Consider the following 61161-nt stretch of genomic DNA (forward strand, 5'->3'; position numbering starts at 1 on the left):
AGGAGGTCGTCCATGCACCCAGAGTCCCAACAAGCCCCAGAATGGTGCGGTGAGGGGCTACCCCGCCGAGAGGGACCTGGACCGAAGTGGGCTCTGCCCTGGAGCTGCGGGAACCGGGTGGCGGGCATGGACTTCCTGCTTCCCCAGGGGCTACGCCCCTGCCACCCGTTTCCTGGTCACACCCCGCCCTCTCTGCCAGCCTGGTACCTGCCTGCCCTTCAAGACCAGGGCCACGAGTCACTGTTCTGGGAAGCCCTGCCTGCCTCCCCGCCTCAGGCTCCAAGGTGCCCCTGTCCCGACGTCTGAGCACCCGGCACATGTGGGGACAGGAGCGGTGGTTTGCGGCTCCCTGGACCGCAGGTGGGGAGCGAGCCCCTTTGGCCTGACGCCTGCCTTGCTCTGTGCCCAGCACACCGCGCTCACCCTCTGCTGGACAGGACCCAAGGGGCAGGGCAGGGCTGGTGACTTCTGAAGGGTGGGGGCGGGTGAGCCACAGGATCACTGCTGGAGTGGCACTTGGATCCCAGTCTCTGGACCTCACACCTGCATCCCCTGAGCCTGCTGAGGTCTGCCAAGGCCCCTGGCTGCCCTGGAAATCAGACCTTCTCAGGGCCTCCGCTTCCCCACGTGAAGAATCAAGCCCTCCATTTCTCAGAGATGGCACAGAATTTCCAGATATTAAAAATCTTTAACCTCGATCCAGCAGTCCCACCTTGGGGACCCATAGAGGGAAAGTACATTCTGGTTCCTGAGGGCATGCAAGGAACAGCAGAGACAAGGGAATGCCCTCCAACAGGAACAGGGACCGCTCTCTTGTGACACTTACACTGAGGCCTGACTCTCCCCCTCCCAACATGACCCACTGGCCAGAAGCCACTGTTGGGGCTGAGCGGAGGGGTGTCCACCCAGAGGGTGTGTTGGGTCTGATCAGAGTGAGAAGACATCCTTCTAGAATCCTGAACAGGGCGTGGGGGATATCCACTCTTGGGGGCAGGGTGGGGAATTATAAAATAGCAGGTGGCCCAAGGGGAGTGTCAGCCTGGGGTAGTGAGGGGCCCTGCTTACATGAGCCACCTGGTGCAGTGTCCAATACTGAGGGAGAGGAGGGGTCCTGAAGGAGGAAGGCTGGCCTGGGGCCTCAGGGCCCTAGCCGGTAGGGAAGGTGCTCATATGGGGGTGATCCAGTGTGGGAGGGGGGTCAGGGGGGCCAGAGAGGCTCTGCCTGCAGGAGAGCCCAGGTGGGTGCTGGAGCCCAGGTGGGGAGGGAAGGGCACACGAGAGGTGGAAATGGGGGGTGGGGGCGCTTAGTGGGGCTGCAGAGGGGAGTGGGGAGGGCATCTGCACAGGAGAGGGTCGAGCACAGTGGGGTGATGGCTGGTGTATGGGGGATTCATCCAGTGAGCAGAGGGGTAGGATGGAAGCCAGGATTCTCAGGTTGAGATGGGAAGTACAGATAAGGAAAATACGAAAACCAGAGGGGACCCTGTGGGTGAAACTGGAAGAGTGTGAACCCATGATTGTTAATACGTACGATAAATATGGTAAGACTAAATCTTATGAAGAAGGAAAGATAAATCTGTGCTAGTTTTGCTGTCACACCTCAAACTGCAGAGGTTATGGCCACAGTGTGATAAGTGCTTAATTAAGATGGTAAAGACATCACAGAGGTGGAGCTGGATGTGGTAGTTCACGTCTGCAATCCGAGGTACTTGGGAGACTGAGGCAGGAAGATCACAAGTTTGAGGCCAGCCTGGGCAACTTAATGAGACGCTGCCTCAAAATAAAATAATAATTTTTTTAAAGGGGCTGATGGTACATCTTAGTAGTAGTGTGCACACACGAGACCCTGGGTTTGATCCCCAAGGCTGAAAACAATAAAAACTAAAAAATACAGGGTTTGGTACTATCCAAAGTTTCAGGTATCCCCTGTTGGCTCTGAAACTGGAATAAGGGGAGAATTAGCATGCATCCATTATTTCTTGTACTGTACTTCTAGTTGACGTGACTCCTGCCTGATCTTTTGAAAATATTGTTACAGAGTTGTGTGCTTCCTGAGTTTTCTTAATTCCAGTCACAACAGCAATTACTCAGTACCTTCCTTTTAGGTTGGCCTGGTCTAGTGAATGGCAGGGGCAGGGTCACCGTCTCTGATAACAGAATGTTGAATAACAGTCCTCCTCCCCGACACGGGTTTGGAATTGTGGCATTGTAATTCCATGTATTTCCAGGCCTCAGAGATGTGCGAAGGATCTTGCTTGCTCTAGAAATGGCTCGAATAAACCTTCAGATCCTCTCCTTTTCCTTCCTGTCAATGGGTCAAGATGACAGAAACAAAGCTTAGGAAAGCAGCCGGTGGTGCTGGTTCCCCTCTTGGATCCAGTTGTGAACGCAGCCGTTTTGCAAATACAGAAGCACAAGGCCCAAGGACCCTGCAGCTCAGCTGCTCGGGTGCAGCTCCAGCAGCCCTGGGCTGGTCTCCTCCACTCTGCCATCTGCTCCCCTTCAGGTCACCCCCCTTACCCATCCACCTGACCCACCCTTCCCATCACGGGACACAGGTACCCCACTGTGTGCTCCCAGAGTGGCCGGGGAAGCTCCCGCTCGTGTGTGTGCACCACATTTTCTTTATCTGTTCATTCACTGGCAGAGACTGAGCTTGGTTCCTGGCAGTGCCCTGGTCCATGGGAGGTGAGGGGTGGCCTTTGTGTGGGCCTGGTGAGACAGCTGGCTTGAGGGCAGAATGTCAGGGTGACCCTCAGTATTTTTCTCTGAGCTGCAGACTCACACTGGGAAAATGGAGATAAGAAAGGCAAATTCCCAGCTGCCAGAGGACACTCAGAGAGCCACTGTCCCAGGAGTCCGTCCCACGTCTTTATTATCCCACTGCAGAGGGCAAGAATTGTCTCCAGGGACTCTGCTCTTTGGCATGGATCATGGGAACATCACCCTCAGCTCCAGGGAGGCTGGGATCCTGGCTTTCTGGAGACCAGCCCTTGCTTGGGAGTCTCCTCTTCTTGCAGGAGTGCCCAGGTGACCTGTGTTGGGCATCCCCCCAGCCCCTCCCACCGGCTCCGCGGCCAGCCTCACCCTTCATCCTGCTGCTGGTCAAGTTTGCCAGGGCTCGCCAGCCACCACAAGGTGGAGTCAGTGACCAGCTTCCCTCTGGGGAATAGGATCCCTTCAGAGTTCAAGGGCTCTGTCCAGCATGGTTACCTCTCTCTGCATCAACCAGCCCATCAGCCAGGACCAGGTCTGTAAGCTGCCTAGTCCAGCAGTTCCACTCCTGGGTTAGGTCCAAGGGAAAGAGCCCAGTCTCCAAGATAGCTGCATTCCGTGTCCATTACAGCATCATTCTCAGAGGCTGGGAACCAACCTAGGTGTCTGCCAATGGATGGACAGATAAAGACAACGTGGTGCACACACGTACGATGGAATACCATTCAGCCTTTAAATTGAAGGTGATGCTGCCGCTTGTAACAATGTGAGTGAACCGGAGGACGTTGTGCTGAGTTCACACAGGAAGAAAACGCTGCATGTTCTCTCTTACATGTAGACTCTAAAATTGTTGCACTCGGAGGAGCAGAGAACAGAAGGGGGGGTTGCCAGGCCTGAGAGCAGGGGTGGGGTGGGATGTTGGTCAAAGGGTACCAAGGATACCAACTTTAGTCATGCAGGATAAATAAATTCTGGAGAGCTAATGTATAACTTGGACTGTAGCTAAAAATACTGTATTGTGCACTTGAAATTTGCTAAAGGAGTAGATTTTAGGTATTTTCACCCCCTAACTATGTGAGGTGATGAATATATGAATTGGCTTATTTGTGGTAAACATTTTGCAATGTTATGTGTATCATCACTGTTTCAATAGTGTTTCTTTCTTTCTTTCTTTTTGCCACTGTAACCAAAAGACAAGAACTATTTTACAGGAGGAAATGCTTATTTGGAGCTCATGGTTTCAGAGGGTTCAGTTCATAGATGGCTGACTCCATTGCTCAGGGCCCAAGATGTGGTGTGGCTGAGGAGAGCAGCTCAGGACATGGCCACCAGGAAGCAGAGAGAGTCCTTGCTCACCGGGGACAAAATGTATACCCCAAAGGCACGTACCCAGTGACCCTCCTCCTCCAGCCACACCCACCTGTCTTCAGTTACTGCCCCGTTAATCTACATCAGCAAATAAGCACACTGATTAGGTGAAGGCTCTCAGAACCCAATTATTTTACCTATAAGTCTTCTTGCATTGTCACACACAAGGGTTTTGGTGGGACACCTCCCACCTACATCATTATGATCACACTGAACACCTTGAATTTATACAATTTTATTCGTTAACATACTTCAACCATTCTGGGAAAACTTTTGAAAATTTAAAACAGGCAAGGGACAGTCTTTGTCAGATCATAATGGACAGAAATGTACCTTATATTTTCCCTATATTCTTATGCAGGTTTCATTCATCTATTCACACCTACCTTTAATAGAAGCTGTCCTATCCCCACAAAGTGCTAGGGACTGAGGAGGATGTGACCAGCCCTTGAAGAGCTCATGGTCTAGCCAGAGGCAAGCATGCAGAAGGCCCCAGGGCATGCAACAAATTCTTGACTGTTCTGCAAGGGGAGACCCCTACCCAAGCCCGACAGGCCATTCTTACTCATGTGGGACACTGACCTTTCACCACACTCAGGCCAAGACTTCCAGAAAAGCAAAACATTTAGAGGCACAAACTGTGGGTATGAAATAATCCAGCCTAACAGACCCCATGAGAAGCCAGACTTTGATCCTGATCCCTTGAGGCAAGTGCCAGAATTCATGAAAGGAGTCTCTGGAGTTTTGAAATGTGTCAGTGCTTATAACTGAACATCACTTTGGAGTTCTCTGGTTTCCTTGGGAAACACATTTGTTCATGCTAATCACATAAGCCAGTGACAGCACAGATTGTCATGCAATATACATCTTTAAGTAGAGTCTATGTTCCTACATGCTTACAGAATAAATCCATCACCTTCTTCAAACTCCAGGGTCTTACTCAACTATCCACATGGGAAAGAACAGAAGTTCCCCTGAAGAATCTAGGCTGGGCTGAGGATGCAGCTCAGTGGCAGAGCACTTGCCTAGCACATTTGAGACCCTGGGTTCCATGCCCAGCCCCTCAAAGAAAAAGAAGGTCTATGTCTTATGTTTCTTCCTGTCTCTGCCCACTATGAACTACACCCCAAACCATCTCTCCAAGCAAGACCTGCCGATTAATTCTACCCTGTAGAACTCACTTCAGAGCTACCTGGCATGCAAATATACAGTTTGGCTACGCCGTGACCAAGGCCAACTCCACACAGTGATCACTGTCTCCTCTCCATCCTCCAACCAAGACCTATGTTTGCAGAGGACTTCCTGTTTACAGCAATCACCCCAATAAGTATCTCAATAACATGGTGATAGAGATGCAGCCATTTCCACTTCATGGCTGAGGAAAAGGCTTGGAACACCAGGAGCACAGATTCCAATGCCAATTCTGATCTGTCCCACTATTTTTCCCTCCCTCATAACTTCCACATGTGACACACACAAGGGCCACTGTACCTAGAAGATGCATGCTCCTCCAGAGGATTTCACATGCTTCCTACCTAGCTGGTGCTTGCCACCCAGAGGAAGATGAAAGATTCCATAACCATATGTGAAGCCTGTCCCTATATCCTCGCCCCTGCTTAGGGTGTGAAGTTGCCCATATCTGAGAGCAGGCCTCCCATGTCCTTTGTGACCCTCAGTCTTGGGCACATACCGAGCTCGTTCTGCATTTGTTGACTAAGTTAATGAATGTTTTCTATGAAGAGGAAGTCTGTCTCCTGTCACCTTTGATGTGCACTCTGGAGGTTATGCTGCAAGAATAAACTGCCCCCAGTCCTCTGAGGGACTCGGCTGCCCATGACCCTGGGAGACTCAGGCCACTTTCTATCTGAGGGTTTCCAAGTCACAGTAGGAACAAAGATGGGGCGAGGAGGGCAAAGTGTTTCAGGCTGGTGGCAGATGGGAGGCAGGCCTGTGTCCTCGTTCTCTGCTCTCTGGGCTCACACCAGCCCCCTTGTGAAGCTCCCAGTGGGGGATCTGGAAATAAGTAGGATAAGCTTGCAGAGTTTGTTAAGGCACCTTGGTGACTAGAAATACAGGCTCCCACCAGGGTCTATTTCTGCTGAGCTTCCTGAGTTCCAGCCCACTCCCCTGTGTGCTCCCACCCAAGTTAAACGTGACTCTAGAGCGGGGGGCTTCGCTTGGGGGCTGCAGTGCGCTAGTGCTGACACACGGCCAGTGTAACAGCATGGCGCACCTCATGCTGGTGGGCTCTGTGCGGGGAGAACAGCTTAGGAAAACAGTGGGGAGCAGGGGACCCTTCCTCTCTGCCTCTGCTCTGAAATACAGTGTGTTCTTCAAAGACAAGAGGGGGCTCTGGTGAGACCACTTAGGGTCACAGAAGGGTAATGTCACTATAACACACTGGAATCTTGACCATGGCTCATTATAATGTGGTCACTGACGCTTCTTTCTCCCCCTAACAAATAACAAAACCACTGCTAGTGTCAAGATGCTCTCTTCAGAGTGTGAAAATGAGAGAGTTAGATCTGGTACATCACAGTCCTGCTCATCTCCAAGGAACTAGTTCACAGCCAAATGAAATCACGCACCGAGGATATTAGGGAAGTTTGGATTCAGGGTTCTCCCTCTCTGCAATCCTGCACTTCACAGGACTTCCCTGAACTCACCATAAGTCAAGAGAATAGAAGTGCTTTGAATGATTCTTCACTGATCAAAAAAAAAAAAAATCATACAGAACCCACTGGAAATTGAAGGAATCCACAAGGTGACTGAGGAAAAATGTACAGATATCAACCAGCAAAAATCAGTTACAAAACCTAAAATCCCCAGCCACAACGTATTAACAACAAAACAAGTAACTTGGAAAAAACTTATCAAAATGCAAAGGAAAACACGTGTGTGCGCACACACCCACGAACATATATATTTGCTAAGCGACATAACTAAGTTGCATGAATTGAAAGGTAAAATATTTCTGAATGGAAAGATTGAGAAGATTAATGTATTGTGAAAATAGTTCTGCTAACTAATGGAGACTTTCCATTTAATCCCAAAGAAAATTTTAATGATAATTCTTTAAAATTAATATAAAATTTATCTGGAAGATTTCATGAATAAGAATGGTCAGTGAACAGGGATATAATGGATCTTTTCTACAGAAGATCTCTCCCATCAGGTTTGAAAAGATGTTTTAAAGTTAAAATGATTTAGAGCGGCATGACAGAGGCATAAGATAAACAAGAGGTAACAAAGCAGAGGTGAGAAACCAAAAATATGATCTCATTATACATCAGAAGCACATATCTTATTAAAGTGGTATCATAAATCAATGGAGATAGATATTTTATAAAGAAATAGCCTGAGAAAATTAATTTGAAATTTTGGGAAAATATATTAATTTCTTATCTCACACTCACAATAAATTTCATATGAATTAAATGATGATGTATAGAAAAGAACCCCTTAAGCATAATAACACATGTTAAAACTTTATCTCATCACAGCAAGAAGAGTATCAAAGTATAAAAGCAATGGAAGAAATAAAAGAAAAATCTTTTAAAATTTTGAGCAATTTTGTGGGTCAACACTCCTTAAAACCACAGGGGCCCGAGGTGCATGCCTGTAATCCCAGCAGCTTGGGGGACTGACGCAGTAGGATTATGAGTTCAAAGCCAGCCTCAGCATTTTGTGAGGCCCTAGGCAACTCAGTGAGACCCTGTCTCGAAATAAAACACAAAAAAGGGCTGGGATGTGGCTCAGTGGTTAAGTGCCTCTGGGTTCAATTCCCAGTAAACACCCCTCCCACCACACACACACACACACACACAAACTCTTAAAACCAAAAGGCCAAAAATAAGCTGGGGGAAAAGTCACTGGCACACATTTCCAGCTTCCTAAAATGTACTGGCTTTGCATCGCTCTGCACTCTGGCCGAGAACAGGCTATTTCTGTGTTGGGGGGCTCGACTGAGCCTGTGCCCGTTCTCCTGTCCTCCTTGTGTCCACACACTGGAGACATGGGAAGACGCTGGAAGGAAATTCTACCACTGACTTAGAGCGCTTTTTGAATGCCTATGCAAATATTGAACTATTTCAAGGATTAAGGATCTCATCACGTTAAGTGTGTTTTGAGAAGTTGTATTAATTCAGGTTGGAAATGTGATGTGGTCCTTCAGGAGAAGTCAGAGGAACAAAAATAGATTTTCAAGGAGTGAATTTTTTAACCAAATTTCAAGTAGATACTTGAATGGAGCAGCAAAGAACCCCACTTACCAGAGAATATTACTCCCTTAATAAGAAAGATGTCTGTGAATGCTCATCAGTGAGAGATAGGGCCAGGATTCCCTAACTCGGTCATTAAGGGGCAGGTACATGTTACTTAGCAAACAAAACCCAGAACTTATTTTTCTGTTTGGTTGCAGCATAAAAACTAGGATCAATTTCACTTGCAGAAATGTGCACCGTGTGAGTGCAATGTGAAAGATAACCACACACACACAACACATGCGCGTACACACACACACACACACACACACACGCTTGTTAAGGAAATAAAAATGAATTCACTTGCAACTTCTGCTCTGTCCAAGGTGGAGTAGAAGAGACCAGATTTACCGGCTGGCCAAAACCATCATGAAAACTAAACAAAATATAGCCAGGTGCAGTTTTAAAGGCATCAGAAACTGGGCATCGAAGGACGGTAATCCTGGAAGACAGGAAATACCAATGCCAGCCCTGGGCCCACCCCAGCTTGGTGCTATGAGAAGGTTTCCAGGCCATGTGGTGGGAAAGGGAATTTAGAGGACACCCAGTGTGCCCCTGGATAAACACAGCTAAGACTCTGAGAGACCAAGGAGGCCACAGTTTGCAGATAAAAGTGCCAGAAAGTACAGAGTTGCAGGAACAGAGAATTCCTGAGATCTGTGGAGGATCACCCACCCTGAGGATTCAGCAGAGTGTTGACAAGCCCAGGCATGCTGGGAAGCTCTGAGGCTGGGGAAGAAGCGTCTTAGAGGGCTAGAGGGAAGAGTGTCTGGTCCTGACACAGGGCTGCCTGTCCCTATCCTGGGACCGCCTTCCAGCCCGTGGATCACTGGGTGGCATGCTCACAGCAGTCTTCTGGTGCATGGAGTACTAGCTGTGACAGAGTTGCTCCCTTCTAACAAATGAGTCTTACAAGCAAGAGCCAAAAGGATCAAACTTTTTCCAAGTAATTTAACTGCAACTCGAAGTTCAAGATATTTATAGATACACAAAAATATCCAGACCAATTGAAGTAAAATTCACCAAGCATACAAAGAAACAGGAAAATATCTATAACGTGAAGGAAAAATCAACCAAACAAAACCAACCCAGAATAGATATGAGTGCTACAGTTAGCAGATAGGATATAAGGAAGTAATTATAACTCTATTAGTATATTCTGGAAGTTCAAAAGATAAGTAGACCCAAATCAAATTTATACATCTACAAATTATTAGGTGAAAAAATACCAAATGTAAATTAATAGGTTTTTAGACATTCCTGAAGAAAAGGTCAGCGACTTAAAACTCCAAAATTAACTATAAGTTTTAAAATAAAAAATCAGCAAACTGTGAGACAGCTTCAATTGACAAAACATACGTGTATTTGGAAACTCTGAAGAAGAGTAGAAAGGGAAACAACAGAAAAACCATTTTAAACAATAATAGATACAAATTTCCAAATTTAGTAAAATGTATAAATCCACTGATCCAAGATGGTTATCTAATCCTGAGCTCAAGAAACATGAAATTACAGAAAGTCACTTCAAAATCAAATCAGTGCACACACCTGTAATCCCAGAGGCTCAGGAGGCTGAGGCAGGAGGATTATGAGTTCAAAGCCAGCCTCATCCACTTTGTGAGATCCTGTCTTCAAATAAAATATAGAAAAGGGCTGGAGATGTGGCTCAGTGGTTAAGCGCCCTGGGTTCAATCTGTGGTACTGAAAAACAAAAACAAAACAAAACAATCTTGCACAAAACACTGTTAAAGGGAGAATCTGTAAAGTAGCCAAATAAATAAATAAATATTTATTTCTGTAGCCATCTCTCTATAAATATAAATATATAGATAAATAGCTACAGAAGAACTGAGATGAGGGTAACAGCAGATGTTTTGGAAACAATGCAAGTGAGAAGATAGTGAAGCAATATCTTCAAAATACTGAAAGAAAGAAAAAGAACCTGTCAACTTAAAATTCTATGCCCAGTAAAATACTTTTCAACAATGAAGACAAAATAAAACAAGAATTATACATTCTGAAAAGGGTGAAAAAAATGATCAGCAGTCACATTAAACATTAAAGGAAGTCCTTCTTAGGGAGGAGGAATGGGTCTCTGGGGCCACCGGATGGGAAACGGTCCAGGAAGTTACCAGAGCGAGGTGGGACCGCCAGGTGGGACCCCTTGGGTTAATCTTGTGGAGGGTGAGAGTGGCCCTAACCTGCGAGGTGGCAGTGAAGATGGTGACAGTGAAGATGGTGATGAGCCTGCAGATTACACGTGCGCAGGAGATAAGCAGGAGTCAAGGACAACGTGGAGGTTTGGGGGCTGAGCTACTGGAAGAAAGGCATTGCGGGTAGCTGAGTGCTGCGGCCCAGGGACCAGCTTGCAAGCTGCCTCAAACATCTTCCAAAAAAGTTGAAACTTGGAGCACAATTTAAGGCAGTTGATAGAGATCTTCCAAGCTCAAAAATAAAACCAATTCGTTGGCTATTGGATTAGTCGTCGGCCTGAAAGTTGGTAGCAGCCAAAAAAGGCTAAGAAAAAATTGGGGGGAAGAAAAAAATGTAAAATTGAGATCTGTTCTGGCAGTTAACAAAAAGAAAAGTGCGAGAGGGGAAGGGAAGAGGAGAAGGAGGCGCCTGGCTTTCGTTGCGGTTAAAATGGACCCTGTTTGTGCAAAAACAGTGCTTTGCGGGGGTATGTTTTGAGAAGAGCAACCTTCATGATTGATCTGTTTATCCGCCCGCACTGGCTTCCCCACCCCTAGGAGCTCACTGGTGGAGCGGCGAAGCCCCCCGCCTGCTGTGGGCGCTGGCTCCAGGCGCCGACAGAGGGCGCTGCGGAGACAAGAGCCGCTCTCGTGGAGGAAGACCTGGGACCTCCCCGCTGAGAGTCCGGGAGCCGCCGCTTCCACCAGAGAAGCTGGAGGGTACTCACAGAAGGGTACCCAAGGACAGGAGGTCACGAGAAAATTCCCTGACGGTGAAGGATTAGGAAGGAGGAGGATGCACTTTGCTGCCCACTGGCCTCTCCCTTGGCACATGCAGAATTGAACCAGGTCGCAAGGGAGACCAGGAAAAGATGGGGACACCCGCAAAGTCAAGGTGAGGTAAGGGTGGCCCTCCGAAGAACAGACACTCAGCCTGCAGCGTGCACCATCCAGAGGAGCAAGCAGGACACCTTGAGTGTAGGGTCATTTACAGCACCGGCCTCCCAGCCCCAGCAGAGCCCAGGCACAGTTGATTCTAATTGGTTGTTCAGTGCAGTAGCCACAACCACACGTGGCCACTTTAAATGTAAATTGGCTAAGTTAAATGAACTTAAAAATGCAGTTCTTCAGATACACTAGCCAGATTTCAAGGGTTGATACCCTCATTGAGGCCACGTGTGGGAAGAAGGACCTAGAGTCTGTGGACTTCTGCAGCCAGCTCTGCCTGGAGACCAGTGCTCGGTTCTCTGTGGGTGCAGCTCAAAGCCTGAGACATGGGACCATGCAGGGAGAATTCCAGGCCATCACCAGGACAGTGTCCTCCCAGTTACATTCACAGAAGCTGGGAGCAGGGACCCTGTGGCTGAGTACCTGGCAAGTATCCATTTTATCCAGCGTTTGCATTCTCCGAATCCTCCTCCACAGTGGACCTTTTATGAAGCATTTTTCATGTTTCTACCCCTGCCTTAGTGGTGAGTGCTTGGTTCAGGCTGGGTTTGCTCTGGTATGAAGGGCTGTCAGGATGGAAGCTGTAGCTGTGGAGCACGCTCTCAAGTAATTCCCAAGGAGACTCAGGGCTCGAGCTGAACGGGCTGCCTAGGGTGCTTGAGATCAGACAGCCATGAAGAAAGCCATGGCTTATACTGGGGCACCTGCGATTGTGTGCGAGCTTGTTCTGGAAGCCCATTAGCCAGGTTCTCAGGAGGAAGTCTAGCTCTTTGAGCCGGCACCTTGAGTCCAAGAAGCCATGGGCAGCCACAGCCTGAGCACCCTGTCACACATCTCCAGGAGTCACTGGGGAAAATGCTAGTCCCTGACGCCAACTCAAAAACTGTTAGAGCCATGAATGGAATCCAGATTTTGAGACTCACTGCCATATGGGCATCGTGCTGCCCATGAGAAGGACCAAGGGCTGCCTTCACAGAGTTCCTTCGTCAGTGGGGGCAACAGATTGTCACAAACACACATCTGGGTAGGACAGTGCAGTAATTCAGAGCTCAGACCAGAGCTCCATGAGGCCCCCAGACTTCTTGCCAGGCTTCCTTTACTCCACCAACTTGACTTGTTTCCACCCCATCTTCAGGTGTACTGTGGATATTTCTGGGTTCTACATGAAGCTGGCTGCACATTCGTCATTGGCTGCAACGGGGAGTGTAACACACAGAAACATAGTTCGTCTTGCCGGCTGGCAGCAGCTGAGAATTTTGCTCTCGCTGGTCCCAGCGTAAGCGTGTAAGGGCGTTGAGCCCCTGGATGGCGTCAGCAGCGTTCCTGAGTTATCTCCTGGAGCTGCAGGTCATCACAACAACAGGCAAGGAGAGGCACCTGCTGTGGTCCCTGGCAGTGGCCACAGGCAACGATCTGTCTCAGCAGAGACACTCAGCAGCCCCGAGGGAGAGCCGAGTTGTGAATTTCGTCACTGGCACACTGACATAAATCGAGTAGAGCTTGAATGTCACTAGCTATTTGCTGGCTCTGGTGGTCTTTCCCAGACAGGAGCCTCTGGACTCCATGACAACAGCTCTGCAGAGTGTCGGATTTCAAGGTGGGGCTGCCAAGTGACCCCAAGCAACCTGTAGGCAGGTAGCCTCTTGTAACCAGAAAGGGCTGTGTTCACAGCAGAGTGACCCCCAGAAAGAGCATCCTGGAGCCTGATTCCTTCACTCTCACTCTGCTGTCTCTTACCCTGTTCATCCACATGGTGATTGAGAGGCACATGGACAGGACCACAGGGTGTCAACTATGATAATCAATCCCCCTCCCCCAGGCCTCTGAATGCACTGACTAAAGGAAAGGATTCCAAATAAAACTGGATGTTTTCATGAAATCAACTTTAACTCTGCAGAGATCACACCCAATTCTCAAAGGATCAAAACTGTGTGTGGATTATTTACTGCTTGGCAAGCATCTGGCCATCCAATCACCAGCACTGGGGAAAATGATCAAGTGTTCAAAAATCCTCTGGGATGGGCCCAGAGGGATTTTTTTTTTTTTTCCCACAAGGAGATGGAAAGAAAAACAGACACTTTCCCAAAAGAAAGTGTGAGTGTGGGAGGAACATTTGGTTTCTTAGAATCAACTCAACAAACATCATTGACAGGTCACAGGAATCTTTGTTCTTAAGTGCACTGGAGATGAGCCAGAGAGTGCGAGCAGGCCAAGCAATTCAATCAGAGATATGCTATTTTGCAGGTCTGAGCCCAGAACTCTTGAGCAAGTGGATTTGAAGGTCTGATTGACGTTAGCCAGCAGTGTTTATTGCAAAGGGCCCTGATAAATCAGCAGCGACCAGGAGTGGTAAGCAGGTCTGTGCCATCTGAGCCACATTGTCCACCCTCTCTGAGCTCTCATTGTTCATCTCTAAAATAAGAATTTGGACCATCTATCCACAGACATGCAGTATGTTCTGTAAGGGGAAGGGAGTCTGCTGGTACCTTCGGCTGGAGACCAGAGATGCTGCAAAGCATCCTATGTTGTGCGGAACATCCCCATGGAAAGAGAGAGGGATGGCCTCAAATTTTAATCATGCTGAGGTTGAAAAACCTGATTTAAACTATAGTGGATGACATTTTCAATAAGTAAATTCCAGCTTAAACTTCCTTCAGATAGCTCAGTACATTTCTTCCATTTCAGATCACTTGTTTTTAAATTGTCCCCAATTATTTATCCTAAATCCAAAGAAAAATCTTCATATCTTGTCTAAATATGTGGATGGTTAGCTCTGTTTGAACAAAAATAAACAGATGAACAAATGGAATAAAGAAAGCTCTCTAAGACATGGGGAACTGGCTCCTAATATATACCTACAACGGCAGTTTGCAGCAATTCAAGGTCTTCCAAGGCATAGCCCATAAGCCAGCAATAAAATTAATCTTTTGGGAAACTACCTGAATAATTGTTGGGCTGATGTTTGCTGAATGAATGATTCATCCAATCAGCTGGGCCCAGACCTGCTGAAAATAAAACACAGAGCTCACCGAAGGCCCAGACTGTGGGAAGTGGGAGGCGAGGGTATCTGTGACATGGTGGCTGTTGGGCCTACGTGCAGCTCTGGAAAGAAAATAAAGCTGAAGGTGTTTCCCCCACAAAACGCTCTTTCACGCTCACCTTCTCTTATAGAAGCTTTGTTTAGAAGAAGGTGCTTTTTTGGCTGACCGCCTGCCCTGCCCCCTCCCCCTGCAGCCTGAGTCAGAGGCTGGGGCTTCCTCCTGGGGGCTTTCTCAGAACCCGGTGACACTCGCAGCTGGCACTGCTTGCATTTTACTTCATTGTCAGTCTGGCCCACTGGACTCCAAGTTTCTTGAGGGAAAATACTGTGCCTTGCTTGTTTCTGTATTCTTAGCATCTAGCCACTATGATATACAGTAGACACATCATAAATGTCACCTGAAACTGGTCCATGGGGCAGGCCAGAGTCATCATAGGTACTTGGAACCGGAGAAGTGGCTCTTGAGTTTCCAGATGAGTTGAGCCCCTGGGGTGTGATGACCCCTCAGTGCTAGACTGTAATGCTCAAGGAGGAGCCTGAGTCGAGACCTCAAGCTTGTACATGACGAGTAGCTAAAACCCGGCTCCCAGAATAAAGTAAGGGGCTCCCTGGAACACAGGAATAAGAGAATTGGAAAACATTTTTAGTGGGTCTGCTTAAAAGTCGAACTCTGTAAAGGAAGTGGCTGAATGTGTAACGAAAGGACACAAAATTACAGAAAAAAACCAAGGAGGCTGAAAAGGCACCAGATACAAATTCGACCATCATGACAGAATGCCCTGACAAGTCACCCGTCAGGCCAAACACGGAGGAGAAAATCAGGGAGGTGAAGGGGCATTTGAGAACTTGACGTGGACTGTGACACGGAGGTGGACTAGAAATACAGGCAAGAGGTCAAAAGAAACAGAGAGAGGTCTTAGTGCATTTTCTGCTGCCGTAACAAAATAGCAGAGACTGGGGTATTCTCAGTTTCTATAAGGAAAATGCTATTTTCTCACAACTCTGGAGGCTGGGAACTCCAGGATAGAGGGGCCAAATCAGTGAGGGCTTCTTGGTGCATCATAACATGGCAGAAGGCATCCAGTGGAAAGGGGGCACTCATGCATGTGGTGGGGGGTGGGGTGGGGGAGAATTGGGCCAAACTGGCTCTTTTAATCAGCAACCCCACTCCCTTGCAGACAAACCCATTCATGAGGACTCAGATCTAGTCATCGCTCAAAGGTCTCACTTCTCTATCCTGTCCCAATGGCAAATTCCATTGTGAGTTTTGGAAGAGATGTTCAAGTCCTAGCAGAGGAAAGAATGGAAAGCTTCGCTTACTTATGAGAAGATCCCAGTTAAGAGAATGGGGCAGAGACCTTATGCTAACAGAAAATGGATAGAGAAGTTTCCATAAGAAACCCTGCCTGAACCCTCCTTTTACATCCATGGAATTGTGCTTCTCAACCAGCCAGGTAAACGTCACTGCTGGTAGCATTACTACAACCTCTCCACTAGAGATGGGGTCTCATAACTAGAGCCAGCTGCCTCCTGCGATCCTCTCTGCTCTGAGCTCTGCATCTTTTCTGAGGAGACCAGAGACCTCTTCCCCAACATGCCATCGTACACCACCATTCCCAGGGACAGCGTCCCCCAACACAGAGTTCTGTTCTGTAAGCAGAACTCTCCTCCCCAGGCAGAGTCAGCTTGGTTTCTTTGTATGAAGTAGCTAATGATTATCCTTCATCTAACAGACAGCCAGCGTGGGAGAGATGGAGTGGACAGATGGACGACAGCCAGACCACGCCAAAGCCAGCACTCTGTGGCAGTCAATCCAAGAAGCCAAGCCACCGTCTGCAGCAATCAGCCCAGGAGGCCACCCTGTAGCCATAAACCCCACATGGCTGGGACTTGATCGATACCTGGCGGTTACTATCCCCAGGTTTTGTCCCGGCTTCCGGTTTAGGACCAACCAGAGGAAGCTAAATGTGCTCTCAAATGCAGCACACAAGATGCCTGCCTCCAGTTGGCTGCCTCAGCTTCCCAGGCCCATGGCCCCCGGTCAGGGCTCAGGTGAAGCCACCCTTGCCCACTCCAAGCCGTCCCCTGCCTGCCTTGGAGCCTCTGCTGGAACACAACTCCCTTGCTACCGCGAGCTCTCGGGAAACAGCATTTGCTTTTCCCACCTGGGTGGGCTGTTTTTGTTTTCATTTCCTACACTTGCAGGCCTGGGAGCTGCTGGAAGACCTTAGCCAGAGCCCGGCTCAGTAATCCTGGACATATAACTCTCCAGGCCAGCCCAGGACCACTGTCACCCTGTTCGTTTACCCTTATCTCCCTTTCCACTCGTTTGCCAGAGAGAGGTGAAGGAAGGTAAAAGGAGCAAGCCAAGGAGGGACTGGGATTGTAGCCAAATAGCTGAGACCAGGTCATTTATAAACAACGGAGGTTTATTGCTCACAGTTCTGCAGGCTGAGGTCAAGGTGCCTGCAGTTTCTGTGTCTGGTGAGGGCTGCACAGATGGCACCCTGTTGCTGTGTCTTCACCTGGCCAGGGGGCTCACTCAAGCCTGATCTGTAGGGGCGCTGATCCCGTTCATGAGGATGGAGCCGTCAGGACCTGATCAGTCCCCAAGGCTCCATCTCTTAATAAAGACAGCCCCCAACTTGTGGTGGTTCCAGCTTGTAATTTTTCAACTTTACAATGGGCTTATTGGGGTATTAGATGCATTTTGACTGAGAATAATTACAATTTCAGCTGACTTTATTGGAATGTGTATTTTCAGGGTTTTCCAAAGAAACAGAACCAATAGATCGCATATGATTATAAGAGAAGACGTATTAGATTGTTTGCAGGATCGCAGAGCAGAAAGCTTCCTACAATGGCTGTCTGCGGGCTGGGGGGCCAGAAACCAGCAACTGCTCTGTACAAGAAGCTGCAAGCTGCAGAACAGGAGAGAGAGGCCAACGATGCAGCCCAGTCCTGGGCCAAGAGTCCCCCGGAGAGCCACTGGTAGAAGTCTGAGTTCAAAGACGAAGGACCTGCCAGCTGATGTCCACAGGTGATGGCAGGACTAAAGCACACCTGCTCGAGAAGCGAGAGTGTGAGTGACAGGCTGGCTTCCCCTTCTTCCGTATTTCCCTCCACTCAGGCCCCGGCCTGTTGGGTGTGAGGCAGCTCTTCCCACTCGCTGTGCTCACCCCCGTGCCAATCTTCCCTGGAAATGCGTTCATACACACACCCCAAAGTTTGCTTTACCAATTTTCTAGGTCTCCCTTAATCTGGTCAAAAATAGCCATCACTGGATGTAGCCCCATAAGTCAAGGAGCACCTGTAGGTTCCAACGTCTGAGTTTGAAGTAACATCGACATTCAGACCATGGCAGGCTGCATCACAAAGGAGTGAGAATATGGGGTGCAGCCAGTCAGGAAGGAAGCTCCCTTCATTTACATGAAATAACTACCATGGATTTAGTAACCTCCTTTCTGTGGCTGTATGAGTTTCCTGTGGGTGTTATAACAAACTACCACAAACTCAGAAGCCTAAACCTAAAGAAATTCATTCTGTCATGGTTCTGGAAGCCAGAAGTGTGAACTCTAATTGTTAACAGGGCCTCCTCACCTCTGAAACCGGCAGGCAGGATCTTCCTTGGCCACTGTCAGGTTCTGGAGGTGGCTGCTGATCCTCCTTGGCTTGCAGCCACAGCACGTAGTCTCTGCCCTCATCTCCTCTTCCTGTGGGGATTCCAGTGACATTGGACTCGGGGCCCACCTATTCCAGTATGAGCTCATCTTAGCTCATTCATCTGCACCAATCCTGTTTCCAAAGGAGGTCACATCCTGAAGCTCCAGGGCTTAGGAATTCAACATGTATTTGGGGGAACATATAGTGACCTTCTGTCTTCCCCCGCCCTTCCTATGGTGATCATGCTTAAAAGCCTTCCACCAGAAACTTTTGTGTAGATGGAAGGACCTAGGGAGATGGAGCCTTCCTTGTCACCAGGCTTGGAAGAGGACCATCCCACATGACAGAGTGGGTGGCAGAGCCTGTGTAATGTAGGAGAAAAGCAGTAAGCACAGTTTTCCCTGCTCCCCCACACAACGGTACTGCCACCATGCACCTGGAGTTAGTGTTGGCTCCACGGATGAGGAGCTCAGTTCCACAACTGCCCACCCTTCAGATACTGCCTCCAAGTCCAGGCCTCTGGAATTTTTGATAGCGCAGCTATAAATTGTGGACTCCCACGAGTCCCTCTTTGGGTCCCATTAATCTGCTGGAGCAGTTGGCAGAGCTCAGGGAAGCACTTCACTTTCTGTTGCCCAAGTATTGCAGAGGGTCAGCCCGTGGAGACTGAGAACAGCCAGGTGCACAGATGCCTGGTGCAGGGCCTGGGCAAGGGGTGCAGAGCTTCGGGCCCTCTAGAGGCACAAACCCTCCCTCACCTCCCCCTGGTCCCCAGCCCAGAAGCTCTCAGATGCCCATAGTTCAGGGTTTTCTTGGAGGCTTCACTACACAGGCATATCGATTGTGAACTTGATCTCGAGCCCATCTTCCCTTCCTGGAGGATGGGGGTTGAGGTTAAAGTTCTGAGATTCTAATAGTGTCCTGCTCTTTCTGGGACTATCCCCTATCCAGGAGCCCACCTCTAGTTACCTCATTAGAACAGAAGATGCTTCTGTCACCTAGGAAATTGGAGGGGCTTAGAATGTGTTAGCAACTGGAGTCAGAGACCAAATATCAGAATAAAAGATGGCACCTATGTATCAGGAAATTGCAAGGGTTTCAGGAGCTCTGTGCCAGAGATCACACAGATCAAACACATATAATTCTTATTCTATCACAATATAACAGTCCATTCTCTGGTCTCCAACCATGGGCCACTTATAGTAAAATGATATGTCACTCAAAAGATACTGGCACTTTATAGAATTCCATTCAGTCATTAATATCAGCCAAGTCCCTCATACCGCATCAAATGCCCACCAGGATTACCATTCAGGTTTGCCAACTTGCATTCCATCTTTCAGGTTCCAAAAACAGGAGGGTCTCAGCAAGCACGCACCCTCCACCTTTCGGGCATCTGGTGTGATTGAGGTAAAACAAGGTCATATCTCCAGGTCATCTCTTGTCCTGAGCCTCTTTCAAGGTGTTTATGTAATATAGATCTCCCTCACTAAATAACCCATTTATTTATTCATTCCTTGGCTTGCTGCTGCTATTCCTCCTTCTCTTTGTTTATATCCCAACTTTTTGCCCATGGAAGGGACAGAGGGATGGGCATGGTAAGGACATGGAGATGGGTATGCAGGCAGCAGTGCGGGTCTAGCAGGTGCCTCCCCTCAGTTCACTCCGAGTCGCTCAGGGTGAGTTTGCAGGGTACAGAAGGTCATGTTCACCACGGAGCATACAGCCATGTTCAGTCTAGCTCTGACTTTGCCAGATGGGGGAAAGGTTCAACCACCCCATCAGGCCTGTTTCAGTTTGGATCTGAAATGTCCCTCAAAAGCTGGTGTGTTGAAGGCTTGTTCCCTGTGCAGTATTCAGAAGCAGGCCTTCAGGAGGTGGGGCCTAGCTGGAGAAAGGAGGCCACCGGGTTGTGTCCTTGAGGCTATATCTTGTCCCTGGCTCTCCCCCCACCCCCTCCTGGCTGCCATGAGCTGAGCATCCTCCCTCTACCACATGCTCCTGCCTTCCCACAGGCTCTAAAGCAACAGGCCCCCAGACCAAGGACTGAGACATCTGAAACCCTGAGCCGAGTGAGCCTTGTTCCTCTCAGTGACAGAAACAGGCCCTTAGGAATTCTGACACTGGTCTAAAGACTGACCAATAGTCAGACCATAGTTTCCTGCTTAGAAACCACCCCTGCATTCTGTACTCGTCAGCATGGCCTTTATGGGGGATATAGAGTAGACTGGCTTGGAGTCCTTTAATATTGGGGGACTTGCAGGCAGTGCCTTGGCCCATCCAATCTTTGGTAATATTGTAATAAAATCTTTATTTTAACATCATTAATGTCTTTTCTTAATAATCATCTAAACACTTCCACCCAGCTGGGCCGAGTCCCCTGTGTCTATCAGGATCTACTTTTTTCACTTTATATCTTAAATTTCTACCTGTGACTGTCCCCTCTGCCTTGCCTCGTTTTCTTTATTACCTTCATGCTTTCATTAGCATCTGAAGGACCCTTGAGGGATGTTCCTTAAGGCTCCCTGAACTTTTGTGGGTTCTGTGGCAGTAGGGTGACGGTGCAGGTAAAGAACCCCTAGCAAACACCCCCACCCTCCACATCTGATCTTCCTTGATATCAACCTCCTCAGCTGGTCAGCTTCCTCATCCTCCACCCACCCCTGCATGATGTTGAAATCAGCTGCGGCCTGGACAGAGGTGGACATCAATTCCTTAAATAACAGAGCACTCAAGTTGTCTTTCTGTTGCTAAAATTCTATGTCAGGAGGACTCTGAGGGTCCCTACAGACCAGGTCCAGTTATGTGCCACCAAAATCAAGCAGAAAAGGTTCATGCTAAAGTAGGAAAGGACTTTATTCAGTATAGCTATACTGGGAAGGACCAGGGAGCCAGACCATAGCCCTGTCCTCAGGGAGCTAAGAGGAGCTTCAGGGATAAAAAGAAGGAATAAAAGCAAGGGAGGGGGTGGGTGGTAGAAGTATGCAGGGTCAAGCGGTCTTGGTCAAAATGGTGATCACTGGCTCTGGATGGCCAGGCAGGGCCTTGACTGGGATGAGAAAGTTGCCACTGCCTGGGAATCTCAGTTCTTGTCCTGAGGTACCAAATCGGGCCTGTTGTTCCCAGAATCCAAGGAAACTACAGGAGAAAATGACTCAGAGAAAGAATAAGTCAGAAAGGCAAGATGGAGTTAGGTAGGACAAGGACTGAGCCCTCCTCAAGTTTAGGTGCCACAGCGGTGGTTTGGGACAGTTGGAGGTTGACAGTCTATTGATTATAGTGTCCCTCTGACACATTAAATATCTTAGTTCCTCTTGGTGCCCTTGGCCTTGAAGGGGAGGATTGCCAGTTTTAAATAAACATTCTTAAATGATTAACATGTCTAGGTGCACAGCTGTGCAGGAATCTGACCCGGAGTTCAAGGTAGAAAGGAGACAGGTGCAAAATGACAGTGGAGATGCTGAGGTTTCATCCTGCTCTTAGTGACCATCTGAAATCGGCAGGCCCAAGGGATGAGTCCATGCTTTTTAGCAAATACAACTTCTAAGTCACTGTTACATTTCAGGAAAATCTTCCAGAACCCACACAAGGATGGTCTGGAACTCACTTTTCAAGAAAGAGCACATGCAGGAAAAAAACCAAATTTTCTAGTGGATAACGCAAAGCCCCAAGTGCAGCACAGGATAACCCCCAGCCCCAAAGGAGCCCTGGGGGCCGTGAGGAAGCATGATGGCCGTCCACAGCTGTGAGAAGAATCGTGAACGCCCCTTCTCACCACTCTGTCCACAAGCAGCTTCTTCCACTTTTTTCCTGGAAGATCCCCCCACTATCAAATGATCGCTTGGCCAGATTTGAGCTGTCACCTTTCTAGTTGGCCACAAAACAAAGCTTTTTCTCTTTGCAAAAACCCAGGGCCATAGCATTGGCTTCTGTGTGCATTGAGCAGCGCGTCCATTGCTTGAGACCAGTGATCACCCTGGACTGTCTTCAGCAAGAATCTGTGAGTGACTTAGCCTCCTCCTGACCCCTCGTGTCACCTCAGCCATTTTCCATACTCTGACCCCCACCCTGCTTTCTGGCCATAAGTCCCCACCTTCCTATGCTGTATTCAGAGTTGAGCCCAATCTCTCCCCCACTGTGAGACCTCACTGCCCTGGTACCCTCACCTTTGGACACGGTTTTGAAAAAAGTCTTGCTTTCTATGCTTTCACAAGTTCACTGAATAATTTTTCCTCCAACAGAAGCTAGGAGCCAAAGCCCAGACTCACTGAAATCTGAGCTTGATTTAGTATCAAGGTTTGACCCAGAACTGTCTTTTCATTTCTTTTTAGCCATTATAGAGAATGATAACCCCGAGTTTAATATTTCACCTTTTTCTCATTAGTTTGCATTTCCTTATACACCCAGGGAACCAGCTCCTGGGAGCTGAATCCATCTCTAAATCCCTGGTAAATTTCACCTGTAGTAGCTGAGCCCAGCACAGCTGTGCTTCTACACCCCGAGCGACCGACCGTGTGGCCACACAGGAAGCAAAGGCTCTTCCTCCTTCACCCCTTCATCCTTTCCCTCCCCCACCACACATTTCTGGGAGCCAAGGCCGTTCTAGCAAATCCTACCTCACAGACACCATAGGAGAGAAAATCAGGCTGAAACAAAGAAAGGAAGTGACTGCATTGAGAAATGTCTCTTGAAATTCATAAAGTAGGAAAATCCTTGGGAAGTTGGCAGGGGATGCTGCCAGAGGCAGAAAAATCAGGAGGCTTGAAATATAGCAGCAGTTGCAATTTTGTGGCTTTAATTTGTCTTTCTAGTTCCCTCCATTTGCACTGACTTTTTAAAAAAAGATTTTAAAATACCGGACAAACTGCCATTTCATCCATAAATTCTCCACATGATATGTGCTAATTGATTGTGCCTCTTTGTTTAAGCATGACCACAGGCTCTCATCAGACCTAATTACTGAATATCACCTGCTTCCCAGTCCACATGACAATTTCCCTCGCTGTCTCCAAGATTATTTTTACAGCTGACTCCAAATTCGGTCCACTCCTTGTGTTTGATTTTACATTTGCCAAGTCTCACTGATTCCTTGGGGAGACTGTCCTGCACAGAATAATCTGGTTCTGAAAATGGCCGATTCCTTCCTTATAGTATCATTGAACGGGTCACTTTGCCCCACCCAGTCTGTGAACCGATAGGTTGGGGCTGGACGAGATTCAGGTGTGTGTTTTAGGTTGCCTGCTGTGCAAACCCATTGTCTCACAGTCTCACTGTCCCACATTTTGAAAAAACGTTTGACAGATAATCACTGTACAATGTGCTGTCTCGGGGCAGTTAGCACATCCTCACTTCAAACGTTTTTTTTTGTGGTGAGAACATTCAAAATCCTCTCTCATGGCTATTTTGAGCTGTCAGTACATTATAGTTAAGGATGTCATCCTGCTGGGTAACACCAGAACTGTGCAATGGAACTCCACAACGTGTCCCTTCTTATTGTAACTTTGTCCCACTTTTGATATTGTTCCATATCCTCAGATAATGTCAGGCTGCTCCCTCCGACATGTGTTTCCCCTGATGTGCCACCTAATGAGTTGAGAGTCTATGGAAGAAGACGGATGCTAAGATTCGTTATTTCATGGAATTTACAAACATCACTATGAATTCATAGATTATTTACACTTAAAGTGTCTCAGTTCAGGTATCTCAATATGTCTCAGTTATTCTCTCTAATGTCAAATTATCCCTTTCTGCCAGTGGAAGCATCTCCGGGTGGCCCCTTTGTCTTGTTGACCACTCCTTGGTCAGTGGTCCCAGCTTTCTCGCTTCCTGGCTCAGGAGGCTGCTGCTGGCTGCTGATGTCCTGCCCCTCATCTGGAATCTGCACCTTTTCTAAGAAGGTGAGTTTCTTTCATCCACTGCACCCCTGCTCCGGTGGAAAGTTGTGACAAAATAAATCCACAATGGGCCTTCCTAGAAAACCAGGTGTCCTTAACCTCAGGACTCTTTTAGTGGTAAGCTTACAGCTAAGCTGCTTTGTATTTTTAAATTAGTTTGTGATTAACATATCCCCTTGGATGCTACCAAACCCGTGTGGAAACCCTCTTATCACAAACTGATGGGAGGCTCTAGGGCTCCGGTTTCCTCAATGCTTTGGATAAACAGGCTTAAGAAATAATAACCTTTGAGTCAAATGTATGAAAGATGATATGTCATGAGCTTTGTAATGTTTTGAACAACCAATAAAAAAAAGAAATAATAACTTGGTCAGGAGAATATTGCTTGCTAATCCAAACTTTAAAAAAAAAAGAAAGCTGAGAATTAAGGCAATGAAAATCTTAAAAGACTCTTCCCATCATTCCCAGATAGTGCTCCAGGTAACAGTTGAAAGATATTCTTTCTGTTCTTTCTTGTTGGAGTCCCTCTCCAAAGAAAAGCAGTCTAATCAAAAAGTTGACTTGCTCTTGGGATTGGAGAGGTTCCATGCTCACAGAAATTCTAATTGCATTCAGATTTTTAATGAAGAGTTCACTTTGGTAAATGAAAACTGTGTGACAGTCCAGGCTGCCAGCTGAGTTCCAGGGCCTGCCTGCCTACCAGTCCTGATGTCGAGGAAAGGAACAGATTTCCTCAGCCATCGCCAGCCTCATGGTGCGGCCCCGATGACAAGAGTCAGATTAGCAAGGGGAAAGCATGCATTTGTTTTACATTAAGATTTACATGACGCCATAACCTTCTGAAATAGACCCCAAATGCAGGGAAAGCTGTTCATCTTTATGCTTAGTTTGACCAGAGTGGGCGGTGATGGACGGTGACAAGGAGGAACAATTGGACAAAGGGGCACTCAGCAGGTGGTGAGTCCCTGTGTCTTCAGAGAGAAGGACGCTCCTTTTCTGCTGGCCTAGGGAGGGCGCCTCTCAAATGAGGTGCTGCAGGGGAAAGGATAAGTGGGAGATGAGATGGGCTACTTCTGCTTTCTTGAATGCCAAGGGGCCATATTTGAAGGTGGCATGTCCTGAACCCCAGCGCTAATTTGGAAGCCTTTAGACCAAACCAAATACTTGAGTTTAATTTTAGATGGAGTAGTAACACAGTCTCTAAAGACAAATGCTGCCGGGGAGGGAGAAAACCTGGCCTTAACTGAGTCTTCTTAAAAATGATGCCTAGAGATGGGTGACCCTGTGAAGTCTTCCGGGTTACCCTGGTGGTTTGTGTTAGGCTCTTGTCTTTTAAGAGCTCACAGTCCAGTCCTTTGTGACTTCTACACTAGACTGCTCCATGTGAAGACCAGAAGTGGAGGAGGAAAAGAAGCGCTCCCCAGAGAGAGGGCGCCCTGGGACCAGAAGCCAGGGAGCCATCCTCCTGTCCCCTCCTCCGCCATGGAGGATGCCTGCTGTCTCACCACCAGTCTAATCCCAGCTTCCTGGCTCCAGGGAAAGCAGCCCAGAGCCATCATTTTGTAGGGAAAACAGAAACAATGCAGATAAACAGCTACGAGCTCACCTCGGGGACGGAGCCCCAGGAGAGTTCTACTGCTGTATCCTCCCTCTGCTCCCCTGCTCTCTGGACTTACGAGGTCTGCTCTCTCCGGCCCTGCTTGAGAAGAAGACCTCTGGTCTACACTGGGCAGGCCCTCTGGAGTGGTCACACTGAGGCAGACAGAAACCACTCCGGCTGTTCCTGGTGGTAAGGAGGAGGAGGGGGTGTTTGCTCTGGAAAAGACAGGACACCCAGCTAAGAGGAGCTGTCTTCCCCTATCCACAGTTTCACTTAATCCATCTGATTCCAGAAGGGAGAATAATATCCAGTATATATGGAAGCTTCCAGAAGATGAATCCTGAGGCACTGTGAAGACTCTTCCAGCATCAGTAATGGCCCAGCAATGGAGCCCACAGTTCTGGGTCAAGCCAGATCACCCGCAGCTGTGCCCATCTGGCAATGGTGCAAACGGCAAGCAGCCGGGAGATGAAAAAGATAAAGGTGTGAGCAAGGAGGGCCGGGGAGGGAGGAAGGAAGGAGGCAGAAGGGAGAGAGGGAAAGCGTGTCATGGGATGATGCTGATACTGCAACCCGCCTGCTGATAGTCCTGGGAGGTCGCATGCATCAGCTCTGTGACCCAGGTGCAAACGCCACTTCATACAGAAGTGTGTGCCCAGGTGACATGGATATTTGAGGGCCAGGCTGGCACTGGTCAGGCTCTGTTCAGTTTCCTCCTCACCTGCCTGCCTGCTGCCACCACCCCTGTTAGCTGCAGCGAACACAGCCTTCTTCACTGTGGGACAACCTGACCTCCACCTGTCAGGTAGATGTCAGCTTAGCTCAGGGGACCACTGACCCCATGGCACCAGATACTGACTGCTGAGGGTGTCCTGCCTACATATGTTAACTCCAGACCCTGGTCGCTGGCTGGCATATCACCTGTTCCACTCTGTGGTCCTCTAAGTGCCTGAGGCCTGCCTTGCCTGGGGTGGGGCTCATCCCCTAACTTCTCTTCTTGACTGCCCCCTGTCTTCCTGTGGGGGAGCCGAGACAGTCTGGGCACAACTGGACTTCCTCAGTGCCACACAGAAGATCTCTGGGGACAACGTTTATTTACACTACAAAAGAACATAATAAAAGATTGAGAAATACTTCCGACGTTAATCAGAATAGAATATCAGGTTACATGGATTAAATGATCATTCGGCATTGGGTCAAATTACCCTCTGGTCACACTTCTGCACATTCATCCCATAAATGAAGTGACACAGATACTGGATGCCAGATTAAAGTTGCAAGCATTGAGTTAGCTCCCTACTGTGTTCCACCTTCTCTGTGGCCTCTCCTTCTCTAGGAGATCTCTGCCAATGTGGCTTCGCTGTAGAGTCCTCTGTCACCTAACAGGATTGATGTTACCACAGCTGACAGAGCCTCGGTGGAAAGTGTCGGCCGGCTGTGGAAGCTGATTGCTATAAGTGATCTGAGGTCTTGCCCTCGCCTTATCTGATCCTTTCCTCTAAGTACTGGTAATGAATTTCGACCTCACTTCCTGGCACGGTGCTCTCTCCTGGCCTCACCTGGAGCCCTCTTGCCCACGGCATGAAGACCTGGCGTCCTCACCCAGGCTGTGTTTGTGAGCCAAACCCAGGTGCAAGTCTTCTTCTGGTCCCTGGGAGAGGAGTGAGGTTGGACGACTGTAGTCACTTTAACTCACCCTCTCCCCCGGCCCTCTGCAGAGTAACAGAACACCTACACAGAGGACAGGCCTCAGCTTCTGATTCATTCACTTAGGACTCGGGCTGCCATTGAGGAAGCCCCTACACTCTCTGAACTACTCACTTAGCAAATGGCCAGTGGCTTCAGTGGCAGAGGCTCCGCGTAGCAGAGCCCCTCTCTGAGGCAGGGGAGAGGTCACCTGAGGGCTGCACTGAGGCTCCTTCGGGTCCCTACCTCAGACCATGCTGTTATACCCACTGACTTCAGTAAAGGAGGAGGAGGAGGAGGAGGGGGAGGAGGAGAAAGAAAACCAGCTGGATTCAATTTCTGGTGTTTTATCCTGCAGATGGATCAGCAGGTCACCTTTTCTTCTGGGCAACATCAAAATGCCCTGGGGACCCTTCAGTGCAGCAGTAAAGTCAGGCCACCTGCTCCCCTTGCATTTCCTTGCCCTCACCACCATCCTAAAGAGACACCCCTAATCACGGCAGAAATGTCTAGGCCAAAAAGACAACACACAGAAACTCTGTCTCCTGCATTGGTACTTGACCAGTGCGTGACGAGAACATGTTAAACTTTGCTCACAAACAGGTGGAAGACAAAAATGCCAGACTGGAGTAATCACAATTATAAAAGCAGAATTTCAAGATCTGGGGAAAATCAAAGCCAGCGGCCACAGCATGCTCCTGAGCGCCCCTGTAGGAGCCCCGCAGTAAAGGGGGCTTTGGGCAGGACCTAAGTGGGTGCTGGCTGGAGACCCTGCTGCACCCCACCTCTACCGCCGTTTGGAGGAAGTTCAGCTTTGCGGGTGAAATGGGGATATGTTAATTTCCTGGACACTTAGTGAGCTGCGGGAAGATCGACAGGCTGCAATCTGCAGAGGGACTCAGATTTCTCCCTGTGGGGTACAGAGGAAGGATTGTTTTGGTGCTGATGTGAGGCAAACTCATAGAGAATGATGTTACAATAAACACAACCTTGGCCCCGGGGCCTGCTGCGGGCATTTCCGGGCAGCCGCAGGACCTTCTTCCCCCGCTGGAGAGGTGCTCAGGGTGAAGTTGGCCGACCAAGGAAAAGTCTGACGGAAGGCTCATCCCTTTCTAAAGTAAACTAACTCGCACCCTTTGACTTTTGGTCAGGAGCTGTGCTGAGCTGGCCGCGGCCGTTCTCTGCAACACTTGGGGTGGCGCAGGGGAGGCCTCGGGACCGCCTGCCTCCAGGAGCCATGCCAACCATGGATGACATCCTAGATCACATAGGGGAATTTCATCTTTTCCAGAAACAAACGTTTTTCCTCTTAGCTCTGCTCTCTGCTACCTTCACCCCCATCTACGTGGGCATCGTCTTCCTGGGCTTTGTCCCCAGCCACCACTGCCGGAGCCCCGGGGTGTCTGAGCTGAGCCAGCGATGCGGCTGGAGCCCAGCAGAGGAGCTAAACTATACAATGCCCGGCCTGGGGGCTGCGGATGAGGTCTTCCTCCGCCAGTGCATGCAGTATGAGGTGGACTGGAACCAGAGCACTCTCGGCTGTGTGGACCCTCTGGCCAGCCTGGCTGCCAACAGGAGCCACCTGCCACTTGTCCCCTGTCAACATGGCTGGGTGTATGACACTCACGGCTCCTCCATCGTCACTGAGGTAAGTGAGGACTCAGAACAAAATGCAAATCACTGAGCTTTCCTGAAGGAAGGAACCAGGAAAGGCCTGGATTTCATAACTGTGCGCAGACAGGGTCTTTGGCTCCATGTCTGCACAATCCTAGTTTCCGAGTGAAAGCATGCAGCTCCTAATTTGTTTGGAGTACGCGTGGATTAGTTAGAACTTCCTCACATTCTGATGATAATGATTTTAGTTTTCGCAAGTCTCAGCAGGACTCCTGGACAGGTTGCCAGGGAGTATTTCCAATATTCCTGGTTTTTAGAAGCCCCACGGCTCCCTCTGCTCTGTCACCCGCGAATAACATCTGGAAGCAGGTGGTGCCCAACTGAACCATGATTTAGTGTGTGAGGAGATGAGCTTTTCTCTTGGTGGCTTTTTTTTTTTTTTTTTTTTTCTAATTTGCTCAAAGTATCCAAGTGATCACAGCAAAATCTAATTGTGCAGCCTGGTTCCAGCAAGAGAAAACGTGGAGGCACAGCAGAATGGGAAAGTGAAATTATCCTGAAAGTACAGACAGAGCCAGTTGTCTAGCTTAGCTGGAGAAGACTGTGCGTGTACTGTGGAGAGCTCCCAGGTGGACCGGTATTTAGGGAGAGAAGACTGGTTAGAAAGATCTGGAGAAGTACCAGGTAGGGCAGAGGCTCAGGGCTGGACACCGTGCATCTCTAGGAGGCTCCACAGTGTGGCTGACTCCCCTCCTGCAGAGAGGAGGAAACTGAGGCCCAGAGCAAAGTTCTGCACCCAGCCCCAGGGCGAGTGGCAGAGAGTTAGTCTAGATGAGTCTCAGGACGTCCAGGCCAGCGCCTGTTCACCCCAACCCTGCCTCCTCCTCCAAATAAAAGCAAATGCGACAGCCACTAACAGGACCCATTGAATCCCCCTACTACTAAAAGGGCAGTTAAGAGATGCCCACTGCACAGTCTCCTGCTGGTTCTTGAGTATCCTGCCCACACACCTATTGCCTGTGTGTTAAAATTTAAAGGCAAATGGACTTGTCTGTAAGTGGAGCAGTTAGCCACTTCAGCTGATGTGGTGCACGATCCAGATGAGCCAAATGACATCCATCAGATGGGAGGCTACGTGGATTCCGGGCCAGTCTTTGGTGGGGTAAGAAAAAGTTAACATGGTCAAGACCTAGTTTGGTTTTGTCACTTGGCCGCACCAGCTCAGTTCAAGGAAGGGTTAGCAAGCTCCATGGCTGAGCTGTTCTCTCAGGATCTAACCGGGATTTGTTTTCCTTCCCACCCCCACCCCGGCTTGGAACACGTCGCACCTCTGGACAGTTTAACCTCGTGTGTGCCAACTCCTGGATGCTGGACTTGTTCCAGTCGGCAGTGAACGTAGGGTTTTTTGTCGGTTCCGTGGGTATCGGCTACCTGGCAGACAGGTAGGTGAAGCACCTGTGGGCCACTCAGGTCCCATGGGTCCAGATAACCCTGGGCTCCCTGGGGTTGCTGGAATCCTTCCTCTCCCCAAACACCAAACAACTCGCTACCTCCTGCCTGGTGTGGGTTGTTGGTATAATCTTAAGTTTCTTTTGCTGTGCTGTTGACAGTAACGACTCACGTCTTCATTCTCAGATTCTCTGGGGTCAGAGAGGGATGCTTCCTCACCAGGCAGCACTATTTCCTGCCAGGTGTCCAACAATTCAGTTATTCTCTCTACAAGAGAGAGCAACAAATGATTTCATCCCTTTTGTAGCTGCCAGCTCATTCTTTGGCCTCATCGCCCCCCACCTTCATGAGCCTTCAGGCCGTGAGCTCTGACCCATCCTGCTCTGTCTCCTTCACCAAGCGCCACCGCGTCAGGCCAGTCTGGAATATCCCCACTGCCTCTCGGATCATGGGATTCCTGAACTGGGTCCCTGGGCCAGATGGGGCTCAAAGCATGGGACCTAAAACATTGCTAATGTTATGAAAGGGATGTGGGGTCTGTCTACATTGGGAGAGGTGCAGAAATTCCACCATGTCACAGTCGCTGGAGAGAGATGAGGAAGGGCCTCTCACACCAAACGTCCTCAGAGGACTCTGGGCTTCTGTGTTCCCGTGTTCAGTATTCACACCGGCCAAGCTGTCTCTGTGTCTCTTATTCACCCCTCGCTTCGGGATCCCACGCTCACTGCAGGCTCTCACATTGTGCACCTTTGCTCTCTTGATGTCCGAAGTGATGTATTTAGGGGTCCTCAAAAGGGAAAAGAATGGGATCGTTTGCTTTGTCCCCGATGAACACTTAGACAACTTGGCTCCAGGGTCAAAGGTGTAATAGCCATGATCCTGACTGTGCACTGAGTGTTTTCCATGTGCTGTGCCCTGAACTCAAGGTTTTGAACAGGATCACCTACTAAGACGGTGACGTGTAATTATACACAACTGCATAGTGAATAAGTACAGGCCACACATATATAGTTACACATAAAATAAAGCTATATGTAACTCTCAAATCAGTGGGGAGTACACTTGTGCTCACTGCCCCACATTGCCCTATCCATTGCCTCTGATCCAGCCCCGACCTGTGAGCACCACATGAAACATAAGCAGAATGTCTTCTCTGATGACGTGCTATTGTCAGGCTGGATTAGAACTTGTAAGCCTGCTAAAGATGCATGGGGACAGCTTAATGACTTTACAAGGGCCCGGGGCGACCTGGCAGCAGGAGAGAGGAGGATGCAGAGGAGGAGAGAGCCAGCGGGCAGCTGCAGCCGTCACAGCAGGTTCATAACCGCCGGGAGTCTTCCTGGCTTGCTGGGGGAGGCCTGGGGGGAGGAGGAGGGGTGTTTGTTTTTATTTCTGTTGGCACAGAACGGGGACCAGCTGTTTGGAGATGCTCATTAAGTCAAGATGGACACATTGATGAGAGAGGCCCAGGGTCCAGTCTTGCTGCCCTGGGAAGCTGGCCACATTGCTCAGTGCTCTCCCCTCTCCCTCCTGCATGGCCAGGTGGAGACACTGACAGCCCACGTATTGGGAAGGATGTGAACACACAGGAGACATCCTCACCAGGTGGGCTGAAGACAGGAGTTAATTATTCTCATCCCACTCGAGAACTGGGAGGAGATTCCCGCTCCCTGCCCACGGGGCATTCTTGAGTCACAATTCTGTCAATCACCCTCCTCCTTACATGACCTCATCGCTCTGCTCCTGGGGTGGAAATCTCTGGAAAGCTGGTAACTCACTAATTTTCCCTGAAAGGCTGTATACACGCCTCTATTCTTCTTCCTAAGCTTTATTGAGTTTTGATGGCACTTGCCTCTTCTGTGTCATGGGTGCGAGAGCAAAGGGGGACCCAAAGCAGTAAGACAACCCCGATAGGCTTTGTAAAAAACCAAGCCATTTATCTTTTGCTTACTTAATACCCATAAGTTCAATGGGCCAAGAATCTCATAGAGACCTAGTTTATCTACAGATCAAATTGACATTAAATAAAATGTATTGTCTTCCACACACATAAAACATTAATATGCCTTAATAACTGACTAGGGTGTCTTTTAGAAAAAAAACAGAAAGACATTTATGAAAAGGATGTAAATAAGAATTTTGGGGGAAAAGGAGGAGGGAGGAGGGGGGAAGGGAAGAAAGGACTATCGAATCTCACAGCAAGTTGGCTTTTCAGGGCTCAGCTTTACAAAAGAAAGCAGGCATATGTCAGAGAATTTGAAAATGAACCTTTTCTAAGCTGAATAACTTGTTTCTTCACCCATGACCTCCTAAGGCAGGATTTGAGGAACTCCTGACTCATGAAAAAGGAGTCCCACCTCAATTCCAGGTTTTTTACTCACTGACAATAAGGAGAACCATGCTTAGAGCCAGGCTTGACGATGTTTAACAGGTGACTCTCTGAGGGGGAATTCGGGCCTTTTCAGGCTACCAAAGTGAGGTCACTGGACACAGGTGGCCATAAATGTGCACTGTTCTGTAGCATTTCCACCACATAGGCACAGTATCCTGGTGAGCATAGATGGTCACATGCAGCAAAATAATTAGGAAGCAATGTTTTGCATGTGTACTACTTTTTTTTTTTTGGTACCAGAGATTGAGCCCAGGGGTGCTTAACCACTGAGTCCTCCATCCCTAGCCCCCTTTTTAATATTTTATTAGGACAGGATCTTGCTGAGTTGCTTAGGGCCTTGCTAAATTGCTAAGGCTGGGTTTGAACTTGCGATCTTTCTGCCTCAGCCTCCTGAGTGCCTGGGAGTACAGGCGTGTGCCACCGTGCCTGGCTTTTTTTTTAAAAAAAAAAAAAAAAAAAAACACTTGTTTTTAAGTTAACTTATTTAGTTGTTAGTTTATCTCATCTAATTTTTGATAATGGCTGTGTTTCACAACTAGCTGCAAATTTTCTGACTTTGCTAATCAGTTCTTGGGAATCAGCACCCTGCTGTCTGATTGTCCAGATCAAAGCAGAAGTCAAGTCCCAGTAGGTCCCTGTCAAACGTGCCCAACATCCATGATCTCCCGAAGCATGTTCTAAACTAACTACTGTGTGCAAGTTTTATTGGAAATCCTCATTTGTACGTTTCACTTAGGATCACAGCAGGATCTTGTTAGAATTCGAGTTCAGATCGGGTAGCCTGAGAGGCTGCACCTTTAACCAGCTCCCACGGGATGCTGGTCCCCGCTGTCCCCCCATGCTGATATGCCTGAACCCAGTCCTGAGTGGTAGGCAGCTAAGACACTCACAGAGCTGGCGGTGTTGTGTCTAGTACAGGCCACACATATATAGTTACCCATAAAATAAAGCTATATGTAACTCTCAAATCAGTGGGGAATACACTTGTGCTCACTGCCCCACATCGCCCTATTCATCTCTGATTCAGCCCTGACCTGTGAGCACAGCATGAAACATAAGCAGAATATTTTCTGATATTCTGAAATATAGAGCTGGCAGTATTGTGTCTAACCTTCTCTCTGGTTTTATCTTTTTGTTTTTCATAAACAAAAGAGCTGGCAGTGTTGTGCTCACAGAGCTGGCAGTGTTGTGTCTAACCTTCTCTCTGGTTTTATCTTTTGGTTTTTCATAAAATCATTTAAGTGACGCCATCTGTGGGTGAGTCTCAAACCACTATCCCAGGTCTCCAACATTTCTTTTGGCCATGATTTATCTTTTAAAATAGCATTTAGTGGAATATATCCCCCAGTAAGTCTCTCTGTATCGTGGATTTGGCTTTCTTGCTTTGAGTCTTAGTGGCGAATATTCCCTCTCCTCTTAAGGTATTTGTGCATTCACAGAAGCCTTGCTGTGGTGTTTAATTCTGCACCTGAAGGAGCTAAGGAATGCCACCCGAGCAGGTGTCTGCAGATGATAAACTTGAGGGTGAAGGGAAGGCTGTGAGGTAGGAGAATGTGAGAAGAAAGGCGGAGGATTAACTGAGCCGTGACTTTGGAAGGCTTTGAATTAAAGGCCAAGGGGTTATAGATTGACAGTGGAAAGCCACTGGTGGAGAGCCCGAAAAGGAGTTTAAGAAGTTCAGGAGTTTACAGTGATTACCAGTGAGACTGCTTGAACATTAAACTTCAGAGTTAAAGCATTAACATTCTCAAATAGTTATTCAAGATGTTGTGGATTATTATTTGAAACAGTCACTGGAGCATAGTTGCCCATTAATAGAGCAGCAATTACAGAAAGGAAACTCTGCCACCATTAGCACATGCAATCCTAATGACAAAAAACACCCAGGCAGATTGAAGTGGATTAAAGATAACATTGTCTTCTAGGAAAAAATTTTAAAACCCACCAACATTGCATTAGAGTGTCTTTTAGAACACAACCAAGAAGACATGATGAGAGTGTCACTGGGCCCCAAGTCAACTCTCAGACCATCTATGTCAGCCCATTATTTGTTATATAGTGTAACACCTGAGGCTGAGGAACGTTATAAAGAAAGGAGATCCAGTTAGCTTACAATTCTGGCAGTTCACGGAGACAGCACCAGCAACAGTGAGCTCTGGTGAGGACGTCAGGGTGCAGGGCATCGTGAGGGCAGGAATGTGCGTCAGAGGGAGCAATCACTTCACAAGACAGAGAGCCAGGAGGGTGGTTCAGGAAGCAGAGGTCACTCTTACACAATGATACTCTCAGGAGACTAACTCAGGCTTCCCTGAAGACCACCTTAATTCCTCCATGGGCAGTGCCTCCAGTGACCTCAGGCTCCACTGCTTAGCGGTTCACTGACCCTCCTCGTGGCCACTCAGAAGACCTGAATCCTTGGGGGATTTATCTTTTTGTGGTTCATCTTGGGGGATGAACCACATTTACACCAGGCTGCCATCTTTGCAAACAGCAGGGGGAAAGGCAGGGCAGGCGAAGTGCCTCTCACCATCTACCATGTCTCCCTTCACCCTCTTCAGCTGTCAGACGGAGAAATCGAGCCAGGTCAGATAATTTGCCCAACAGCGTAGTGAGAGGTGAGGCTGTGATTAAACCCACTCGCCAGGTTTGCCTCTCCAAGTCCCGAAGCTGGTGAAACCTGAGTCCCTCAAATAAAGTGAAGCCACTCCACCAGGAAGCCCTCGGGAACCTGGGGGGACCAAGGACAGTTTCCATGGAGACATGCAAAGACCACAAAACCCAAAGGCACAGCTGAACATGGGTGAGGGTGTGTCCTGCATATTGGAGTTTGTTTTTTTCCAAAGCAAAAACGTTCTTGGGTGGGCAGCTGGTAGAGACTGTTAGGGTAAAGGCCCGGCTCACAGGATGATGATCAGCCTGGCTGGCCCTGTAGGCATTCTGCACTGGGTGGCCTGAAGAAGGAACACTGTCCCGGCATCCCCACTACAGTGTCACTATGAAGAGCCCTGGGGTGAACGGGGCTCATTGTGCTTAAAATTTATACAAAGTTTCGCTGGCAAAACGTCCCGACCAGAGCTGAAATCAGGGATCCTCTTCATGACTCTGTCCTTTAGACTTAGCCTCTGATTCTGGTTAGATTTCCATGACTTTCATGAGTCTTCTACAACTTCCGTGAATCAGATTCAATCCAATTCCCTCTGTTTTCCTCCCTGCAGATTTGGCCGTAAATTCTGCCTCCTCGCCACTATCCTCATCAACGCTCTCTCTGGGGTCCTCATGGCCATCGCCCCAACCTACACGTGGATGTTGCTGTTTCGCCTGATCCAAGGACTGGTCAGCAAAGCAGGCTGGTTAATAGGCTACATCCTGAGTAAGAATCTGTGGCACACAGGGCCTCTGTTCCAAAGTGTAGTGGGGGGGCCAGGTGGGACCTGGACCCAGCTTCAAGACCATGTTGAGAGACTTTCATTCTGTATTAAAAGAATGTTTTGACTCCTTCAGTGAACTCTGCATCCCCACTGTGAAAAGAAAACAAGGTCGAAGCAAGAGTCAATGTCATGCCACCCAGATTCCTGGGTGACTCTTGGAATTTTTTATTTCTGTGCCCTGGAGTGTTGTGCAGAGAGAAAACCTAGCCTGCCAGGCAAAGATGATGGATGCTTTTGATGTACAAAGCACCTTATTACTTTACAAACTTCCATTTAAGTTAGCCAGAATTATCCTCAATTCATATACAAGAAAACTGAGAATACAAGTACCAGAGTGGACCTAAGTTACTCAAGAAGCCATTTGTAGATTCAGCAATATAATTTACATCCCATTCATTAGGAGCCAGAGTTCAGGTTAAGGTTCATGGGGCTTTAGGGTATATTCAAATTCTAATAACGGGACATCTTTATAGCAATAGTAAAAAAAAAAATCACCACCACAATTAGATCTTTGAAATTAGCCTCATGGTTACTTTTCCTTTGGCCACATTTAAATAGCATCTATTCAAAGTTAAAATAATAATAATAAAGCTCTCATTATACTCAAGAGAACTAGAATATCTCTGCTTGCACAGCTTTATCGAGTAAAGACAATTTGGGGAATAAGAGTAAGAGATGGTTTTTAATGCTATTCTGACGAGGCAGGCATCTAATGAATGTTTGGTCAGTTAATGTATGCAGTTATTCAACCAGTGACTTGGTTTCTAGAACACACAATATGTAGAATTTGTGCAAATGTAAGTTTCAGCAAAAGTTACTCTTAACCTCCTCCCATTGATTTCTTCTCCAGTCCCTCTCAATGTCCTTGATGTACACTTTGTTACTCCACCTCTCCCTGCCCATCTTCCCCCAAACTCATCTATTCCCCCCAACCACCTTATTGACACCCTCAAGCATCACTTTGTTGAACTTTTATAAAATAGTTTGGATAATTTGCCATAACTTGTAGGAATATTTAGGGGCATTTCTGTTTGGTTTATAAATGGTTGAAATCTTTGACATATTTGTCAAACATGTAAAGCAAAAAATGTGGCTTGTGGGACATCCAGAACTTGAGTTTGACTCAGACCATATAAACCAGCCCTCCCTGACCCCAAGCACAGGACCTCACTGGTCTGCCTGATGTAGTCCTGGGACGATAAGGCCACTGTGCCACCACATGCAGGTGCCAGGTGCTGGTGAGTTTGCTCTCGGAGAACAAGAAGCCCTGGTGTGTGGCGCTTTCCAAGTTCCAAAGTGTAAACCTTCCATGGGGCTGATTTCAAGATAACAAGACTAAATGACCAGTTTGCAAATTTCCTGAAAATTGAAAAATAATTTCTTGCATCTTAGCACTGGCTGACTCCAGCCCACTGCTGGGCTTCCAAGTCACTTATGCTAAGAAGCAGGGCTGCCAAGAAAGTGCTTAACCCTGGAGAAAACCAGTTGTTCATGTACCAAAAATCATCTACAGCCCAAAGTCAACATCTGATCCACTTATTCAGATCATTCTTATTCTAGATCAAAATTTTGCATTTGTCTGAAATACAATTGCATTTGTCCTTGAAATCATTCTATAAATCAAGCATTTTTGCTCATATTGGTAGGCCTTTAATTTTATCTAAAGATGTTGAGTTACAAATTTTCTATTAATTAATACAATAGCAATCATAAGGAAATAAACCACAGGAATCATGTAAAAGAGGGCTGCATGGAAAATTCTAGAATGGGGGGATGGCGTTTTCCTTTCTTTTGAGTTGCACATCCCACTGTACTGACAGCCCTGATGCACTGTATCTCGTTGACCATTGGGTTCTCTCTGCAGTTACAGAATTTGTCGGGCTCAGCTATCGGAGAACAGTGGGGATTTTTTACCAAGTGTCCTTTACCGTGGGGCTCCTGATGCTAGCGGGGGTGGCGTACGCCCTTCCTCACTGGAGGTGGCTGCAGTTCGCGGTTACTCTGCCCAACTTCTGCTTCCTGCTCTATTACTGGTAAGTCTGTTTGGAACAAAAAAAGGAGATGGGTTGAAATAATTTATTTTATTAACCTGGCTTCGGAATTCCAAGGTTTCTTTCACCCTCTAGGCCTATCACACAGGAAGCCCAGGTCCACATTTCAGAGATAAAAATCAGACATTCTTCCACTGGAAATCGATATAACAGTTTTGTGACCTAGATCTTACATTTCCTTTATTTATTTGGCATTTAACTTGGCTTTCACAGCTGTGGTACAATTTGGACTGCAGACCCTGTGAAGGAATCAACCATATTACTGTTGATATTCTGTTCCTGCTCATTGGAAATCTTAGGATGGAGAAAGCAGAGCTGGCACTAGTCACAATACCTCCTCATACCCATGCCCAAGACAGACATCCCCAACCCATCACAGCAGTTTTATCCCAAATAAGGCCAACAAGGAACTCCGGACAGACCATCCAATCAATCAGTTACCAAGGCAAGTAAGATGTGTGTGTCACCCTTGCCAATGGGAAACAATGGAAAATGACAGAAGTTATTAGAAACCCCTAATGTGAAGTGACCTAAAGTAAGGCAGGGAAAATGCTGATTATCAGACCCACTCTCCCTCCTGGGCACAACCCACCTTCTTGGTTCCTCCTGGATGCATCCTGATGTCTCCCATAGTTGCCTAAGAAATGTGCATCTCAACCTTCCCAGGGAGCCTGTTTCTCATCCAAGAGCCAGTAAAACCTATGTCCCAATCAGCTCAAGAGGCCACAGCAAAACACTGCAGATGGAGGATTTCAAAAGCACACTCATTTCTCACAGTTGGTGGGCTGGAAGTCCAGGATCCCGGTGCTGGGCGCCTTGGGCTCACTCAGGCTGGCTGCCGACAGCTGCTTCCGCCTTGTGTCCACCCACGATGGACAGTGAACCACTGAGCTCTGTTCTCTCTCTTGTCACAAGGACACAAACCCCATCATAAGGGGCCCACCCTCAAAGCCTCATCTGATCCCAGTTACTTCCCAAAGGCCCACCTCAGGTTACACATTGGGGGCCAAGACCTCAACATATCAATTCCCGGGGACCTATAGTCCATCATACTCTGAGAATGATCCTATCTCCCTCTGTCCCTGGTCTCCCTGGGTTCATTTCTACCCTGGTTGTAGCTCTGAATCCACCTTTCTTTTCCTATTCCACTAGGAAGTCTCATTTCTTGACTGGATACCTTTCCCAGCTGTTCTTCTTGATATCGGCTTTACTGTCCTCTGATCCTTTATCAAACAGCAACTTAAAAATCCATCTTCATGTCACTCCATTGCTGAGAAACCCCCTCGGCAGCCCCAAGAATGGACACCTAATGCGTTAGCAGGAAGGCCCACTTCTTGCCCAGCCTCGGCCTCCTTGGAGGCACGTCTTGCCATGTGCACCAACAGCATTAAGCTGAACTTATTTACAAGTCTACAAACTCCGTGGTGGGGCTGCATTTTGGAAAGATTGTTCAGGATGCAGAGAAAACAGGTCTCACGGGGAAGAATGGAAGCAGGGGGTCGTCTAGAGGCCAGGGCAACAATCTGCAAGAGAGGGCCTGGGTGGAGGCAGGGGGGAGGTAGGGAGAGGAAAAGACTTATAACCAGTTCTAACAAGGTGACGAGGCGGAGCTTGGGGCAGACTGCATGTGGCAGTCTAGAGACAGGAGGTGTGCAGTGGACGCCCCAGTGTGGGCTGGCACCTGCGTGTTGGTGGGAGTCACTCAAAGGGGTGAGGACCGGAAGGAGGCACAGGTGGGAGGGAATGGGTTGTTGAGCTTTGGACCTGCCAAATCTGAGGTGGTAAAGGACGTCACATGCAGATGCCCAGGGGCCAGGGAAATGTAACCATCTGAGTCTGAGTAGAATTCAAGTATCTTTTCGTTGCTAACGGCACAGATGAGGTCACTCAGGAAATGAAGAGAGTTGTGAGAGGAAGGGGATTGGGCCAGAACCCGAGAAAGCACCAAGCTTTGGCAGCCAGGCAAAGAAAGAGGAGCCAGACCAAGGAAGAGCAAGGCAGCCCCTTCACAGGGACTCTGGCCACAGTCTCCGCCCACCCCCCCGCCTCCCCTGCCCTGGCCACTGCCGAGGCCTAGTGGGGCCTCCTCCCGACTTGGGAAGCCATGCCTGCAGCTCTGTGACTTTGCTCCTTGCTGCTGCCGGTGTCAACAGGTGACTGGCTGTTGCATTACTTGGCTGGCCCGACCTGCAGTCAGCTCTGAGGTCAGGTAACTCTGGAGCCCCGTGGTCAGTCTCCTGTCCCAGATCAGATTCCCATGGTAAGGCCCCTGTGCATGACTGTCCAGTCTTTGTCTGAACATGAATAGCCCTGTTTCATCATCAAGCAAGCCACTTTACTGATCCAAAGTTCATGTTCAGGAGAATTTGGATTAAGCCAGGATTCCCTCTCCTATGATATTTTCTCAGTGGTCCTAATTTTCCAAAATATTGCTTTAATTTCTGCTCTATCTGGCAGGTCTTTAACTATCGGGGTTGACTCTACCAGAACTTCCACCTGGAAGGCTGTTGGGGTTCCTACACTCTGGGATTCCCTACCTCCTGGTCCCCCAGTTCACGCAACAGCTGGCCAAGCTGACCCTGGGCTTCCTTAAGGGTGAGATCTGGAGCTGCTCATGAGCACCAGGTGGCATCTAGAAAAAGCCCTGCAGTGTCATAGCGTGAATTGTGGGTTCTGAGACCGAATATGCCACACTCCTGCTCCTGACCCTGAGCCTCCAGCCAAAAAGAGGTGCCCTGGCTCCTCCTCCTCCAGTGGCACTGCCACAGAAACATCCATCCCAGGTCCCGTGGAGCCTGCCCCTCAGAGCACTGAGCAGCCATCCAAGCCGGGGCTACCTTTGTGCCATGTGCACTGGGAGAAGAGCCCTGACCTCAGACACTTCCCCTGTCCCTGGGGGAATCAGCTTCTGGAATGATGTATTACTTATGTAGGACACATCCCGCCCACAAACACACACTCACACACACTCACACACTCACACACACTCACACACTCACACACATACTTACACACTCACACACACATCTGGAATGATGTATTATTTATATAAGCTACATCACAAACACTCACACACTCACACACACACACACACTCACACTCACACACACTCACGCACACACACTCTCTCACACACACACTCACACTTGCTTTCCCCATGAAGCTTTGCATACTTCCACCTCTCCACCCTCTGACCCTTCTGACAGTTCTCAGACTTTTACAAAAAGCTTGGGGACACCTGAAGCGACAGCCTGAAGGCTCCTGGTGAAGGCTGATTACAAGTCAGCTCTTGAGGAAGGAAAGAATCAAACACCTGCTGCAGGTTTTTATCTCCTTTCTAGATCCAGCTGAAACCCGCTGGTAAGATCCTCCCAGATACCCCACTATGCAGTTGGGGGCCGGCCAGCTAAAGTCTCCCCTCCACTGACATTGTGCTCTAGGTGCATACCTGAGTCTCCAAGGTGGCTGATCTCCCAGAACAAGAACGCCAAAGCCATGAGGATCATTAAGTACATTGCAAAGAAAAATGGAAAATCAATGCCAGCCTCTATCCAGGTAAGTCGGGGTCTTAAGTGTCCAATCAGGGGGCAGTGAAAAGAGAGGGTTTGAGAAACTGGGCCCATTAGCAATGGAAATGAGGAGCCTTGGAGGGGTCCACCAGCATGCACTTGGGCCTGCTTACAGGAAATGCAATAGAATATTTCATGCATGAGAGGAGAGCATCCAGGGAGAACACTTGAGACAGATCCAAGCAAATTCACAAGGAATTAGAAATCATTCAAAAGTCAACCAAGGAGCTTCTGCCTTGTGCAACTCACAGCGTTGCTGGCCACTATCCTGCTCACGCTCACACCCAGCATCCCCAGGCAGATTCCTGGGTCCATAAAGCAGTCCTTTGAGCACAAAAAATATCTTGGATACAAATCGTTTCCAAACATTTGAAGCAAACCCCTGTCTTCTTAAACAGAATCCAGTTACCAAGGAATCCACTTGTTCTGTTTCAGGGCTGGCAAGGAAAGGCCCTTTACCTTTTCTTTGGTACCTGGAGGGGGAAAAAAACAACTCTAAAGTGCAAGAATAATCCATTGGTTCCACAACTAGTAGCCAGTTCACCGTGTTTGCTGTCCACAGGTTGTCCCCAGAGCTGGGACAGTCCACCGGGGCCACGCCTTTTTAGGGAGTTGCCCTTGGCCATCAATGGATCTCATCACTTTGGACTCAAACCTTTTCATCTGACAGGGACTAGAGGAGAGAAAGTGAAGTGCATTAGGAAATGATGTTGACACAAGAGTGAATCCCTCTGGATGAGGATCTAGATAGGCCACCTGGAAGGAGCTCAGACTTACACAAAGTCTAGGGTGAGGACTTGCAGGTGCAGACAACTTTTTCCTTCTCTTCGTCCCTGTTCCTGGGTGGTGGAAATGCATCTTCTTTTCCACTAATGACCAGGTGGCACTAACTCTTAGGTTCTAGATTCTTTTAGTGACTGACCAGGGCGTCAGTCACAGGGGAGTCACTGTCCCACCAGAGATGGCATTCAGACCATGGCGACCATCTGGTAACTGCCAGTCTTGCTCATGCTCTCTTCTCTCACAGGCTGTCACATCCCTTTTGGGAAGGAGGCAGTGGAATGGAGAGTCCCTGCTCCGCCACCTAGTGACCACGTTCTTCCAGAGTTGAACACGTCATGTACTAACTACATCCTGTGTGCAGTCACCTGGGGACCTTGTGAAAATGCACATCCCCATCCATCTCTTGTTACTTTATTATTTTGTTCCATATTTTTAATGGTGCATTACAGTCGTACGTAGTGGTAGGGTTCGTTGTCACATGTTCATGCATGCACACAATGGAACAATGTAATCTGGCCCATATCATTCCCCATATTTCGTTTTTCCCTTCCCTCCCTCCTCTCCCTTATTGCTTTCTTCTACTCTACTGATCACCCTTCAATTTTCATAAGACCCTCCCCTCCATACATCTTTCTTCTACCTTCTCCTCTGTAGCTTCCCTCATAGGACCCTCAATCTTCTAAGTTTGGCTGATTTTGTTTAACATTGTGTTCTCAAATTCCATCCATTTTCATGCAAATGACATAATTTCATTTTTCTTTTTGGCTGAATAACCCTCCATTGTGTATAGACCACACCGTCTGCATCCACTTGTCAGTTGATGGACATGTCAGCTGGTTGTTCCATAGTCTAGATCTTTTATTTCTAAGAAACTCCAGCCAGTGCTGATGCTGGTCTGAATGTCAAGGTCCCAAAGAGACTTGCCTGACAGGCCACATGAGGGATCCAGATGGGTGACCAGTTACTTCACCCTCAGCCCTGAGGGTCATGGGCCTGGGCCTTGGCAATACCCCAGGATGCCTTACAAATGATGTCACTTTAAATACACACCATGATTTGCCTAACTTCTCAGTATTCCTTATGTATTCCTCTTCCATAAAATGGGTGGAAAATAGGCCCTAACTTCAGGGTCTTTATAAAGACTACATCAAAGTAAGAAGTTCTTAGAGTAGGACTGGGCACATGGTGGACACAGGAAGTGAGGGTATTATGGTTACTTCTCCCTGGGACAGGGACCCTGTCATTAAACAGAGGAAGTCAATTTTATTGTTCATTTGCTTAGAGGCTGAGAGCCGAGGAGGAAGTGGGCGAGAAGCTGAATCCCTCCTTTCTTGACTTGGTCAGAACCCCTCAGATAAGAAAGCATACTTTGATCTTAATGTACAACTGGTAAGACATTTTTCTTTGTTGTTTTTGCTTTAAAATTCCCCTAAATGCATTGAATCACAGTCACAATTGGGGCGGGAACAAGAACACCTTCAAAACATGACCTCATCCAGTGTTAGCATTGAAGGGGGCAGGGACGTGTGGCTCATGGAGAGGTTTCCCTGATAACACTGTTCTCACCAAAGCAGACGTGGGCTCCCAGGGCTTAGCAAGGTCTGCTCGGCCTCGACCTTGGCTGCTCATTAGCATCTCCGGGGAGTTAGAAGATGCCACTGCAGACCCTCGTCTTTAGAAACTGGTTTAAATGGTCTGGGGTAGTGCCCAGTAGCCAAGAGTTCTTAAATTCTCCAGGTGATTCAAACACTTGCCAACCTGAGCACAGCTGGTGTAAGAGAACTGCAGAGGGGTGTGGACCTCTGCAGGAGTCCAGGGCTGGCAAGCAAAGAGACATTTCTTTTTTCTTTTTGTTCCTGGAGAAAAAAAAGAAAAAGAATAAACTTATGAACAAGAATAATCCAGGGGTTCCACGGTCCTCTGACTCGGACGAGGCCCTGTTGGCCACCCACGGGCTGCTCAGGGCTTCGAGCTGGGCCTTTCCTAGAAAGGTGCTCAGAGCACGGGGACCTGCAGCATCCCCTGCAGACTCATCACCAGTGACAAAGGCAAAGCTTGTCACAACACTGCACAGGAAAGGCGGCTTGGAGATCTGGCCTCCTCCGCCTTCCTTCCCTTTCTGACCTTTCATCCCCCCCCCATCGCCCCTGTGTTTCCATTACATGAGATGGCTGTTTCAAGTCAACAAAACTAGAACCCTTAGGCCAGAAGAGAAATCCTGGGGACGGGAGGGGTGCTCGTTTGGTCTTCTGTTTCTTGAGGCTTGAATTAAGTAATCACTCCTCTTGGTCCCAACTGCTTTCAAAGACCACAAAGAGGACGGATCCACAACCACTAATGACCCCAGACAGTTTTGCTAGTAAATCGCTTGGCTAAGACATCCTTGGCGCTCATAGGGACCATCCCAGTGCTTCCCTTTTCCTTGTTCCCTGGTCACAGCCAGCACTGAGGCAGACCCACTGGTGTCGGAGAGATGGGATGGAGGGAAAGGCTCCCTGCCATCCACTACGGTTCTTGCAGAAGCCTCTCCTTTCTGGGGTGTGTGTGGTGCTCCGCTTGACTCTGGCTCTCCCCTCTGTCCAGGTTCACGGGCTCTGTTCTCTACCAGGGCCTTATCATGCACATGGGCCTCGCAGGGGACAATGTCTACCTGGATTTCTTCTACTCTGCTCTTGTTGAATTCCCAGCGGCCTTCATCATCATCCTCACCATTGACCGCATCGGTCGGCGATATCCTTGGGCTGTGTCAAACATGGTGGCAGGGGTGGCCTGTCTAGCTTCCATTTTTATCCCTGATGGTAAGTTTCAGGACAACCTGAGGGCTTGTCCCCAAGGCCTTAAGAGGGAGGGTCAAAACCCTGTGATAGGAAGTCCATGTATTTTATCTCACATCTATTTGGAAAGACAAAGGGAAATACTCAGGATTTTTCTGAGCAAACCCATATGGCCAACCTGCTCTTAAGAGTGATGTGCAGTGTTTATAGCAGCACAGTTCACAGTAGTCAATCCATGGAGCCAACCTAGGTGCCCTTCAACAGATGAATGGGTAAAGAAAATGTAGTTATATATATACAATGGAGTATGACTCAGCCATAAAGAAGAATGAAATTATGGCATTTTTCCAGTAAATAGGTGGAACTGGAGATTATCATGCTGAGTGAAATAAGCCAATCCCAAAAAACTAAAAGCCAAATTTTTTCTCTGATATGAAAAAACTAGTCAAAAATAAGGGGTAAAAGAGAGATGGAGATAGAGATAGAGATGAGAGAGAGGGAGAGAGAGAGAGAAAGGAAAAGGGAGATTTTATCAAAATAGAAGAAAAAATCAGTGGATTAGCTGAAGGGGATTAAGGGGGGGTTGAGGAGGGACGGGATAAGGGAAGACCCGTGGAAGGAATTTGAGCTGCCTTCCCTATGTACAAGGCACGTATATGAATATGCCACAGTGAACTCCATCATCATGTATATCCACAGGAAACCCACTTCAAAAAAACTGAAATAAAAGTAAATAGCCGAGGGGCTGGGGTTGTGGCTCAGCGGTAGAGTGCTTGTCTAGCCTGTGTGAGGCACAGGGTTCAAGCCTCAGCACCACATAAAAATGAATAAAATAAAGGCATTGTGATCATCTGCAACTAAAAAAAGTTAAAGAAAAAAAATAAGTATCAGAAAGATGAGTTGAGTAGAGGGGAAGGGAATGAGGGAGGGAGGGAAGGGGAAGTACTAGGGACCAAATTAGATTTTATAATCATGTCAAACAAAAAAAAAAAAAAAGAAGAAAAATTTTTAAATAAAAAAATAGAAATAAAGAAATAAGAGCAATGATGTCAGGCAGTCACACCTGAGGTGACGGAACAAGAGACGATGTGAGACGTTGCACTACGGCTTCAAAGCTGACCCGCAGCAGGGAGCCTGGGCTTTGGGGAGAGCAGGCCCAAGGTCAAAGTCTTGTTCCAGGACTTCTGGGGAAACTCCCTCCAATAAGTGCCATCAATAAACGATTCTTGCCTTAGGACGTACTCTTTCCTGAGGATCAGAATCCCTTCAGCCATGTGAAGCTTTGTTCAACTCCTTCCCTGAGTAGCACTTATTTACAATATGCCCAAGCGTTGCGGTTTCTCTGGGGTAACCTCCGTAACGTGGACCCAGCTTTGGGAACTGCTGAGGCACCGTTGCCCTTCACAACGGGGGTCTAGCGGTCAGAGTCTTGGAGGCAAAATGGGCAGACATAGAAGATCAGAAGTGGCCAGGGAGCAGGGGGTGTTGGATGGGCAGAGGGCAGGGGACTCTGGGAGGCAGAGAGAATCTCTGTGCAGGAGTGGACATGTGTCATCAGACATTTATCCAGACCCACGGGATGGTCACCACCAAGAGTGACTCCCAGGCCTAATGTGAACGATGGACTGGGGTGACAGTGGGTGACAGTGTCGTGTCACTGCAGGTTGCTCACAACCCAACGTTCCCCTCTGTGAGGTGCTCTGATAATGGGGGAGGCCACATTCACTTGGGGCTGAGGTGTGATGGCGAATCTCTGTACTTTCCTCTTAATTTCGCTCTGAACATAAAACCACCTTTAGAAAAATAGTCAGGTTTTTAAAAGAGTCTTAGAATCACGTGTGAGGTCAACACAGACCCGGGGAGCTGCTGCCATGGCCTTGACTCGGTAAAGCACCCCTGCTCCCCGGCCCCTTCTGAACCTGGAAGGTCTCCACACAAGCCTGCTCTGGAGCCCTCTGGGGCTGAGGGCTCATGTGCAGTGTGTGAGTGGTGCGTTGTCCCCCACAGATCTGCAGGGGCTGAGGGTCGCCGTCGCGTGTCTGGGCAGGATGGGGATCACCATGGCCTATGAGATGGTGTGCCTGGTCAACGCTGAGCTGTACCCCACATTCATTAGGTGAGCGGGACGGCTGTGAGTCCTGTTTTCTGGCTAGAACTGCCTGGGCACAGCAGGGACACTCTGCTTTTGAAAGCATGGTGTTGGGAAGGTGGGCACAGAGAGGCAGCAGCTGGGCCAGCTCTTCACCCTTCACACTTACAGGCAGGTGGCAGGCAGCGTCCAGAGGCTGTGGTGCGAACAGTAGACAGGGCTTGTAAGAGAGGGCGCACCAGGTGGCCGGAGGAGTGAGGGCAGGGAGGAGGGCGATGGAAGGGCAAGGTCAAGCTGCTCCTCCCGCCCGGAAGTCGGTGAGCAGGATGGGTTACGAAGCCAACTGTGTGCAGACACCGTCTGTGTGCATTGAAAATAATGTGAGCAGCGAGCGGGGTAGTGCACGCCCATCGTCCCAGTGATGTGGGAAGCTGAGGCAGGAGGATGGCAGGTTCAAGGCCAGCCTGGGCAACTGAGTGAGAGACCCTGTGGCAAAATAAAAATTTTTGAGGACTGCAGATATAGCTCAAGAGTGGAGCACTTGCCTAGTAGGTTCAATCCCTGGTACCTCGATAGAGGAAGGGGGCGGAGAAAGGACTAGGGGGAGGGAGGGAAGAACATGGCCATACTTCTCGGGTTTTGGACATTTAATGCTTTGGGGAAGGAGGGTCCTCAGGGAAGGTGGGAGATCACTATCCTCCCGTGGTAAATCAGTTTCCTGCACTTCAGGAACCTGGGCGTCATGGTCTGCTCCTCCATGTGTGATATTGGTGGCATCTTCACGCCGTTCCTGGTCTACCGCCTCACTGAGGTCTGGCTTGAGCTCCCGCTGGTGGTGTTTGGTAAGAAATCCCCATAGAGGGCTGAGCACAACCCCATCTCTCTACCTGGACACAGGCACCATGCCCATTAGTCCATACTAGTTACTAGAGATTTGTGACATTGTTGGTATGCTAATTAGTAATACTAGCCTTTGTAAACTATTGGTCACAACCAACACTCACGCATGGGACTCCTGCCTCAGAGATAGAGTTGAAGACAGGAGGGGGGCAGGAGGCCGTCTCCCTGCAGCACCCCCAGCTCTCTCCACTGACCCCCACCCCTCCAGGTCTTGGTCAGAGAGCTGACCCTTCCTGACTCCATGCCTGGTAGCCCTAAAACACAAAGCCCTTTTATTTCACTAGTTCAAAGAAAGGCAGGTAAGATTCTGCATATGGCAATTTCCAAAACACAGAGGAAACAAAATCCACAAGGAAGAAAGTGCTTTGGTGGTGGCCAGCCTGAGGGCACTACCCCGCCCACCCCCAGGGCTGTTGGACTCCAGGAGCTGGGCAGTGCCTCCCCTTCCCCACGCCAGTGGCGCTGGGACAGTAGAGAACACAGGCACTGAGCCCCGCCTGCCCACCCCCTGCCCACAGGATGGAAGGTGCCTGGGCGAATCCATGGGATGCTGAACACGAAGCCTGGAAGGGTCCTGGGGTCCGGCACCCACATTCATTCGTGTCGTTGCCGGTTCCCCACAGCTGCAGGCCATGGAACAGGTGTCCCCAGACACGTGAGATGTGGACGCTGTTTCAGATTCGTGCGCACACGTTAACTGACACCTTGGCGCACCCCTTTCAGTCTCCTGAAGGACCCACTCAGGCCTCCTGTACCTGGCTGAGTGCCCCTTTCCTGGGGGCACACAGGACATAACTGGGCTGGAGGAGAGGGGCTAAGCTCCCACCTGCTGGTGGGCCCAGGGAAGCACCTCCGACTTCTCTCCTGTGCTGCACATCACCGCCCCCACACGCTTGCCCTGGTTTGTCTCTTCCCTGTTCGAGGGATTTGGGGGGAAACTGGGCTTCATCTGCTCTGTGTCTGTCGCAGAAGCCACAGACCATCCGTGGGCCTCCCCCTTGAGACAGTGAATTCCTCCCACCCCGATATCATGACAGAAGGATGGACAGGGCCGACAGACGCAGCTCGTTATCCTGAGACAACCAAGGCTTGGCCCCGTGTTGCTGGCACTGCTGAAGGCACACACGTGGCCCAGATCCTCCCTCCCCAACGCCGGCTGAGGGACTGTCCCAGAGCCCCTCTTCCTCTGAAGAAGTGCCCTCACACCCTCTGGACTCCTTCAGAGAAGGAGTTAGAGGCATGTCAACCTCGGCCACTCCCTTAGGTGGACAGTGGGTGACTGAGGGGTCAGGAGAATATTTTAATATAAAAGATGTCACATGTTTCTCTAACTGCTTTTTAACACAGCAACACAAAATCCAGGCCTGGGAGCCGCTGTTGACCCTCGCTTATGCTTCGCCTTCCCTGGGGAAGGAAGTGTAACCGCTCATTCCTCCCTTCCCTCCTTCCTCCCTTCCCTTCTGGGTCTTGCTGTGCGACAGGCTGGTCTACTGAGCTCAACTGACTCTCCTTCCTCAGCCTCCCAAGTATCTGTGACTACGTGTACATGCCACCACACCCAAATTACCTTTTTTATTTTTTTTTGACAGTGCTGGGGGGCAAACAGAGGGCCTCACACATGATAGGCAAGAGCCCTCCCGCTGAGCTGTGCCCCCAGCCCGGTGTCTGCATTGCACCCTCCACTCTAACTCAGACAATCCCAATTTTACTTTTGAAAGTGTGATTTCCTTCCCTCACCAACCTTTAATTTGGCAGCTAGCAGGAAATACAATACTAGTGTGCTAATGGTGGACTTGAAATAGCTGTTAAGCAGCCACCTAAGAAGTCTGAAGATCAAAACCCTGGGAATCCTGGTTGAAGGCGCCCTGCAAAAATAGATGATGCGTATCCCGGTTCATTATCTTGTCTTTGTGAACATACAATGCTAAATGGAAAATCTGATGAATCTATTGTTCATCGGAATTCTCTCTTCAGAGGTTCAGATGCCAGCTGGGTGTGTTTCCTGCTTGCATTCTTTGCAATACAGTAACTACTAAATTTGGGAGGTTTGGGAGAGCTAAAGAGGTTAGTTATTTAGTGACCATGTCCCTAGTTCACACCAGGAACAGGCATTCTTCTAAGTGCTTGTCAAATATTAACTCATTTCAACCTCATAACAAGCCTGTGATGTAGATATTTTGTCAAGGGAAATTAGAGGGTCAGAGCGATTGCAGAACTTCCCAAGGTCCACAGACTGGTGAGGAAGTCAGAGTGTGACCAGGTGCTCAGTGCTAGGGCTTGTGCTTCTGTGGAAGGGCCTTGTGGTATCCATTTTCACCATTTTTTGAGGGTAAAAATGGAATCTAGCAGACAGTGCTTTGCCAGTCCCAAACTAGCAAAGAATCCACATCCCACTTCCTGCATTCTATTATGAAAAAACATAAAATCATAAAAGACCCAAACTTTTATCAGAACTTAAAGAAACAAAACTATCAACTAATGACAACTATGGTTGTTACTAAAGATTACAACTAGAGACGAAGAAGAAAGAACCCTGGGGACTTAATTAGCAAGCCCCTGAACTTGGACTAAATGGCCTAACTCTATTTCTCAATCCTATTGGGCAGTGATACGTGACTCATGACTTTATTTGCTGGTAGTGGTCCAAGTTTTCTGACTTATTTTCCTTACCAAGTGCTTTATATTGGCACAGTTATGTTCTTTTTTCATAGGTTCTTTTCTCAGAGTTATTTTCTAACTCCAAAGACTTTTAGTATTGTGGCCATGTCCTCTTGCCTAGAATAAACTTGACTCCAAATGTTAAGTATTTCATTTCCCTAAAAGGAACGGTCATCCAATGGCATTTGGAATTGGCACAATATTTATGATGGAAAATAAGGCAATTCAAGACGGCAAAGGAATCTATAAATAAATATATAAAAAAACACCACGGGAGGACCGGGAGAGAGGGGGGAGAAGACAGACAAAGGGGAGCTCTAATTACAGGGTTCTGCCTTTCAATCTCTAATGTGATTTGCGTGTTGTCTTCCAGCTGTGATAGGCTTGATTGCTGGAGGATTGGTGTTGCTGCTTCCAGAGACCAAAGGGAAGGCTTTGCCTGAGACCATCGAGGAGGCTGAGAACATGCAAAGGTAGGCAGCTGGGATCCCGAGTGAACTTTTCAATAAATGTTTTGGGACAACTCTACCCAGTTGGAGAGAAAGATGAGGTTGAATCTGTGACTCATACCATACTGTGGGATAAATTCAAGCTAAAACAAAGGCTTAAACATTAAAGAAGAAAGAAAATACAAAAATGAATACACTGCAGGAAGTTTCCTTTATACCTTCATGAGAAGGAAGGTTTTTCTAAATATGACAAAAATAATAATAATCCAAGACTCAGAGAAGAAAGATTCATTTGTTTGCATTCACAAAAATTTAAAAAATCTGCATCAAAAATCTATCATAAAAACAAAATGGCCGCCCGGCGCAGTGGCTCACGCCTGTAATCCCAGCAGCTCCGGGGGCTGAGGAGGGAGGCTCACAAGTACAAAGCCAGCCTCAGCAAAAGCAAGGCACTAAGCAACTCAGTGAGACCCTGTCTCTAAATAAAATACAAAAAAGGGCTGGGGATGTAGCTCAGTGGTAGAGTGCTCCTGAGTTCAATTCATGCTACCAAAAAAAAAGTCAAATATAGAGAAAATATTCACTACTCCATAGAGGGCTAATTTCCTGAACATAGAAAGAGCCTTAACAAATCCATAGTAGTAACCACTCAATTGAGATAATAGGCAAAGAACCTGAGCAGCTAATGCAGCAAAAAGGAAATCCAAACAGGTCTTAAATACACGAGAATTGCTCAGTCTCCTTCATGATCAGATGTACACTGCACTAAGACACTTGGATTGTCCCAGATCACCTTTCCTGGAGCCTGATATCTCAAGAGAGAGTTGGGGGAGAGGCAGCCTCCGGCATTGCTCATAGAAACACAGATTTGAAATCTGTGACAAGTGTCATGATGACAAATGTGCATGTCCTTAAACTTAGCAATTCTACCTGCTCAGAATTTACGTGAACAAAATGACACAATCAATCAGTAAAGCATTTTTTATGTTACAAAGATTAGAAACAACCTAAATGCACATTAGTTGGGAGACTGGTTAAATAAATTATAAGATTCCATTCGACAAACTACTATACAGCCATTTAAAAAATGGAAGTCAACTATGATACACCGATAAGGAAATTCTTCAAATTGTACCACTAATGGCAAAAAAAAAAAAAAAGCAACACATAGAAAAGTAGGTATTTTATTATTTGTGGAAATACAATGTAAATATATAAACATGCAAAGTATTACTAAAAATGGTGAAAGTATATGTTATGGTTTAGATATTAGATGTTCCCCAAAAGCTCATGTATGAGACAATTTAGGAAAGCTTAGAGGTAAAATGAATGGGTTATGAGATCCTTAACCCAATCAGTGAATTAACCCCCTAATATAGATTGATTGATAACTGAAGATAGATAAATGTTAGGTATATAGATAGATAGAAGCCCCCCCCTAAACACATGATTTTACTTCCCAAAGTTTCAATTACCTGTGATCCTCTACCATCCATCACAGTATGAAAATATTAAGTGGAAAGTTGCAGAAATGAACAGTTCATACATTTCACATTACATACTGTTCTGATTAGCATGATGAAATCTTGCACGTGCCTCTTGTGATAAAATCTCACATTCATTATATGAATAATTCCTTTGTCCACAGTATCTCTGTCATAGATGCTACCTACCCATTAGTCATCTCAGTTAGTTATCAGATGGACTGTCAAGGTATGCAGTGCTTGTGTTCAGGGAACCCTTATTTTACTTAATAATGTTCCTGAAGTTGTATGCTGGAAAATTGGACCTTCCAAAGAGAAATTGTAAAATACTTCCTTTAAGTGAAAAGGTAAAAGTTCTCAACTTAATAAGGAGAGGAAAAAAATAATAAATATGCTAAGATTTTTAATAGATCTGGTAAGAAGGAATCCCTTATTACACCTAATTTATAAACAAAACTTTATTATAGGTATCTATGTATAGGAAAAAGAGCATATATGTTCAGTATGTCTGTGGTTTCAGGTATCCACTGGAGGCTTGGAATGTACCCCCAAGGACAAGGGGTACTGCTATATGTATATGTATATGTATGTGTATGTGTATATATATGTGTGTATATATATGCACATACACATACATCTGTGTTTACTTGAATCTCTGGAATAATGGGCAAGAACCATAACATTGTGTCTATGTATTTGGCAGCTATAGGATATGGATATGAGGGAGAATTTCAATGCATATCTTTTTGTAATTTCTGGATTTTAAACAATATGAACCTACTCAAAAGCAAACTTAAAAAGTCTAAATAAAGAGAAACTCACATGATGCCCTCTCCATAAGTCTGTTTTATGGTGCATTAAGACATTTTAATCTTTGTCCTCTCCATTTTTGGCTGTGGGTGCCATGAGCTAAACTGACTTCCCTCCACTGAACCCTCACATGAGCCTCTCCAGTACATGGGCAAAATGTTGCTGAATCACAGGGGTCTGACGCTTTTCCTAGAACGTTATCTGAGAATTCAAAGGGGTCACATTGGCACACACTGCAGCCCCCAGGACACCAGGTTCTCAAATGCCTTTTTTGGCCCTCACAGTGTATTTTAAAGTGGGAAATTCCACATGAACTGGGCTTCCATGATCTGTTGGAAAGCCAGATTTGGTTACCCCCAGCAGGCTTTTCCTCTTATTGCCGTCACAGCAGCTGGATGATGGCACTGCTCTCCACAGGGAAAGTCCTCGGTGCTAGGCCATAGTCCCCACCATTTCCTGCTGTCCTGTGTGTAGCACACACATATCATCTGCCTGGCTCATGTGAGTATTTGAGTTTGAAGCTCTTAACATAGGCCAGGCCCTTCTCCATGCTCCTTCCGCGCACACAAGCACCCACCCCCACCACCGCTACCTTAGGACAGAGTATTCCTGTGCCCTATTGTACCCTGAAGCTAAGGATGGGCCCTGGCACCCTGAGAGCAGGAGCTCTCCAAATATTCCTGGAGTAAATGCAGAGTCCTGCTGCAGCATTGCTATTGGGGTCCTTCTGAGCTTTTCTCAGCCAGCTCAGTGTCAGGCAGGCGGTCATGCACGGCAGTGAGGATCACAGGCCATAATCCTGAGGCCCCCAGGGCAAGAGAGAGGGTAGAAGGCAAGGTGTCCACAGGGAGGAGGATAGACCACAGTTGGCACCAGAGTGGACCGTAGGAACAGTCTCGTAGACATGGAGAACAGGGCAAGGCAGGAGCCACTCCCCCACTACCCAGGGCATTCAGGCCCAAGGGCACGAGGCTCATGCCAGTGAAGAATGTGCCTGTCTCGCTAATGTGTTCTGCAGCTCACCTGTGAGCCTGCTGCCTTCTCTGTACAGGAGAACACTGGCTAAAATTATGGCCTGTGATCCTCTCAACTACTGCTTGCCAAGGCCTTTCCAAGTACTCCCTCATTGAATCCTCATAACACCCCTATGAAATAGGTATTATTAGTAACCCCACTGACGACTGAAAGCAACCCAGGCACAGAGACATTAAAGGACATGCCCAGAGTCACAGTCACCAAGTGACAAAGCCACAGTTCTCATCCTTGCAACTGGATTTCAGAGTCCACACTCTCCATGCCCTCTGAGGGCCAGGCTCACCCGTGGAACAAGGTGGTGAAGCACCCGTGCAGTTGTGGGCATGTAGACAACAGTCAGTCCGTGTGGCTGTGGTTCTTGTTGCTGCTGCTTATACTGCCACTGTTGTTGTGTTGATTTCAATGCTCATGTTGCTGCTTTTGTTTCTGCCATTGGCTGCTGCTAGGGGTGGTGCTGCCATTGTTGCTGCTGCTATTGTTGTTCCTGCTGCTGTTGCTACTGCCACTGCTGCCACTGGTACTGCTGCTCTTATTAATGATGCCGCTGCTGCTGCTGCTGCTGCTATGATTGCTTTTGCTGTTGCAGCTATTGTCATTGCTGCTGCTGCTGCTGCTTTGGTGGTTGCTGTTGCTGTTGATGGTGCTGTTTCTGCTGTTGATGTTGCTGTCATTCCTGCTGTGATCATTGTTAATACTGTTGTTGCTGCTGTTAGTGCTGCTGTTACTATTGCTGCTGTGGTTGTTGGTGCTGTAGCTGCTGCTTCTGTTTCTACCACTGCTGTTATGGCTGCTGCTGTTGTTGCTATTGCTGCCTTTGTTGATGATGCTGTGACTACTACTATTGTTGCTGCTGTGGTTGTTTTTGCTGCTGCTGTTGCTGCTGCTATCACTGATGCCATTGTTGTTGCTGATGTTGTAGTGGCTGCTATTGATGCTGTTATGGCGGCTACTTCTGCTGCTGCTGCTGTTGCTGAAACTGCTGTGGTAGTTGGTACTGTGGCTGCTGCTGATGTTGCCATTGCTGCTTCTGCTGTTGCTATTGCTGCTATTGTAGCTGCTGCTATTGTTGCCATTGTGGCTGCTGCTGTTGCTGCTGCTGCTGCTACTGTTGCTGAACTTGCTGTGGTTGTTGGTGCTATGGCTGCTGATTATGGTGCCACTGCTGTTAATGCTGTTGCTGTTGTTACTGTTGCTCCTGATGTTGCTGTTGCAATTGTTTATAATGCTGTTGTTGTTGCGACAGTTATTGAGGATACTACTGTTGTTGGTTTTGCTGTTGTTACCGCTGCTGCTGCTGCTGCTGCTGCTGCTGCTGTTGCTGTTGATATTGCTGCTGTTGTTACTGCTCCTGTTATGGCTGTTCCTGCTGCTGTTGTTGCTGATGCTATTGGTGCCGTTGCTGTTACTACTGATGCTGTTGTTGCTGCTGTTGTTGCTGATGCCATTCCTACTATGGAGGCTGTTTATGTTGAAGATGCTGAGGCCATTGTTACTGCGGCTATAGCTGCTGCTACTGTTGTTACTACTGTTTTTGCTGTTGTAGCTGCTGCTGTTTTTGCTGTTGTAGCTGCTGCTGTTGCTGCTGTCATGGCTGTTACTACTATTGCTCCTGCTGCTATTGCTGCTATTGTAGCTGCTGCTGTTGCTGCTGTCATGGCTGTTACTACTGTTGCTTCTGCTGCTGTTGCTGCTGTTGTAGCTGCTACTGCTGTTCTTGCTGGTGTTGCTGCTCTTGTAGCTGCTGCTGTTGCTGCTGTCATGGCTGTTACTGCTGTAGCTGCTGCTACTGTTCTTGCTGCTGTTGCTGATGTTGTAGCTGCTGCTGTTGCTGCGGTTATGGCTGTTACTATTGTTACTGCTGCTGTTGCTGCTGCTGTAGATACTACTGCAGCTGCTGCTACTGTTGTTGCTGCCGTTGTTGCTGCTGCTGTTGTATCTCCTGCTATTGCTGCTGTGAAGGCTGTTATGGCTGTTCATGCTGCTGTTTTGGCTGCTGCTGTTGTTACTACTGCTGCTGTTTCTGGGGCTATTGCTGCTGTTACTGCTGCCCCTGCTATTGATTTCAATGCTGTTTCTGCTCTCAGTACTGCTGCTGCTATTTCTGCTGTGACTGCTGCTGCTGGTGCTGCTGCTGTCATTGTTGCTGTTGATGCTGCTATTGTTGCTACTGCCACTGCTACTGTTGGTACTGCTGCTGTTTTTGATTATGCTGCTGCTGCTGCTGCTGCTGTGGTGGTGGTTACTGTTGCTGTTGCTGGTGCTGTTGCTGCAGTTGATATTGCTGCTATCATTGCTGCCATGTTTATTGTTTTTGCTATTATTGCTTTTATTGCTATTGCTGCTGCTGTTGGTGATGCTGCTGTAGCTACTGCTACTGTTGCTGTTGTTGCTACCATGGGTGCTGCTGCTGTTTTTATGGCTATTATTGTTGTTACTGCTGCTGCTGCTGCTGCTGCTACTGTTCCTGCTGCTGTTGCTGCTGTTGTAGCTGCTGCTGTTGCTGCAGTTATGGCTGTTACTATTGTTACTGCTGCTGTTGCTGCTGCTGTAGATACTACTGCAGCTGCTGCTACTGTTGTTGCTGCCGTTGTTGCTGCTGCTGTTGTATCTCCTGCTATTGCTGCTGTGAAGGCTGTTATGGCTGTTCATGCTGCTGTTTTGGCTGCTGCTGTTGTTACTACTGCTGCTGTTTCTGGGGCTATTGCTGCTGTTACTGCTGCCCCTGCTATTGATTTCAATGCTGTTTCTGCTCTCAGTACTGCTGCTGCTATTTCTGCTGTGACTGCTGCTGCTGGTGCTGCTGCTGTCATTGTTGCTGTTGATGCTGCTATTGTTGCTACTGCCACTGCTACTGTTGGTACTGCTGCTGTTTTTGATTATGCTGCTGCTGCTGCTGCTGCTGTGTTGGTGGTTACTGTTGCTATTGCTGGTGCTGTTGCTGCAGTTGATATTGCTGCTATTATTGCTGCCATAGTTATTGTTTTTGCTATTATTGCTGTTATTGCTATTGCTGCTGCTGTTGGTGATGCTGCTGTAGCTACTGCTGCTGTTGCTGTTGTTGCTGCCATGGTTGTTGGTGCCATGGTTGCTGCTGCTGTTGTTATTGCTGTTGCTATTGTTGCTGCTGCTGTAGATGCTGCTATTGTTGATGCTGTTGTAGCTGCTGCTATTGTTGATGCTGTTGTAGCTGCTGCTATTGCTGCTCTTATGGCTGCTACCATTGCTGATGCCATTGCTGAAGCTGCTGGGGTTATTGGTGCTATAGCTGCTGATGATATTGCCACTCCTGTTGTTATTGTTGATATTGCTCCTGATGTTGTTGTTGCTGTTGTTAATGATGCTGCTATTGTTGCTACAGTTATTGATTATACTGTAGTTGTTGGTTTTGGTGTTGGTATTGCTGCTGATGCTGCTGTTGATGTTGCTGCTGCTGTAGTTGTTGATGCTATTGCTTCTGTTGTTGCTGTTACTATTAATGCTGTTGTTGCTACTGTTGTTGCTAGTGCCATTGACACTGCTGAGGCTGTTGATATTGATGCTGCTGTTGCTGTTGCTGCTGTTATTATTGCTGATGCTTTTGCTGGTGTTATAACTGCTGCTGCTGATCACGCTATTGTTTTTGCTGCTGTTGTTGCTGATGCTATAATTATTGTTGCTGCTTCTGCTACTGCTGCTATCAATGGTGTTATTGTTGTTAGTTTCACTGCTGCTGTTGGTACTGCTGCTCTTGTTGAAGATACCATTTTTGCTGCTGCTGCTATTGCTGATGATGATGGTATTGTTGTTGCTGCTGCTGTTGCCATCAAAGGTGATATTGTTGCTACTGCCACTGGTATTGCTGCTCTTATTGATGATGCTGTTGTTATTACTGCTGCTGTGATTGCTTTTGCCATTGCATCTATTGTAATTGCTGCTGGTGGTGCTTCTGTTGCTACTCCTGTTGCTGGTGATGTTGCTGCTGCTTTTACTGATGTTGCTATTATTGCTGCTGTGGCTGCTGCTGACGGTGCCACTGCTGCTACTATTGTAGCTGCTGCTATTGCTGCAATTACGGCGGCTACTGCTGCTGCTACTGTGGCTGAAACTGCTGTGATTATTGGTGTGATGGCTAGTGCTGATGGTGCCACTGCTCTTAATGCTGTTGCTATTGTTGCTGTTGCCCCTGATATTGTTGTCACTATTGTTAATAATACTGTTATTGTTGCTGCAGTTGTTAATGATACTGTAGTTGTGGCTTTTGCTATTGTTATTGATGCTGCTACTGCTGCAGTTGCTGCTACTACTAATGCTGTTGTTGTTAGTGCCATTGCTTCTGATGATGCTGTTGATATTGATGCTGTTGTTGCTGCTGCTATTGCTGCTGCTGCTGCTGCTGCTGCTGCTGCTATTTTTGTTGTTGCTGCTGTTATGGCTGCTACCACTGCTGTTGCTTCTATTGCTGTTGCTGCTCTTGTTCATGATGCTGTTGTTTTTGCTTTTATTTTTGTTGCTGCTGTTGCTGTTGCTGTGGTTGTTGATGCTGCTATTGTTATTGATACTCTTGCTGCTCTTTTGGGCCTGGAGACTATGGAAGCTCAGTAGATTTGTGTGTCTCCCCACCTGGAGCCTGAGAGGTTTCCTGCACCGTGGGGTGATTTGGTGAGCCTCTGCTAATCCCATGTCTGGTTGGACTGATCCATGAATTCTGAAGGGGAATTCTGTGGGAGCTGAGTCCTCAGGGCAGGTAACACCAGATTGAATATGACTATAAGGAAGGACATTTGCAAAGGGTTGGGCTTGGAACAGCACAATGAACAAAAAAAGCATTTTTCCAATGAGCATCAGCAACATCCTGGCATTCACAGAGAAAAATGAAGAGAAAACTTCAGTCTGGGCAGCTGTTTTCCTTGTATTCTTCACTCATCATAACAACTAAAATGTAAATGAACCTTGTAGAAATAATTTCTCAATGTTTGTGTAAGAACTGATAATAGTATGTGAATTTTGCAATCATCATTTTTAACAGATTTAAGTTAATTTAATATTTATTGCATTCTCTATTTCAGAGGAAGACAGAACACCCTAAAAAGGGAACTTACTTAGGCCAGTTCCACTTCTAGAGGAGAGTTTTTAAACACCCATTCTATTAGCTATTGACAAAGCTCCATCCTTTTTTTAAATGAGAATCACCACTCAATGTGCGGCAAAACCAATCCTGGACAAATCCTACACTGATTTTTTTGTGTCATTTATTATCCACTTAATTTTGGTTTTTAGCCTCCTCATAATTTCTTTCTCCCCTCTCCAATTTTACTTCTTACTGCAGACCAAGGAAAAATAAAGAAAAAGTGATTTACCTCCAAATCAAGAAATCAGACGTTCCACTGAACTAAGGAGGGCGCTGCCCAGCCTGGCTGTGATGATGACAAAACCAGAAGCAGAGATTTCTTCACCCACCTCGGCCGGGCAGTTCAGCTGGACTTGTGCTTGGGCTCTGTCCTGTAGACCTATGGCCAGCAGAATTTGTGGCTCTGCTGTGTAAAAACCCACCCGCAGACCATCCTGCCGAGACACTCTGTTCTCAGCATTCCCAGGATGACACCCATTGACTCACTGGAATTTTTTTTCTAACTTTTTATTTCTTTATTTGATTCCTTTCCCACAACATCAAACCAAAATACACAGGGGAACTGTGGACAAAGGAAACCAAATAGAAGTTGGGAGAAGAGATTTTGTTTTCTTAAGGAGATAAAACACCCAAAGCGATATTAAGTGGACCAGAATATGTCGAGAACTTTGAATAGGGCCTTGCAGGATCATAGGTGAAGAAATTTTTGAATACATTGATTATTATCTAGGATAGACTTGAAAAGAAATTCAAATAAAAGATTCAGAATACAGCTTGAGTCCACAGTAAGTCCTTCTGTATCTGTGCCGGATAAGCACCAATGTCTGCCCTCCATCAAAGATCCTCAGCAGAGTTCAATGGAGAACACAGTTGGCACAAGTCAAATCACAGATGATAACTTTTTGGCCTAGTAAAAAATTCTTGATCTTTCACTTAAACGTTATCTATTGGCTTTTTAATATTTAAAAAAAAAGAAAATTTAGCTCTCTTCACCTCTCCACTCATCCCAAAACACTTCTCTCTTACCTTCAAACTGCTTTATCACGTTTTTATTAAATCAGAGTTGATCCTCACATCCCTGTGGCTACGTGGCTGCTACTGACAGCTGAGGCACAGTGTTTGTGGCTTTCTGCCTTTCCTGAATCTGTATTGTTGTTGTTATTTTGTTTTATTTCTTTTTTTTTTTTTTTTTTTTTTTTTT

General features: G+C 47.7%; 1 protein-coding gene across 1 annotated transcript; it reads left to right on the top strand.

Annotated features, from left to right (window-relative positions):
* The first annotated feature begins 28468 nt into the window (after window positions 1–28468).
* Slc22a2 (solute carrier family 22 member 2) lies at window positions 28469–60358 on the top strand. The gene is made up of 11 exons (XM_015498617.2): window positions 28469–29016; window positions 30321–30424; window positions 36039–36193; window positions 38116–38284; window positions 41743–41857; window positions 43937–44043; window positions 45238–45452; window positions 47436–47544; window positions 48247–48359; window positions 51449–51548; window positions 60159–60358. Exons 1-11 carry the CDS (start codon window positions 28606–28608, stop codon window positions 60223–60225), a joined length of 1665 nt encoding a protein of 554 aa, XP_015354103.1. The 5' UTR covers window positions 28469–28605; the 3' UTR covers window positions 60226–60358.
* The last annotated feature ends 803 nt before the right edge of the window (window positions 60359–61161 follow it).

Source organism: Marmota marmota, unplaced genomic scaffold (genome assembly GCF_001458135.2).
Source record: "Marmota marmota marmota unplaced genomic scaffold, marMar, whole genome shotgun sequence".
Taxonomy (NCBI): Eukaryota; Metazoa; Chordata; class Mammalia; order Rodentia; family Sciuridae; genus Marmota; species Marmota marmota.

Bases quoted from the DNA above. Each gene is read 5' to 3' on its own strand.
- Slc22a2 (XM_015498617.2), top strand. From the start codon at position 28,606: ATGCCAACCATGGATGACATCCTAGATCACATAGGGGAATTTCATCTT. The intron at 44,044-45,237 runs GTAAGACATTTT...CCCTCTGTCCAG, and splicing joins TTGATCTTAATGTACAACTG to GTTCACGGGCTCTGTTCTCT. The intron at 45,453-47,435 runs GTAAGTTTCAGG...TGTCCCCCACAG, and splicing joins TTCCATTTTTATCCCTGATG to ATCTGCAGGGGCTGAGGGTC.